The following is a 72,089-nucleotide window of genomic DNA, read 5'->3' on the forward strand; positions in this document are numbered from 1 at the left end:
TGGTTTCTACAGACCTAATCCTCCTGATCCTCTCTTACAAAGTCAGCCATGCTTAGTAGCAGCAGTTCTGATTCTCATTATCAACATTTTGTTTTGTTCACCGAAGTTACGACGACGTGGTAGAGGTGCTGCGTCAGAGATGAGATTCTGGCTCTGCATCTGCTTCTAAAGTTTGTGATTTTCAACAGTTGTTTTCAATGTGAACGATAAGCACAATCCTAATCCTAGGAATGCAGGCAAAGACCATTTTGGAGGAAAAGTGCATATGAAGACGTCACTGTTGCTGCACGGCTAGCATTCATTGCAGCTAAGCTAACTAGCAATCGGTGTTCTGGTGGGATCTGGAGCTCTGTGATGAACTCAGAGACGAGAGACTATCTGTTTGTCTGCCTCTAAAAATGACAGAGAGCGTATTTCCCTGAATAAACTGGCATATTCCTTTAGCCACATGCTTAAATTTGTGAGTCATTTTCCGCATTGGCCACAGTCAGAAGACCTGGAAGCTCGTCACAGCTCGACACATCTGTTGAGACCAGTGTGGAGTTTATTTATTTATTTGCAAATGCTCAGTTGTAGAAAAAAAAAAAGTTTGATGAATGAGTTTAAATCGGGGAGGTTAACAATTCTGAACTTCTAATAAAGCTGATTATTTCTCATAAATGTTTATTAGATGGTGCCGGTGGAGAGGCTCTTGTGTTTTAGTGCTACCCTGCCGCATGTGAGCACCATGTGGGGAAAGGTATTTGATTCACTGGGTGCACCTGAAGCTCCTAATAATTCTCAGATGGTTTGGAATCCCGTAAAGATCACATCTAATGGTTCTCAGTGGACGGATGTCTGTATCACTCAACATCTACAACTCTGTTTAACTGGCCATTTTTTCCTCTCCATAATAATAAATATGTCTGGATAGAGATAAAGGAGTGAAAAATCACTCCGACAGCCAACCACATCCTTGAATATCTACTGTTTCTGAATCCAAAATGGTCGCTCAGCCGGTTGGACCAACTAAAACATCAACATCGAGAAGTCCTATTGTGTGACTTTGAGCATTATTTTGTTTGGAAGATGTTGGAACGGCAAAACATTAAATAAATGGTCGTTAGGAATCATACAACAAATGGAAACTTCAGTCACCCAACGACTGGAATTTTGACATCAACTCCTTAGAATATCACCTCTGGAATGTCCACTGGGACTCGTGGATGAAATGGGGAAAAAATACGGTGGTCAGACGTCCAAAGTCAATGTTGACGTTGCCTCACATGACATACATGATATGTCAGCAGTGCTTTGAGGAATTTCCTAAAATAAAATACAAACACCCTCTGGGGCTCTACGATAAACACATCCACTGGGACTCTACGACACACACATCCACTGGGACTCTACGACACAAACATCCACTGGGACTCTACAATACACACATCCACTGGGACTCTACGATACACACATCCACCGGGACTCTACGACACAAACAACCGCTGGGACTCTACGATACAAACATCCACTGGGACTCTACAACACAAACATCCACTGGGACTCAACGGTACACACATCCACTGGGGCTCTACGATACACACATCCGGGGCTCTACGATACACACATCCACTGGGACTCTACGATACACACATCCACTGGGACTCTACGATACACATATCCACTGGGACTCTACGATACCCACATCCACTGGGACTCTACGATACCCACATCCACTGGGACTCTACGGTACACACATCCACTGGGACTCTGCGATACACACATCCACTGGGACTCTACGACACACACATCCGGGGCTCTACGATACAGACATCCACTGGGACTCTACGATACACACATCCACTGGGACTCTACGATACACACATCCACTGGGACTCTACGATACCCACATCCACTGGGACTCTACGGTACACACATCCACTGGGACTCTGCGATACCCACATCCACTGGGACTCTACGATACACACATCCACTGGGACTCTACGATACCCACATCCACTGGGACTCTACGGTACACACATCCACTGGGACTCTGCGATACACACATCCACTGGGACTCTAAGATGAACTGCGAACATTTAGGTGCTCTAGTCTCATAGGAAGGAATCACCCCACCCTCACAACTTCTAACCAAATATCTGTGCCAAACAATGTTGGTGGCCAGGTAGATCAGTTTATTTTGAAAGGATAGATGGATGGAGTTGTTATGAACTCCATTCCTCTTCCGTCACTTCCCATGAGCGGATGGTTTAATGCTGGTCAGCCAAAAGATCACCACCTGGCTGCTCTCATCCGTTCTCTCAGCTCTGCAATTCGTATATAACGAGAGCCGGGGGTGAGATGTTTACCACTGAGGAGAAAAGGAGTCATTGGCTTGAGGTTCACGCTTCAGGGTTTTAAGTAGGTGGACCGATTACTCGTGTCTTGACATTTCTATCATATTAATGCTTTTCCAAATATATATTTCATGGTAGTATGTTGATCACTACGCTGTTGAATCCTTCTTTGATGGAGCTCTCCCCGAAGTGATCAAGGCCTAGACCCCATCTAGATTAATTCATTTATCCAGACCCAGCCTGGAAGGGTCTGGGCCTAAATGAATGCAGCATTACTGAGACATAATGTCTGTAGTGTCTGGCCTACAGAGAGCAAAGGGGGAGGAAGTGATGAAAGGGGGAAGTAATGTGCAGCGTGCCTGAGAGGAAAGACAAATTCTATTAAGACCTAAATTTAAACTGGAGCCCTTTTACTCAGTTTCTCCCCATTTTCCTGCACTCAGTCTCCCCCTCCCTCTCCCTCTTTCACGCCCACGTACACACTCCAAACCTGTGAAGGAAAAAAAGGAAAAAAAAAATGCCTTTCTCAAATGAGGACAAATTTTTGGAAGCTCAAACAATTTTTCTGGCAAATTTAGAAAACGGTTCATTCCGCTAAAGCTCCAAACGCGGGCAAGAGTGTGAGAGATATCCGAGGGTGAGTACAATTAGTCTCGTTCACCTCTCATATTTAATGCAACTTCACGGAGTGTTGACGCAGCACGTGGATTCGGCTCAATGTGACTTCTCCTGCCAAAGCACCTGCTATTAAGACATTATTCACACAGCCGCCATAATAAGACAATCCGGCTAGTTGGGTTCAATGACCGAGAAATAAATCTCGGGGAGGAATATCCACATGAGCAGCCACATTAAATCAACGTCCCATTCAGCTCAGCTCTGTTTGAGTCAACACTTGTTTACGATTGCCCTCATCACCCTCCACCCACCCCCATCCCAGCCCCCACCCCCACTAGCATGAGTGGGAAGAGAGCACACACGCTCTCCCTCTTCATCTTGTGTCTGCAGAATAATTGAACCTGCCACTGTAACAGCCATTTATTTCTCCTTCAGCACAGTAAAGACTCATATAGTCGACTTAAAAATCTTCAGCGTTCTGATAAAAAAAAGTAATTGAAATTGTCACAACCCCCCCCCCCACCAAAAAAACTGAGGCAGAAAATATTCAGTTAAATTAAAAAGAATGGCGATAAAAATGAAGAGGTAATGGCTTCTATTTTGCCAACAAAGGCATGATGTTTTACCCACAAGGGGCAAAAGTATTTGTTGTAATTGATGGGACTTGTCGTTTTGCTGTACACTGAAAATTTGTTTTACTACTTCACACATCTTTGTCATTGGTTTGGTGTCAGTTACACAACAAATTAACGACATTTAAACCGCAGACTGATTAAAGCAAGGATAATTATACCTTGGGTCAAACTGCGTACTAATTCATCTCCTTTTTTAGGATCAGATTCTACATTTAGTTTAACAGAGTAGCTTAAGAGTGAGTCCCAAAACCGGGAAATAAGTTTGTATTTTTTAACCGTCCCTCGATTCAAAGTCAGTGGGTATTTGGTTAATTGAAATAAAACAACACTTATGTGTAAAACAAACTTTAATATCCCAGCATGAGGTCATGTGGATGGTACTTGGTGCATTGGTATAATTATTCTTTAGGTTTCTATTAGGCTACAGTTGGCTGTTGCAGGGGCGTCCAGGTAGTGTAGCAATCTCATGCTACCCCCAGGCTTCTCATATTCAAACATGACCCAGTTGTGTCTGTCGGGATGCCAAACCAGGCCAATGTGTGTGTCCTGGTCAATGCTGTGTGGGTTGGTTGATCGGGGCGCCCGCTCGAGGGGAAGAATAACCGGGGGGAATAACGTGATCCTCCCGCGCACTACATCCTTACTGTCAGGTAAAAAGCGAGCGGATGGCAACTCCACGTGTAATCGAGGAAGCCTGCGGTGGAGGGAGCCATGACCTATTGTTGTTTACTGAATCTTGCTGTCTGGAATCCCTCTTCTTAAAATCTGAAAACTACAAATACTTTATGAACCACTTAACGCTATGAATGTTATCCTGAATTTAAATCAGAATTTCACAACAAAACAAAGATGACATATATATCTATATATCTATAGATATATAGATATATATATATACATATAAAATGAATGTAACTTTAATAAAACTGTCAAACTGTCACAATTACTGCAACTTTTTACACTCAGGCTGGGAACTAGCTTTCTTTTTTTTTTTTGTCCTCAACAAAAGAACAGTTCTTCCGACACGATTAAGCGACCTTCTGTGTTTAGCGGCGTCCACTGTGGCTGCAAGCTTTCATAACAAACTTAAATATTGGCCAAAGAGCCAGTGAGATGTGTCTCCTGCTGTCCAGTGTGTGGGCTGTGTACCACCATGCGGAGACAAACTCCTGCTGGCGAACAAATGTCCCTCTTTATGTCTGGAGCTTTATGCTTTTATTGCTGAAAGATCTTGATGCGCTGCCCCCTGATCAAATCCTCATTGAGAGAGCGCTGAACTCCGTTACTAGCACTGCAAGTAGCACTCACAACCACATGCATTCATGCCTGCATCAATGTGACCGCACACATTCAAGTTTACAAGCTGACTGAGAGGATCACATGTGTGTGTATTCACTTAATTCTGATTTCCTCTCTTACCTTGTATGGGAGGCCAGATTAGAGAATAAAGAGCTGAACATCATCAAGGTGCTTTAACTGAAATGAATCGTGTTCTGACGCTACTTTAAAGCGTAGAGTGTGTGTGGTTCAGACAGTCACAGGCAGGCAGCAGAGCAGCTGCAGAACCTCATGGTCATCCAATTAATAGCCTATTGTTGACATTCACAATGGAATAAGTACTGTCGTACTGTACTGCCCACACACACACACGCAGAGTGCTGAAGTAGAGCTCTACATATCGAGGTACTCAGAGGTTACTGCTACACATGCACGCACACACAGTGCTACAATGTTTTTGATACATTCCCTGCTTTTAATTTCAAATTTTACTTCCCCGGTGTCTTATTTTATTCACTGCTTTTTATACACCACACCTGTCTTTAACATTATTTGTTGTGTGGCTAATTTTTCTGTATTTCATTTGCATCGTTTATTTCTGTCATTATTGTTCTGTTTACTTGCCTTATGTTAAATCTTATGAGTTCATCGGTGGGTTAGTTTGCCCTATTTGTGTATGTCTTAATTTTAATTGATATTGTTGTTGTTTCTAAAGTACATCAAGTTCCTCATTTCCTGCCTAATGTTTCTGCTTTTGGGTCCAACTGCAAAACATAGTCATTATTCTGACATAATGTGCAAAGCTACTAAATATATTGAATATCAAACAAACTCTTATTAAAACTTAACCCATTTCTACGTATGAATGAAGTTTTAACCAACGAACTGCTTGAAAGAAAATAATGTGTTATAAGATAGGCCCATGAATCCCAAAGTGTATCCGCCAGGAGTATGAACAGTTATATTTTGGGGTAAACCAAAACAAAATCTGTTGTATCTGCTCAAAATCCTCCATCAAAAATGAACAAGTGTTTTATTTCACCTGGATACACCTAAAAATCCCAAATACCAGCCTATCAGCGGCAGAGTAAGGCCTTAGGCAGGATGCTACATTCCTTCCTCGATCAGAAAATACTTGTCTCTTTAGTACCCAATAAACTCATCCATCCCTCCATCCATTTTCTACTGCTTATCCTGTTAAGGGTCACGTGGTGGAGCCTATCCCAGCAGCCTTCGGGAAAGAGTCGGGGTTCACCCTGGACGGGTTGCAATATATTCATTAACTCGCTTGAATAATGGATACGTATTTATAAAAATCTAACCCACACCCATGGGTGCTGTTGAAATTGTAAAGATTCCTGACAGGGGGCACTATGTAGGTCAGAGCTAACGGTGCTAGTCGTAACGTTAGCAGAGCTACCATAAACGTTAGCAGAGATACGGAAAACTTTATCAGTGCTACTGTTACTGTTAGCAATGCTAGTCTAGCTATTGGTGGAGCTAACAGAGGATGAGGGGGTACACGGCGCGAGGTTGAATTCTTTAGGGGGAATAAAAGTTTGGGAAGCACTGGTCTATACATTTCTGATTCCCCCTGTAAGCCAATATTGTTCAATATGATATTTTTTCATTAAGAAATGGACTCAAGAATCAATAGTGAGTTTAAATACTGCTGCTATAATCCTCTGATGTTTCTGTATGATGACCTCCTACGGGTTTTGGAAAGGCATTTTCCCTTTTTGTACTCTTGCCAATTCAAATATCCCTCTCTCAGCGATGTAACTTCCGTTTTCAGCACCGTGGACAGCGCCGTCACTCATTTTTTCACCGAGAGCTTCACGGCAGCTTTCAGGCGGGCGGGGACGTAAACTTTTGGCAATATCACAGAGTGAAGGTTTATAGCCGTGTATACGACATTGTATGCGCGTCTTGAGCCCAATGTTCATCCCAGTCCGTCGCAGTGATAAATAAGTGCGGGGCACGAAGAGCGAGAGGGGAGAGGCAACACGGCAGATAGGCAATGAATATGCACAGAGACTATTCCGAGAAACAGATCGGTCGCTTTCTGCTTCTGGGTTGCTGAGGGGGGGATAAATAAACAAAAAGAAAAAAGGCGACTGGCAACGCAAAACCCGGGAGGAAAGGACTGCTGTGCTGGGGGACGCAAAGATCTGCATGTGAGACCGCTGGTCCACACACACCGGAGGCAAGAGATGCAGCCTGCGAGCAAGCTCCTGACTCTGATTCTCCTCGTCTTCATGGGCACAGAACTCACCCAAGTAGGTTTTTTTATTTTAACGCCATTTTTCCACCTCTTGTATTAAAAGATAGAAGCTGTGGTTAATTGGCTCCAGATGCGCTGTGAGATTACCAGGTTACCTCGCATAAAGAGCCCGGGTGAAATAGCCCCTCTTAAACAGATTAACGGGTGGGATTACATGATGTGAATACATTGTGCTTGACGGGCGCGGAGAGATCCAGCAAAGCTCTATTCAGCATCTTTACCACCGGGACTGAAATCAGGGGGAATATTGCATGATCTGCCCATTTCCTCAGTAGCAAATAACCAGGTGAGGCTAAACAAGGGCTATTCTGTAGCTATATGCTGCCCAGGCTTCTATGAAAAATGCATTTTTCTTCTGGATGCTGCTGCTCTTTTAAATCAAGGCTCCACAGTCAAAAGCAGTGTCTTATGAGCATGCTCAGTGACCACAGTGGGACTTATTGTTGGCTGTGTCAGGGGAAGACAGAACATTTAGTCCAGTAATGTGGAAGCCACCCACATAAACAGGACTAGTAGTGAATGAAATGCTCTCTTGAAGGCTGTTTGCAGTCGGTGTTTCATTTTAGCATTTAGAAATTCCTCCATCAACAGCGTCATAGTGGGGAGAGTTATTGCCAGGCCCTGCCACCACTGGATTGCACAATCTGATGATTTAATTGCCCTCGCTTGAACTGAGAGTCATATTTCATAGGCTTCAATGTTGTGGTTGGTAATTGGAGACACACACACACACACACACACACACACACACACACACACACACACACACACACACACACACACACAGGAAAAAGAAACAGAGGCACCATGAATAAATTAATCTCCAGAGTATCTATGATGTACTCCAGTCCAAACTCAATACAATATGGATGTAATATTACCCTGACAGATGTACACCCACCATCAATTTCTGCTAATTTACGAGAAATGTCAGTGGAGCATCTTTGTTTTTTATTTTTATTCAAAGAGCAGCCTCTTGGTTTTGACATTCATGATTTGTGATTTTATCAATGCTTCTAACTAAACACAATTATTAACTGTGCAGTTTTTATCTCCCTACATTGATGGGGAATGTTTAGCCTATAATTTCAAATGGACAGCAGCAGCAGCGGAGCGACAGAGTGCACAAAAATGCTGACATAATCGAACAATGGGGCTATTTGCTCTGATTGATGGAAGCCATCAGTCAGAGTGGAAAGGAAAAAAGGGAGAGCCTGTTTCAGTTTGGGTTTCATGACAGTCAGTTTGGGTCCCGCATGTGCAGGTCAGGGCCTTCATTACAGTGACAGCCTCTCTCTGATGGCCTGAGAGAGGGTGTCATCTGCTGCTGGAAGGTAAGTCGATAACGCCCGTCTGCCTCCTCCTTCCAGGAGAGTAGAAGATACGCCGACAGGTTCTATTTATACGGCTCCTGCTGCTCCACAGTGGATGTTTTACCTCTCATTCCTATCTGAGGACGTAAAAAAGTGAGGTGTGTGTGTAGAACTAGGAACATAAAACCTCTTATTATCATATTATTAATTTTAAAAAAGCCATCCAGGTAATACAGCATCAACCTTTGATGCTGAGCGTTATTGCCCTCTTAATGACCACATTAGCACCTCGCTGCAAACGTCTCGCAAGGTTTCAGGGGAAGGAGCGTCTCTTTTTGTACTTTAACATCTGACCAAGAGAGCTGGCAGACAGGAGCACACGCCTCTGCGCTACTTCCACCTTTATCCTCCGCTGAAAGATTTGATTAGTGCCTCACACAGGGAAGAACAGTAAGCAGAGTCAGTGGGACAACATCTGTTCTTCACCTAGTGCCCCCCCCCCCCCCCCCCCACGGCTGCAGGCCCACATCCTCGAGCAGCACCCCGACACCTGGAACAGATGGCACCGCTGTATCAGCGCATAACCGTCGTTCAAATGACAAACACTCATGAAAAGAATTACAACCTGCACATGTTAAGGTCTGAGATGAGTTAAAGGCGTGCACGCAATTCATGGGTCCATTTTTTTTGGTGGGGGGGGGGGGTGGCACCTGGCCTGCCAATTGACACAAAATCTGCATGCAAATCCACATCCTTGCTGCTCAAGTGTGAAACTACATGATCCGGCTTGACAGTTTGAAACAGGTTTTAACTGTTTGTCCGTGTGTGTGTGGGGGGGTGGGGTGGGGTGGGGTGGGGGGGAGAAAAACCAAAGAAAATCAATTCATTTTTGCATGCGAAAGCTTAGATAGACTTGAGCTGAATTGCAATACGCGTGGTGTGATTGGCAGCAGGGGTTGGAGCTATTTATTATTCAGTATGGTTGGTTGAGCGACAAGACGAGGCAGAAAGAGAGAGAGAGCAGAAGAGGAGTAGTGCACTTGTGGGCTGGAAATGTGAGATTTCAGCTACTTAATGAAAACTTTGTGCCTTGTGTATTGAGTGAGTCATGTTGTACTCAAAACAGCTGTTCATTCTAATTCGATGGAGTACAATAGTACAGTACAGCTTAAATCCTCTGTTTACCACTGTGTCTGAGGAGTTCTATCGCTAATTTCTGAGATTTGTTGTTCCTTGTTTCCATTATACTGTAACTTCCCTGATGTGATTGGATTCCAGAAAGTTTGTCGCGCAGCCCGAGACGTACGCTGCTTCACATTTACACCAAAGAATTCAACATTTACCCCAGCAAATACGACAAAAACAACATCAGGCATTACATGCAAATGCCTGTAGTGCGATTTTAATCCATTATTTGTCTCTTTGGGTGCCTTTTAAATTGTTGCCTAATTTGTGCCTTTAAAGTGTAATTACGCTTTTAAAAAATGCGGGGCGCACTTTAAATAGAGCTTTTATGGTCATCATGACTAACGTGCTGCACAGTTCCAGAACAATAGCCTGCCCAGCGATGAGGTGACCCTTGCTGATACATCGCGGTAATCTGAGACCACAAAGGTCATAAAAAAGTGAGAGATGAGGGAGAACTATGGAGATGCATTGAGTGCAAACTTTCCCTCCAGCTTCTAGTTTACCAGAAAAATCCATTACAGAGGCAGCAGACGTCGCTGTGGACACACAAGCACTCCTGCTATTCCGGGGACCTCATGTATCATGCAGTACTGCAGTTTCTCCTGTATAGACTGGAGCACTAGCCTATATGTGGACACAGAGGCTCTGCACTCGTGAATTATTTGGCATGTCTGAACATTGTCTACTTATCCTGTTAAATAAACAAGTACGCTAAGATGCTATTTTAAGCATATATATATATACATATATATACACACATACACTGTGATTGCTTATGCACCGACAGTGTAAGAATACTACATTTAGTACTGACAAACACAACATTTATGTCCTTGTTCTTTTTTAAATTCATTTACTAAGAACTGTGAGACATAAAAATGACAATATTGGACTTGCAGATAAAACAAAAAGCACAAAACAAAACTACCCTAAAAATAAACGATGTAAGAAAAGTTGTACAATCGAGTTGGAAAGAGATTTTGTTTTCCTCCTCATATTTAGACAAAAAATATTCATCAGATCTTCTAACTTTCTAATTAAAAATCTGAGAACATGACAGTTATTGAGTTCAATTCTATTTTATTCAAGTGAAGTTGTTATCTGTATGAATTATCTTGAGACTATTTTCTACTCCCTCGTATTTGCATTCGCCCTCTGAATCCAGCGATGCCCAAATCAGCTACACGATGGCGCCAGAGTCCCACGGACTAAAAGCTCGTCCTCCGTTTGTGCTGAAGTCCTCATCAGCAATGATGTCCTCAGACCCACAAACCTCCAACCAAGTTTATTTAGACGCGGAAAACTCTTCACCAATCAAAACTTTTATTATTATTATTATTATTTCTTTAATAGTATTGTTATTATTATTTTTAAGGGCACATGCACCCTTAGCAACCTCTCTATGTAGGACGGTTAGGAAACAAATGGGAATCTCTGCACCTCAGCCTTTGCCCTTTGTCACCCCCCCAACACACACACACACACACACACACACACACACACACACACACACACACACACACACACACACACACACATCCACCCCCCGATCACCGGTGTCGATCCCTTGATTTTTACCATGAACGGACCCCGACCTGGCTGACATCATTGCATCTGGAGCAGTGAATGCTCCGTAGTACCTCCTCCTTCTTCCCTCCTTCCTCCCTCCCCTCTCCCCTCTCATCCATTTGTGTGTGTGTGTGTGTGTGTGTGTGTGTGTGTGTGTGTGTGTGTGTGTGTGTGTGTGTGTGAAGCCAGTAATCACACAGCACACTAAGGCAGGAGGCGGACCGACGGGCGTGAACGAAATAGTAACGGGCACCGGAGAGGCACAAGTGTGCGGGACAAGGCAGAAAGAGGAGCTATCCAGTAGAGGACGCGTCCCGGCAGCCGCGCTCTCGCTTCTGATCTCTCTTTTACCTTCCACTTGGATCCACTGTTGCAGTTTTTCTCGACCTTCCCGTTTCGGTCGTCTTCATCGCGTCCGACTCAGCCAGTATCTTCGGTGGAGATGTCCAAAAAAAGACCAGCCGAACCGGAGTCCCGGGTGAAACAACCAGCTGCTGTGGGCACCGTGACTCGCGTCCGCTGTTTCTCCCCGGACTCTGTAGAATGAAGACGGCTTAAAATAAAAGTCCTAACGCAAAGATGTCGGTGCCTTTGCTGAAGATCGGCGTCGTGCTCAGCACCATGGCGATGATCACCAACTGGATGTCGCAGACCCTCCCCTCTCTGGTGGGGCTCAATACCACCAAGCTCACGGCGGCGCAGGGAGGGTACCTGGACCGGAGCACCGGAGTAAGTGCGCGGGTTTATGCATTTATGCGACGGGTGTTAAGTGCAGAAAAAAATCAACTGGTGCAAAGAAATTTCATTACTTGCACTCGCTTCTTAATTGAAAGGAGATTTTCTTTTTATGTGTGCAAAGCCATGCAAAAGTAAAAGAAAAGGGGGTGGGTGGGCTTGGAAATGCATCCTCTGGCTTTGATGTTGCTCCAGCTGCCATTTGGCTGAGTGGAAAGTTGGTTCTTCTGACACTGGCGATGAATGAATAAGACATCTGAGGCTGGACATTCAAGGATCAGCAGCAGAAATTGAAAGGCAGGATCACGCGGCGTGAAAGACAAAGGCGCACAACACCAAGGTGCTATTTCAGATTGAGGATGAAGGTTTCTTTGTTTCTCTATCAGGCGGCTGGCAGATCCCGGGCTCTTCTAATCGCGTCTGTGCCAGAGCTCTCTGTTAAGTGGAGCTTAGCATTGCCATTTAGAACAATAGGTCTGGGAGGAAATAAAACAATAAAGTGGATGGAGTGACTTTTCCCAGTTATCTGGACAACAGATTGTTATAATTCAGGTAGTCTGACGTCGAAGCCGGTGTTTTATTTGGACAGATGTGAGAGCTGGGCGACTGTGCTCACTACTCCAGCAGCAGGACAGAACAGACTGAAGACCGGTGCTTGCTAGTGATTTTCTTTGTCTATCCAGCTCTTCCTCTGCGAGATGCTGAACGACAGTAACTGAATGCCCCCTGTTACGTTTTTGTCCACTCACTTTTTCCCCACTAATCGACTCACTCGGCAGGTCCGACCAGGGATTTTTCATCCCGTCTACAGACTCCCGCTCTCTCTTATCTAATCAGCAGGTTGTGAATTGTGATGACAAGTCACACTCGCTGCTTCTGCGCACCAAAACTGTTACCTCCTGCTACTGTGTTGCTTTAGAATATACAGGGGTGTTGCAGTGGGTTAGGCTGACCAGACAGCCCCCCCCCCCCCCCCCCCATGGCTTATTAGGGCCTGAGCCAGTCCCTGGCGAAGACCCTATTATGTTTCGAAGTCACACTCGTTACATCTTCTCTCTATTTGCATCGCTGCTGAAAAAGGCACTTGTGCCAGTAGTTTGGGGTTGACATGATGTTGACTGTGGAGGTAAGGGTCGTTTTTGCCTCGGGCCACAAGACTGCTGAGAAACACACCTGAGACTATCCAGTAGGATGACGTAGAACGGGTGGAGCCTGGTGTTTCTGGTGTCAAATACTTCATCAAACTTGTACCATAAACTTAAAAAGTGCAAAAATCACTCAAAAATGGGAGCTGTGGGACAAGAACAGTTCTCTACATACAGGTACATTTTTATGAAGAATGTTCCCTCAAAGGAACAATATTTGTTTTCAAAAGGCCTGAAGTGCGAACCAGAAACAGAGAGTACAAATTGAACTGATGGGCACATCCCAACAACAAGCATTTGTAGAATTTAAGGAGCACACTGGTACCTCTATATCTGAGTGTGTCAGCTAAAACACCCTCTTCAGTTAGGTGCCAACCTATCGTTTATCTATCTTTTTGTCTCAGCTGTCTTTCCTTGCGCCCCCGCCCCCATCAGAATTGCTGATTCTCTGGCATTTTTCTTAATTTATCTGTGCATTTGTCCTCAGGTGTTGCCAGCAAACCCGGAGGAGTCGTGGCAGGTGTACAGTTCAGCCCAGGATAGCGAGGGAAGGTGTGTCTGCACCGTGGTGGCACCCCAGCAGTCCATGTGCTCGAGGGATGCCCGCACGAAACAGCTGAGGCAGCTGTTGGAGAAGGTAATTATCGTTTAACTCTTCAGCAACACATCAAAGTCGTATATCGCCAATGGTAACCACCCCTGACAGACACAAACACACTAACTTACACGGTTTGTGGTCGACCAATCACGTCTCCACTCATCGGACTAGAATAGGACTCATGCTCTAATGAGCTCCCTGGAAACCCAACAGGCATCATGGGAGTCAGCTACTGTACATACTCACTGCCTTTGAGTTTCTATGGCGCTGCACATATCCAGAGCAACACATCTAATGAGCCAACACACCGCAGAGACTGAAAGCTTGGACTTGCAAATATATGGAGTTTCAAGAAGATTCTAATCTTATAAACAATGTCAAACAAACCAAAAAAAGCTGAAAATATTGATATTTCTCAGACAGACAGGAATGTGTTGGGGTCTCTGGACTGTTATGAGTCAAAACCACATGTTGAACGTCTGTTTCCTTTTCCTTCCTGTGTGAAATGTTGGCCATTCACACAAATGTGTTCATATGGCGCCACAGGTCCAGAACATGACCCAGTCCATCCAGGTGCTAGACCAGCGAACCCAGAGGGACCTCCAGTATGTGGAGAAGATGGAGGTCCAGCTGCGTGGCCTGGAGACCAAGTTCAGGCAGGTAGAGGAGAACCACAAGCAGAACATTGCCAAGCAATACAAGGTACTGATTCAAGACTTCAGTCATTAACTCAACCTCTATCCTGTCATCGCTGCTCTGTGGTCCATTACACGCAGGCTTCCTCATTCTGTGTTTGTGTGTTCTCACTTGGTTCAGAATTGTTAAACTACCATACAACACACCAAGACTATCATGATATACTCATCAAAGAGCTAAAATAATAGGAAACTGCAGTAATTCATACTTGAACAAACCTACAACCAGCGATAGAAACACTAACTTGGAGAGGAGGAGATTTACTAAGACATCTAGTAGTTTTTCAGAGTGTTGCTTGTGTGTAAAAACCAAGATATCTGCACACACACACACTCCATGATAGTAAAGATTTAAGCTTGTAGTCCAGTCTTGGAGGGTTTCCTGTCTTGTCCTTATCTGGAAGTCAGCGTGTGGGGCAGGGGTTGTTGTCCAAAACTACATCTGCCTCTATTTTTGTGCCAATATCAAACCTTCCAAGGCAAATAACAAAGTAAAATGTTAGAGACTATGTATATAGAATAGTGCAAAACATGTCACGTAGTCAGAGCTGCTTGCAGCGATGCGTGGATCTGTGCATATTTCAGTGAGTAGAGAGAGAGGAAGGTGAAACCTGATGTTTTCTGGATTTTGTGCAAAGAAGCGGGCTGATGCATGTACAGTGGTGCAAGCAGCTCTTCCTTCATCCACAAGATGGCGCTAGGAAACCCACACTTATTATATGTCACAGTGCCGTTCATGACATGTTGATATTTGTAAATCAGTTTGGTTACATCAGGCGCACCCCTGTAACCACTCGGTGGCGCTATGACTGAGACTTAAATTCAGCTTGTCGATGTCTTCTTGTTCTGGCGGTGTGGAGCTCGGTTACGAAAGTTCACATCTCTGTGAAAAATATCAAAACTGGCTGCCTTGCCACGGGAACACATCCCAGTAACCCACTACCAAGTGTTAAAAAAAAGCCATTTCCTGTTGCCACTAGGTGGCGCTATGACAAGTCTGCTCTGAAATTCAATAGGTCTTTCATCAGCCCGTACTGCCCCCTCCAACAAATCTGGTGAAAATGGGCCTCATAGTTTTGCTTAATCAGACACACTTGAAAGACTTTTCTGATGTGAAGGCGTGCATCTCCAAAGACAGTCGTCTTTTGGAATTTGTTTAAAAAAAAATCCGATTTTAAAGTCGGGGTGTCGTGTAAAAAATAAACAAATGATGCCATAACGTCCAGACATGCTCCTACAACTTGTCCAGTACCAGTAACGGACTGGTTCCCCAAACAGTGTAGCTGAGTCTAAACACTGGGAGACCGACGCTCTCTTCATTTCACTGCATTTGTAGTTCAAATGAGCTCATTTGCATAAAAAAGAGGCAAAACACAAAAACGAACAAAGGTGAAATGACATTTAACATACAAATGTAAAGTTGAACAAAACAGCACTAAAGTTATTGTGTCATTATATCTTGATTACTGTGACCTTAAGAATACCTGATAACTACATTATCACAATAAGTCGCCACACAAGAACTTTGCCAGTTGTTCATATTTAAACTACATTGAATAAATAATAAAAAACAAGATGATGACTTAGGCCACGTTGGCCTTGACACTCAGGACTGTTGGTGCTTAATCAATAAAATACAAGTTCAGTACATCTTAGCAAACATGAATTTAAAAACATTTTCCCTGTTTGTGCCATCAAACCTGCACCACAGCTTTTGTGTAACCATTTCATCTGTGCATGCTCCAAAACCTCATGCTGCCAATGCCACATCCAGTGCATGCGTGCTATTTTTCGTGTTGTAAGTGCAAAAACTATGTGTGTGTGTGTGTGTGTGCGCGCGTGTGTGTGTGTGTGTGTGTGCGCCTTTGTTTGTGTGTCTGTTAGCTAGGTTAGCAAGCTCCAGCCCCTGTCAACAGTTTGTCATTTTCTTGCTTGCAGGGCTAACTTTAAGACATGTAATGAGAGCCACAGGGAAGAAGAGGCAGGTCAATTCCAGATTCCCCTGAACTGGGCCACAGTACTGAGAGCATTTGGGCGTCAAACAGTTAATTTACCTTTAGCACCATTAAGACTAAGAGACCCCACCCCTCCCCAAACCAACCCACCACTGATCTCTTCCTGCATGTTACTGCTGTCAAAAGTTTTCCATCTAAAAGCTTTTTTCAAATGTAAAGACATTATTATTATTATTATTATTATTATTATTATTATTATTATTATTAATTGTTGTCATTAATTTTACTTTCTTTTGGCTTTTGTCTATGCATATTTGGTTACTCAACAAATCTATACGTAAAACTATAGACGTAAAATTCGAGACACTTTGTTGTGTGTGACATGTAAAAGCATGTAACCCTTAATACGATGTTGCATTTTAAAAGTCGATGACCAATAAAGAGCTTTCCCAATTGTTGTTGGTGTACCGAGGGCTTGCTTTTTAACGGCTGGTCACTACCGGGACGGAGCCACCTGCTCTGCTCGTCCAGCGCATGGAGAAAAATTACCGGGTTTGTCTGCTCAGATACACACCTGCACAGACAACACACAGCTCTTCACACACACATACACACTCTGAACATGAACAGAGGCAGGATAGAGTTAGAGTAGTCAGGCTAAGACAGGTGTTTTTTTCTTTTCTTTTCTTTTATCGACAGCGGGGCTCCTTTTGTCGCGCATGACACTCAACCGAGCTTATTCTAATCCTTTCAGGCTATAAAAGCGAAAATGGAGGAGCTTAGACCGTTGATACCAGTGTTGGAGGAGTACAAAGCCGATGCCAAATTGGTATTGCAGTTTAAGGAGGAGGTCCAGAATCTGACGTCAGTTCTAAGCGAACTTCAGGAGGAGATGGGTGCCTATGACTACGAGGAGCTCCACAACAGAGTGTCAAATCTTGAGGAGAGACTCCGAGCATGCATGCAAAAATTAGGTAGGCACAGAAAGTTGTTGGCACACACTATGTTTGAAACATGTGCATGCACAAACACACTGACTGAAGCAGAGTTTGCTGTGACTGGACAGAAAGAGATCTTCAGGCATATTCACATGCAGAACATCCCAGGAACATTCTGTGTGCTTGAAATGATATAACACATGATGTAACACGTACCTCCAGGGCTGGGTATCGTTCAAAAATCTCCACTTCTGGTACCTTGACTTCAGTAGCGCCTCCTGGTTTGACATTGTCACTCTCTCAAAGTTGTGTAATACCACAACAACCAGTTTACCAAAATGAGGTTGAACTTCTTTCACTTCTTTATTCTTATGTGTTAAAGTGGTTTTACAACATGAAAAAAATTGCAGTTTACTCCTTAAGATATTGAAATTTGGTATTGAATAACAAGGCATCTATTGATTCTCAATGGTACTGGAGCAGTTTCCTTTGTGCCACAGAACTGTGAAGGTTCGATACCCAGCCCTACCTATCAGCCCTACCTGTCACACAGCATTCATTCTTCATACGGTTCCTTCATCCTCTGACAGCTTTCTAGTCACCAGGCTGTGCATCTACTCACAAACCACTAGTTACATCCGGGTATCTTCACCATGTTATGCAAGTTCTCCCCAGGGATAGAAAAGCAACTGGTGCTGAGACTAAATGGCAGATATATGTAGTTAATTACACAAATGGTCCAAGATTCTCTGGATTTGCTGTTGTACATCATCATAACTAAATATCTTTGCATATTTGACTAGAATCAGACAAAACAACCCTGTTGATGCTATCTAGAGCCCTGCAAAATGACGCAGGATGTTTTTCTCTTATTTTATAGACTAATTTTTCCAAACATTCCAGACAAAATCATTTCCTTAAAACTATCGTGCATCGTATTGCCACATAAATGAGCAAGCCCTTGACAAATGAGCTCATAACCCTCATTAAACTCACTGGTGCCAGGTAAATCTCTGAGACTGAGATAGTTGATTCTGTATGTGTTAGCATTCCCGGGGGGGTTCAGAGAGTTGCATGAGTTGTGCTGACTACTTCCCGTTAGCCAGATCAGATTCTGTGTTCGTGAAACGAGTCATTTGACAGGCGTTGTGTAACAGTAAAAACAATTTATCCATCGTTTTAGACCCACAACAGTAACAGAGTAGACCACAGCTGAGCAGCTACTTAGCGTTAGCCCGACTGCTAACTTGTATGTGAATAAATAACTTAATCATGCAGCTTTACTAATGTTCCAAATGTTATCAGACCAAATTAGTCGACTAACGAGTGACATTAGTCATTACATGAGGGCTGTGAGATTGTCCAAACCATTTATCTACCGTTTTAGAGCCAAATGGTAACAACGTTATGGGGGGGCAAATGTGATGACTGTCACTGACGGGAGATGGAGACAAAAGAACCGCACTGTAGCTTTAACACATAGAAATCTGTATGCGTCCATGCTATGACTGAGTTCACGTCATGGATTAAATTAGACATTTAAACAGCTGATAAGGCATGAGGTGTTTTACATGGTTCCACATGCGCGTTCACACACACACACAGACACACACACACACACTGTCTCTTCACACCTCTCACAGTGCTAATAGATGCACACCCACACTACAGTGACTAAGATACATTACAAGACCAGAGACACTTACATGTGGCACATCACGGGTATATTGTGTCCCTGTTTCAAATTATGCGCAGTGGAAGAGAGCAGAGGAAATTGGAAAAAGCTTATTTTGGAAAGCCAGTCGAGACAACATGATTGCATTTCAATTGAATCCATAGAATACATGCAGCAGACACTCAGTCTATTCATCAGGGGAGATGGTTATTTTCTCCTGGCTATCTCTGGTCTCACAAGCTACCCAACGGGAGCAGGAGCCTCGTCCATGTTTCCACTCTCAGTTCAATGCACACGTTGCCCTTCATCCGTGGTCAGACTCCTGGCGCTTAGAGAGCAGTGAACTGCAGGAGTTACTTCTGTGTGTGTGTGTGTGTGTGTGTGTGTGTGTGTGTGTGTGTGTGCGTGCGCGTGCGTGTGTGCTGGAGATCAGACAAGATAAAGGCGAGGTCACTCAGCGAGGGACTGGCTCCGGCAGAACAGAGGGTGGCTATTCCTTTCATCTTCACATGATTACAGAGGCACTCATGCACTGCATAGTGCACATAAACACACTCCAACACACTCCAGTTAGCCACATTAAAATTGTGAAGGTCAATAGCCAGATTTGCATGAAAAGAACAACAATGGAAAAAGAGGAAGCTGGAGAAATACGAGCACCCAGTGATAGATAAAGCAACAGGAAACTGATGGAGGATGATAAAGGGAATAAGAGAAAGACAGAGTGGAGGAGAGAAGGAACGAGAGTAACTAGAGTCCCTGCAGAGTTGTCCTTCAAGCTGTTTTGTGCTGGAAAAACTAACAGCCCAGCGGCTGCTAGGACACAATGGCCATCGATCAAGAGGACATGCCAGCTTGCTGGGCCATAATCAAATAAATAAATCCACCTGTGTCGTGTCCCAACAATATGTGGGGGGGTGGGTGGGGGTGGGGGGGCAGCTTCAGGCAAGCCCAGGCACGCTGCACTGAAATACTGGAGAATGAAGCAGGAAGGTCATTGGCACACCTGATTCTCAACTACCATCATCCCTAGCTGCCTCTGTTAGATGACATCATGATGTACTGGGCTTCAGGTGTCACTGCGTCACTGTCCACCGGCTCTCCATCGTTTCTGTTAAATAATTATTGCTTTAAAATTGGATTGTGACAGTGTGTCGACTGAATTACTGAGTACATCAACGTTCGTCATGTCAGCAGTACAACTGTGATTGAAAGGTCCCGAAAAATAAGCATGTTTTCCTTGCCAGGCGTGATCCTGGATAAGCTGCTTGCAAAGTCATTTCTGGTTCTGTGATATTGCCTTCAAAATAAAAGCAGCAAGGCTTCATTATTATTAATGTTGTTTTCAGAGCTTTCTGAAGTCTCGTTGTAGAACAGTCTAATTGGAGGTGAAGTGATTCTGTTGCTGGCTTGTTAGGAGCTAAGCTAACATCATTCCATTTCCTGTGCGCGCTCTGTGTTGTGTATACACGAGCAACTCCTACCTCGCCTGTTTTTACTGACATTACATATATCACCTGAAAATGTGGCTTCAACAACAAGCTTGTCTTACAAAAGCATTTCTGTGTGGGACACCATCATTCACAGCAAAGAGGCTAATTGACACCCCCCGGAAAAAATACCATAAGTAAGCAACGGTAACATTTCTCACAAATTAAATGTCCACCACAGCTTCCAGATCGATTTCCCAGCTTCAGCACTGATCCATCACACCTCCTGGCGTGAGAAGTGATGAGGATCATTATCAGTATTTTGGGTGCGCTCACTTGTTTTTTTCCTCCAAATAAAGCAGCGCAAACACATTGAATCGTATGAAATTGTCACAGCATCCCTGGGTCTCAGCAATTACATCGGTTTTCACAAAGGATAAAAATGACAGCGCAAACTACAAAATAAGACCCTTGTTTGCAATAGAAATGATCCCTCAAACAAAAAAATCCTCTTCTCAAGAATTGGGTGTTTATTCTAAATCCTCTACATTCCAGGGGAAAAAAAAAAGTTGCCTTTTTTTTTTTTTTAATATACCAGCCCTGGTTTCCATTAGATTTTCCATTTGCTCTGACCTCTTCTGTGACCCTGACAAATTCAGGCCAAAGACGGATTAGACCCTGCGTGCATCTCCAGAATTCAGATCCATCAGCAAGCTTCAGTGACATTTTGACAGGGGTGCTAGTAGTGGGGTCAGGGGTTAGGACCATTCCAAGGGCCCTGCTCTGACAGTGGCCCTTAAAACACAGAGGGATCCGCATGGAGCTTCAAATCTCCCCAATCACACCCCTGGTACCCGTCATCTAAACACAGATGTATGATTAGAGAAAAGAAATAAATAAATCAATGGCCAGTGTATTACTTCACTCTCTAATCCCACTGAGGATTATGTAAGGGACTCAACCCCCCACTAGTCATAGTAAATGCTGCTCATGTGACCATGTGTTTGTCTCTCGGCTGCTTAGGTGTGATCCGCACACACAAACACACACACAGGCATACACAATCACGGGCACCACATATGTTTCACGTAGAGACACGCAAACAGTCCAAGAGGTATGTTAGGCCACACAAAATCAGACGAGATGAGATGAATAAATGCAACACATAATCAACGCCTGAGAGATTTTTGGGTTACAAAGCGTTAAGGAGAGTGTTATAGTGAAGGAGTCATGGCTGTAAAGTTCACAAAAAAGGCACTAATGAAAACCTAAAATGAGCCGGCTTACTTTTTAAATTAGCACATCAGAATGACTCATTATATTAATGGGGTAAGATTAAGTAATCAAAACCATCTAATTGACATTTGCCATGCTGAGTACCCTCTGAAATTACATTTAAATGAATGGATGGTTCCACAATGGCAGGGGAAACTTTTGTTATCTGGTAAAACAATGTCTCTCACTTCCATCTGTGCTCATTAGAAGACCAATTCTCAGTCACAGGGGATGCTGAACCCTGTGTGAGTTTTGTCAAATTCGTATTAGCACCTCAATCAACACTAATTAACACTACATCAGCTTACAAACAGTACAGAAGAGCAGACTATGTAGAGCCCCCCCCCCTTCTATTCCCTCACTTTCTCACACATCCACACTGAGTAAAACAAGCATTAGCATGTGTGAAGAAAGAAAAAAGGCTGAGAAATGGCAGCAGGCTGGACATCAACTCCCTTTGTCTTCCAGGCAGGATGATTTAGATGAGTGAAAGTCGTCCCTACAAAGGCAAAGTGCAGTAACTACACCTTTAAATGCCTTTAAAGTTTTGTACCATCCAGCCAAACTCTTTCTACTTGTCGGTATATTGGTTGTTATACATTCATGTATATTCATTTTTGATCTGACTTATGATCCAGAAATGCAGATACTGCACTCTGCTGATGGATGACCTTAAAAAACTGCAACACCATTGCAAGGGGCAGTCTAAATGTGATCCCCCAGTTGTCTTTTTTAATTTCTTTTCAAACACAAATGTTTGAGTTCCTTCATTTTTTTTTTCAATATATGTATTTGCAAGGGGGCAGCACGGTGGTGCAGTGGTTAGCACTGTGGCCTCACAGCAAGACGGCTCCGGGTTCGAGCCCTGGCTGGGATCTTTCTGTGTGGAGTCTCCATGTTCTCCCTGTTCCTGTGTGGGTTCTCTCTGGTACTCCAGCTTCCTCCCACAGTCCAAAGACATCAAGAGGGGACCAGGTTAATCCAGACTCTAACTTGACTATAGACGTGGATGTGAGAGCGAATGGTTGTCTGTCTCTATGTGTTGGCCCTGCTTGGACTGGTGACCTGTCCAGGGTGAACCCCACCTCTCGCCTGAAGGCTGCCCCTATGACCCTGAACATGATAAGCGGTAGAAAACGGATGGATGAATGGATGGATGGATTTGCCTCTGTGGAGTGCTATGGTCAAGGTTACTAAACCAGTTTTCACTGTCTGCAAAGTTAGACAAAACAACTTCACTTTCTGAAGTGGTTTACTGGATTTTGTATTTACTGCAAATTTGATGCTCTTTGTTTTCCCCCTGAAATTGCGCACAAATTAATCGGAACACTGTCACAAGATGAAACGCTTGCCACAAAGTCAATTATCAGTCTTACCCTTTGGTCTTAACTCCATCTTGACAAAATGTGTAGTCACTGCATCCCATGTTTTGTGTTGTTCTGTACTCTCGAGGTTCCTATCTAACTTCTGTCCTTGCAGCATGCGGCAAACTGACGGGCATCAGTGATCCCATCACCATCAAGACCTCCGGGTCCAGGTTTGGCTCCTGGATGACTGACCCTCTGGCACCTGAAGGAGATACACGGGTATGTTCACGGTACACACAGTACGGATGGGAACCATCTCTCCTTTTATGGTTAAAAAATCAAATGTGGCTGTATCACAAGCTCTCATGCACCAAAGACGGCCCCGAATTCTTGTTGAGATCTCCACTCTTCTTATTATTTGATCAGACAATATTTAACATTTGGCTTATTTCGCTAAAGGGATGCTTGTTCCTTCAATGTAAGCAATCCAACAAATGGTTCCATATCTATCAGCACTGCTTTAGACCAAATACAAACAAACACAATCCTATTGAGAACTTGAGAAATCCGCTTACTCCTTGTGCTGCCAAGACTTAGATGAAAAGATCAATAGTGCTCTCACGTCTGTACACTAAATATGAAGCTACAGCCAGCAGCCGGGTGGCTTGGCATAACATAAAGCCTGGAAACAGAAGGACAGCTAGCCTGGCTCTGTCTGAAAGAAACAAACCCACTTAGAAGTGCTGCTTGGAGGGATATGTTACCTCACAGCAGAGCCAGGCTAGCAGTTTCAGGCCTTAATGTTAAGTTAAACTTCGTGACAAATATGAATCAGTCATATCAAAATCTTATTAATCTCTTGGCAAAGTTTATGCCTTCGAATGGCTTTTCTTTTACTCCAGTTAATTTAGCGGACGAGCACAGGAACTTTCAGTGCATCACTTGGTTCTTTACTTGGTGTTGATGGTAGATTCGGGTCTGGCTGCAGCAGGATGAATGAGTGAGTGAGTGAGTGCATGCAAATGTGAGGTGACAACAAAATCAAATAACATCTTTATGTGGTTGAAAGTGCTGTTGGCGAGAACTGGGTTGGCTCTTTTGAAACCCCGAGCACATCGCTGTTGCTTTCAAGCATTTGAAAAACAGACGGCGTCCTCAAGCTACAAACAGTGTATTTGTACTTTTATTAACCGTGGCCACAGGATAATGATTTCATTTTAATGTGATGCCTCGTAGCAAAAACAAAAAAATGTCTGCTATATTTCCCCACCTCTTATTTGCCACACATAAACAACCAGAAAGCACTCCTGCTCTTTTGCGTTGTGCCTCAATTAAAGCAGTGATAAATGGATGAGTGCACACGTGGACATGTCAGCTGGTAGAGCGAGGGGGGGGGGGTGAACTTGTTAAGATTGGGACTATTCATGAAGGACGTGTGCACTGTGGTGTAAATGTCACTACCTGCATCCACTAGGTGGCGCTTTAGAACACGTATTATGCTGCTTTACATCACTTGAGGGCAACATAGTGGAATTTGTGTGAATATTTGTACGACTTCAAATTAATACTATCATGCATGCTTTTAACCAGTGGGTCCCCAATTTTTTTTTTTTTAAATGCTGGTGCTAACACCAGTAGCAGCTGTGCTAGCACGGCTAACATTATTGCAAGCTCTCCCACTTGGTGTGCATTCCTAGAAGACCCGCCCACAGCCCTACTCTGCCTCTGATTGGCAAGTACTTGGTGCCTTTAGGCATGTTGAGTGAAATGAATCACAGTGAAATTGAGGAGGAGTAGAAGCTGGTCTTTGGTGGGAGGATGGAGGATTTTGAGAGGATATAGAAGTTTTTTGCTGTACCATCTGATGTGCGCCGGATTGGAATTCATGGCCCATGCAGATAACAGCCTCAATATATGTAAAACAAATGCCTTGCCTGACTTTACTTGGAGTACTTGCAGTTGAAGGTCAACTCTGTCTATGTTCATTTGTCATTCTCCCTTTTATCAGCTAATCGCCTCTGATTTCTCCTTCTGGAACCAGGTTCCCGTTGGCTCAATAAATAGTCTTGCTTTCCTTACTACAACACATTAAAATGGAAGTGCTGGGTATAAATCTATGTGGTTTTAACAGGAAGCAGCATGAGGGCTGGGAGACGGACATAAAGGGAAGTTTATTTGGCTGGTAACACGAGCATGCTTGTGTACCCACTTTATAGGACACTGTAATAAGAGCCCGAGATCTCAATGTCACAAAGGAGGATACAGATGAAGAGGGAACAGTACGGTAGCTATGAATCTGCAGTTTGCATCCTGCAGGATAACTGTCGTGACAACAGAGGCTGTATTAAGTAGCTATCTGCTGAGTAAGAGTATATTAAGGCTGCTGTAAAAGCAACTTTCTGTACAAAATTTTGAGGACACATGAAAGATCTTCCGCGTTATCAAAGGGCTGGAAAATGAAGAATTACAGGATGGATGATGGGGTCTGTTCCGTCTCTTTTTTATCCCTTGGTTTCCCTACCTTGGATTTATTCTGAGCTCTGAGGAGACAAGCTTCCTTGATGTGAATCATTTAAGTCAATCACAGCAGCACATGGCAGCAGGTAGGGGAAGGGCCTCAGGTGTCTCGGCCCCGCTGAGACTGAGGAAGTATTTGAGCCTCCAGCAACTCCGGAATGAGAGCTCTCCCTGTGCACCATTGCAGGGTCCTGCTGGAAGCTGGGTCGACGCAGCTGAGACAGGCCTTTTATCTGGAATGATGGGCAGTGTCCCTGCGGGGCCCGGCTCATGCCACCCTGCGGCTGTCATCCTGACTGTTTGTATTCATACACTGCCAGAGCTCCGCTTCCTCAGCTCCTTGAGGAAGTCTCGGCGTTAACTTAATTGGGATGCTTGTTGACGGTGTAATTTGATTTATTCTGTGTGTGTGATCTGCCTGCAAGATTCAGATATTCACAAGGGCATGCTGATGAATGATGATGGCGTCAGCGTGAGGGATCCTCATTCTTTCTCCCTTGTTTGTCATTATGTTTAGGTCTGGTACATGGATGGTTACCATAACAACCGTTTCGTGCGGGAGTACAAGTCCATGCAGGACTTCATGACGTCAGACAACTTCACGTCTCACCGGCTGCCTCACCCGTGGTCAGGAACCGGTCAGGTGGTCTACAACGGCTCCATCTACTTCAACAAATTCCAGAGCCACGTCATCATCAAGTTCGACTTCCGTACCTCCTCTATCAGCAAGTCCCGGCAGCTCGATTATGCTGGCTTCAATAACGCATATCACTATGCCTGGGGTGGTCATTCTGATATTGACCTGATGGTGGACGAGGGAGGCCTGTGGGCCGTCTACGCCACCAACCAGAACGCCGGTAATATTGTCATCAGCAAGCTGAACCCCAACACGCTGCAGATCATCAAGAGCTGGACCACCAACCATCCCAAAAGGAGCGCTGGCGAGTCTTTTATGATCTGCGGCACGCTATATGTCACTAACGGGTATTCTGGAGGTACCAAGGTCTACTACGCCTACTCCACCAACTCCTCTACCTACGAGTACATAGACATTGCCTTTCAAAATAAGTACTCGCATATCTCCATGCTGGACTACAACCCGCGTGACCGCGCCCTCTACGCCTGGAACAATGGCCACCAGGTCCTCTACAATGTCACACTGTTCCACGTCATCCGCTCAGAAGAACTGTAACCACAGAGAATGGATTAGAAAGAAACATGCATATTGTCTATGTAGAGATCTCCCTATATATAAAAAAGAGACTGTATGGCAAGACCATTGTGTTTATAATATCAACTAACTTTACCTGAGAGACTGCATCAACAGGGAATCCAAAGTGGATTGAATGTGCATATACATAATATTTAAAAAAAATATATTGAAGGGTGTCATTCCAAAATGTGTATTTGTTACAAAAGAAAAAGCTTAATATAATATATGATTATTAGAAAACAGAACTGTTTTGTATTATTTAAAAAAAAAAAAAGTATTAACATGATTTCTTTACGCTACAGAGCCCTGGAGTGGCCAGAAAACGTGACCATAGATTAAAGACAACATGTTTTGGGGCCAAAGAGGGAAAAAAAAAAAAAAGGTATTTTAAGGCCAGGAGATTAAATGTGTTTCCTTAATGTAGAATTTATGTTCACTGGCTGTAACGTGAATCTTTAATCTTGTTCCCTGAATTCAGCTTAAGTCCACAAGTTATTTCTGTCCTACAGTTATATGTTTTGAGGGCCACAAATAAAACGTTCCCTCAAAAACGATTTAGTTTGTGGCCAAAGATGTAACTTGTTCCCTCGATTTATTGAATTTGTGGCCACCACTTAGCCCTTGTTAACACACTTTAGTTTGTTTTATGCTATGAGATTCAATTTACTCCCCTCGATTAAATTATTTCACCCCCACAAGATACAACTTGTTCCCACAAATCAATCAAATCATGGGAACAAGTTCCAGCTTGCAGCCACAAACGACTGTTTCTCTCTAAGTTCGCTCCAGGGCTCTGTACCTCTAATTATCACCCATCGTAGACTTTATTTTCATAGCTACCGTGGTTTTGATAGACGTTTGGAATGAAACTCTTTGATTGTTTGCTGCATAGAAAATGATTGTAAAAGTAGACTTATATATCAGATTTAAAAGAATAAGAATAGATGCCAAAAAAGAAAATGTCGCCTTTTTATATAAGGGAAGCTCATTCCTGTGGCTCTTCTGTAGAAATCCTCCCATCTGAACTTTCCTTTTGGTCAATGGGGATCCTGGAACAACAACAACAAAAAAAGACTATTAGTCGGGAAAAAAAAGAGAAAAGAAAGAAGGAAAACCTATTGGATTCCCGGGTTCCACGGACACGTAGAACAACGAGGTCTAGTCAGAGGACTTGATAGCCGATCGGGTTCAGTCGGTCATATCGTTTTTATCAAGTAGCAAATCAAGAAATAGCAACAATAATAAGATCTAAAAGACCTGAAGGCACTGACTGTTGACAGCGCTGTTGTTTGATTTTCCTGTGTTTGTGACTATGTGTGAAAAGGCTTTTTTTGCATGAGTGTTTTCTATCACTCTGGTCTGCTCTTCTGAATGTCTTTTACTGTATGGTCCTATTTAAAAAAACAAAAAAGGAGGGAGGGATAGTGGGGACGGAGGGAGTAAGATAGAATACCTTCGGGATTATTTTTTTTCTTGCCTCTTTCTATTTATTTCTTAGTTGATTTCCTTGCAGTCATTTTATTTTCAAATGTTCTTGTACCACTGTAACTGTTGCACCGGCTCTGTATTTGTTTATCTGGACTACGTGGGAGGAATCTATCATGCTCACATATCGGAAAAAAAGAAAACGAAACAAAAAAATAACGAAACCAGAATGTATCAAGGATTGTATCCTGGGAACAAGGTCGTCCTCTCTCCGATTCACATCATGCCCCGCAGTTGGGAAAGTTTTCTTTTCTCAGGATAATCCTGTCTCATGTCATGTATCCCCTAGTGAAGGATAATGCTGTTTAAATGTATAACCCTTGGACAAAAGCTTTTCACTCTTTTTGCGCTTTGCTGGACATGTGTTGTATCTGAGATGAGATAGTTAATGATTCGTGTCAATAAAACAGAGAAATCTGAGGATCGCATTGTTGCCTTGCAAAAACTAGGGGCCATCACTGAGCCCTAAGAATATCCAAGTGGGCCTTAATGTGCTGCTGTCATGCATGACATCATCATATGGAGCTCACGGTGACGTCCCCCTCGCTCAGTTCAGGGGTTGAATGCTCATGATGGAGTCTTTTCACGGCGTCAGTTCCTTCAAGATGATGCATGTAAATGCATCCAACTTGCCTGACCTTTTGGTACTCTTTCTAAAATATGGTAACCTTACACGTCCTCTGTGGAAACTGTCAATCAAAAAGCTAACTTCAGCAAAACTTCAGAACAGTGAAAACATTTTTTTTCTTTTTTTTTTTCCATGGGGAAAAGTCTCCAGTGGCATTCTTCGCTCCTCTGCCAAAGAATACTCTCCAGTTCTAATAGAACCGATGCTGCCGCAGCATCCATGCTAACCTCTTCACGTGCTAGCGTGTCGTCCCCAGGTGCTCGGGTGGAAGCTGGGAGCGAGCAGCACACCCGGACGCACAACTTGAATGCTAGCGTTTGTGCTTCTGTTTTTAGCACGATGACATTCAATGTCTGGGATGCCCTCCGTAGTTTTCTTCAAGCCACTTGTTAGCAATCGCCTTTTTTTTTTTAAGACACATAAAAAGGCTTCAAAATTCATGGGTTGTGGTATTAACTGACACATTTTATGCGGAACAACAAAATGTTTTACGTCATTTCAGGCATTTATCTGACAACTCATTCACAAACCCCACTCACCTTGAGACGAGGGAAGCAGACATTCAGCAAAGCTCACTTACAGTAGCTGTGTGTTTTTGGACTCATTCCTCTGCCACACTACAAACCTGCTAATTTAAAGTTTAAAAAAAATACAGACTATATCAGCCCTATCCCTGTGGCCTGGATAATAGCAAAAGAAACTCTTTCCCACAGATCAGGATTTCTAACACTGGGATTTTGTTTATTTAAGTGCTGGAACTTAGAATAACCCCTGCTCCAGTTTTTCTTTCCCCATCGCTTGACATGCCTTCCTCTGTATGTTTTGATGTCCCCTTATTACAGCAAAACTGTCCACTTTTTGTCCGCCCAACGTTTTCTCTCCATCCTTGATCTCCATTCTCTTACCCCCTCCCCCCTTCTTTTTATCCCTCATCCCTCAGCCAGTCAATCTTTCCCATTCTTTGTTGCTCCCTCTCCCTCGCTGCCTTTTAGTCCTCTGATGTTCCAATCGATGAATAAATGATTGCTTCTATTTTCACTCGGAGTGCTTGGCCAACACAAGCTGCGTCGCACCCCTGAAAGAGTTAGAGCTATGATTTGGGAGACAGAGAGACGGCTGGGAGGGGGGACTAGGGACTGACAGGGAAACATGTTTGGCGGAAGGTCTCACAGCGTATGACTCAATGAGCTGTCAGTCATGAGCTGAATATATTTGCATCGTTTAGCTGTGATTGGCGCATCAAGAGACCAACTCCCTCTCATCCCACTTCCCCCACGCTCGACATCAACACGCATTCTGCCCGTGAACCTGACAGTTGCATTTCATTTCATCATTTTGCATGTTGCTTCTCACTCGTGATTTCCACACCAATGTTGTGTTTATTTGACAGCTAAACAGGAGCAGTCAGCTAATTATCATACATTGCCCTCTAAAGGCCACCAACACTGTAGCAGCACTTCTGGGACTAAAGGACAGACTCAGTGAGAGACGTGACCTTGCTTGGACCAGCTGTAGGGTGCACCATTCCCCCAAGGACACTTAGCATTGATAGAAAGCTACAAGCCAACCAGAGGCTTGCAAAAAATGTTGCATAGCACTGCAGTGACTTTGTATTATGCACAAAGTTTCTATGATGACGACTGTAGACTCCGTTATATAAATGTCCTTTGAAATTGACGGCATCTCTATGGCCTATTTGTCAAAGGTTGACTTATGTAGCCTTGAGAACTCCACAACTTTTTAAATGTCACACTGCCGCTAATTAATATTCTACATTTTATGACTCATTTGTGTCAATGCCTTTGCACTTGAGAAGTTGATACAAACAACAGATTTTGTCATGGGGCATGAGGAAACCCAAATCACGCTGACATATGTCATCAAGGCTGTGTGAAACTGCGCAGAGGCGCTGGGGTGATTTGAGGTAAATGTCAACAAAAAAGGCCTGCTTGTTTAGTGTGTTAGTGATTAGCAGCAAAAATGAACTGCGGTGAGTCATCATGAGCAGTCTGATCATGAAAAAAGGTAATAATGGGGGTAAAGGTTACGTGATCACCAAAGTTTATTACAATTTATCCTGATTGGGACACGAACGTCAACACCAAATTTCATTGGTAATCCATCCAATAGTTGTCGAGACCTTTACTCAATGTGATAAATGTCAGTGTGGTATTACAGGGAATTGTTAGTCCTGAAACACACTGGAGCCGGTTTTTCACCAGCGACACTCTGACCCAGTTTCAGGGTTTTAGAATCAGGAGCTCCTGTAGAGATTCCGACATTTCATTGGGACTGCTCCAGTTGATTTAAGTGTTTATTGACTGCAGCGTCCAAATCCGTATACAGAGATGGAGGGAGCAGGAAATGAATGTAAGAGAGGCTGCTGTTTCGGCATAATATTTGGACGCTGCACAGTTGCTGATGGGGAGTGGGTACTGTGCAACTGAAGTCAGTTGTTATTTCATGTTGCCAATGATTAGAGGTTGATTCCCATTTCATTGAATATCACTTATTCTAACCTAAACAATGATCTTTACCAAACCCTAAGTGTTTTTGCGCCAAAACATCAATCAGATGTGAACAACAAACAACTTATATCGCTGTAAAGGTCGGAAGACTTGCTCTTCCAACAGAAACCAGTTTGGTTCGGTTCAGTTTACTTTATTGTCCCGAAGGGAAACTTGTCTAGCAGTCAGGCACACATAAAATAGCACAATATACCCAAAGACACAACACGGAATAGGCACGGGTTAATAAGTTAAGTCAGTATAAGTTAAGGAACTGTCTTACCTATCTAACCATCAAATTCATTTACTGGTACAGGTTTGTGCAAAGAATTATGCAAATTTAGCAGTCACATTGCACTGGATACAAAAGAGTTTTTTGTCTTATAAGACGGGACGCTTAGTCTCCAAGGGAAGGGCCTCAAGTGAACAATGACGGGGATGATTTGTACCCCTTATTAAACCTCACTGGTGTGTGTTTCTTTGTTATGCCACAGTTATCATCTGTTACATCTATTCACCGAATGGCTAAACTGACCAAACTAAATGCCCGTCCTATTAAATTAACAATCAGCAGACATTGTAAGCTTCATCGTGTGAAAGGGAGACAGATGCATATGACAGCATGGGCACATTTTGTCCAACCAGTTCTTAATTTAACAAAAAATTAACAGTGAAGCAGCTGATGGGCTATTCAGAGATGCAAATGTAATCATGACAGACCAGAACCTGCAATTTGAAATGGAGAATACTTACTGGCTTAAAAAAAAGAAGAAGAAAAGAGGTCAAACCCTTCTACAAATCGTAGAATCACAATGATAATTTGCAGTTCTGTTTCATTACCTGCAGGCACACTTGATCTGGTTTCCCATAACTCACAAAGATATAAAAACCACACAAAGTGATGTTATCTCTTCATGTTTTCAGGCCTCTGGTGTTCTGTCCATCTATCTATTTTCTGTACCGCTTATCTGTTAAGGGTCGCTGGGTGGGGCGGCTGGAGCCTATCCCAGCTGACATTGGGAGACAGGCGGAGTTCACCCTGTACGGGTCACCAATCTGTAACAGGACCATCAGGAGCAATTAGGGGCTCAGTATCTTGCTCAAGGATACTTGGACATGGTCACCGGGGGAAGTGAGGATCAAACCAGGGACCCTTTGGTTGCTAGATGGCCGCTCTACCTCTGAGCCATGCCGCCCCTTGCCTCTGGTGTTGTTCTATAGTCCATCTTAAATAAGCCTGATTTTTAGCTGGTCACAACCAGGACATGCAGTGAAGAACTCTAGTTTTGTTTCAGGAACGACGCACAGAACATAATGTTGTTCTAAACTCAGAATAGCAGCTTTTTTTTTTGTGAGTGTCCAGTATTTACTGATACCACAAAATCTATCTGCACACATCCTCATGTCACACCCACAGCTGACCCACAAGGCCATCTTCCAAGACTTGGCTCATAAACGCAGTAATAAGTTTTCTACTGCCCAGGATCTGCCCTGCACTCAAGAAATTATTTTTTCCTCCTTTGAATTTAAAACAAGATTATGTGTACCAACAGTTTCTTAAACTTTACCCCCCTTTTTAACTTTTCCATAACGACATTTTCCACTCCGATTCTTCCCACTGACTGGGGAACAAAACAGAAATAAATTCATTTTCACCGAAGCCGGTAGCACTCTCAGAGCTAAACCTATTACAAGCCGTTTGTGGTTTAGAATAACAGTCAATAATAAATCAATAGGACCGCAAAGAACAGAGAGGACTGAGAGAGAAAACAACAGCAATAAAGACAATTCATTTTAATCATAGTGTAATAAAAAGGCAAAGTAAAAAGAATTCAGATGTCCCCTTTGCGATCCCCTGTGCGCTGGTTTCCTTTACAGTTGTGTCCTTGTCAGCAATTCAAACACCTGCTCGGTAACAAAATATCCCCTTAATTAGCATTTTCTTTAATGCTCTTCTCTCACGGGGGTGTATGCGCCCACACAAGCACACAGAGGAACAGGTGTGTGTATCACATAGCTACAGATACTGCAGCAACATACCCAAACTCAGTCGCCGTATTATAGAGGGTATAAAACCCCAATCTTTTTACACACAAAACAGATTTACTGTTTACTGTATGCTTTGCCAAAATGTTTCCAGGAAACATAAGTGATTCTGGGCAGCACGGTGGTGCAGTGGTCAGCACTGTTGCCTCACAGCAAGAAGGTTCTGGGTTTGAGCCCCGGCTGGAGAACGAGGTCTTTCTGTGTGGAGTCTGCATCTTCTCCTTGTACCTGTGTGGGTTCTCTCTGGTACTCCAGCTTCCTCCCACAGTCCAAAGACATCAAGAGGGGACCAGGTTAATCCAGACTCTAAATTGACCGTAGGTGTGACTGTGAGTGTGAATGGTTGTCTGTCTAAATGTGTTGGCCCTGCCATGGACTGGCGACCTGTCCAGGGTGAACCCCGCCTCTCGCCTGAAGGCTGCTGGGATAGGCTCCACCCCCCCGCGACCCTTAATAGGACAAAAATGGATGGATGGATGGATCAGTGATTCTTGGATTGCATTTACAGGCAACAGTCCAGGAAGCACAACATTTGTTTACTGAACACAGGTCAGCATGGATGGTTTGGGTACAGATGCAAGTCCGCATGTGCAGAGTTTGATGTCAGTACATCCATATGAACTAATTGTTGGTCTACAACTGCATTTTGGTCAGAAAAGGGCAGGTCTAAGGGCAGAGGATGTTGTTATGATGCCATGTAAAGCCCTTTGAGACAAAGTGTTTGTGAAAATGGGCTATACAAATAAAATTGCCTTGCCTTGCCTTGCCAAAAGTAGTTCCACTGTTTTTTGGGGGGATCTTAACCATTGAGAGTAGTTGAAGTAGCAGATGCTCAATTATCCATTAAACTTAAACAGAAAGGTCCTTGTGTGGATCATTTCCAAATTGGAGTCAGGCAGTAAACCGAAAAATAAAATAAATAAATAAAGAAACAAAAATCCCTGTAAAATCATCTCAAAATCCTCTGTCTCCTGTATTCCATGAAGTGCAGCTCCTGCTGTTCTTCTGACTGGCTCTCACGCCGCATGGCTAAACTAGGCACCGAGTACTCGGCGATCAGTACGCCGATCAGAGACAGAGCAAGAATACCGGTGGGTGAGCTGGAGATGCGTATGTCCAGTATGTCCAGTTCCTCTTGGGTCGAGAAAAATAAGGCCCCCTAGCACCTAAAATGTTGCTTTACTTGTTCATATGCTGGTGAATGATGTGACACAACTCCCTTGGGAGCAGCAACAAGAGCCATCTTGCTGAGGAGCCTCCAGTACCCCTTTTGCTCGCATTAGCAGCGTTGGACTTTACGAGATGGCGAAAGAGATTGATCAACAGCAAAAGTCGCCGTTTTATATTTCTATAACAGGCCGACTTCATGTTTCCTTTTTGTAGCAGACAAAATGCGGTTGACCATCAGGTAGTTGAATGTTTCAACGACTTGAAAAAGTTTAGGAACAACAACGAGTTTCAGCGACGCAGTCAGAGACAATAATACTCTGAGTGTCTTACTGGCAAAAAAACCCCCAAAACATACACTTCTAGTGGACAGTTGCCCAGTAACATTATACTGCAGCTGTTTCACTGTTGCCAGTCATTGTTTTCCCCTTCAACTGTGGAACAATTCCAATCATTCTCATACCCATCAATCATTGTGGCCCCAGAATATGGAAAAAAAGGCTGCAGGCTGAACACATATACATATTTCTCCTACTATTATTACAGATTTCTTTAGAGGTTGGGTGGGAAATCATTATAGGCAAAATTGTTTCACATATATAAAGCAATAGTGACGCAGGCAGGCACCTGGATGCATCATGTTTTAATGGTTTTTTTTTTCAGAGCCAGAAATGTGTTGACAGCATACTAATAAGGAGATCTCTGTTCATATTTCCTAGCATGTCTATTTCTCAAACTGGAGTTTCTTCTTTTTTGTCCGAGTGTGTTTTAGTATTTGTGTGTGTGTGTATGTGTGTGTGTGTGTGTGTGTGTGTGTGTGTGTCACATCCTCATGTACACTGGGAGGTAACGTCCCATCAAACACAACATACAAGTGCTTTCACACTTTGGTGGCCACAAGTAGCAATGACAGTTGCGCTGCATTTTGCCTCAACAATATGGATGATTTTTTGCCAAGGGTCAATCCCTGTGTGTGTGTGTGTGTGTGTGTGTGTACGTGTGGGCATGCGTGCGTGTATGTGTGTGTGTGTGTACTTTAGTGTGGATATGCATTACTAACAATCTGTGGTGACAAAATGTGTGCCATCTGTGCACACAGGAGATTTCACACTCTCCTTCATGTTCGAGTTGTGCCAGTATTCTCGGCGGGGGAACACTGGCCAATCATCACAGGGAAGCAAAGAGCAACAAGCTCCTGCCTGTTAGCCACTCACATGCTCACCACAATGATTTCCAAAGATTTATCTGATTTTTTTTTTTGTTTCATAAAAAGGTTAGAATAAATCATTTTTCCAGTCAAAAATGGTTTATCAGATGCCTTTTCCAATTTAGGGAATGTAATTTTTCTTTCTTTGTCACTTAAAATATTATCAACATCTTGAGGAAGCAGCACCGTGTGACAGATGTTCCTTTTGTAGCAGTAGAACAGTGACTGCAATTTGAGATTAGGATCTTCAAAGACTCTAAATGAGTCCTCTGTGAGCTCTGGGACTCATGATCTTCCAGTGTGTGGTGACTCATGGATCTGATTTGCTGCATGCTTTTCTAATCCCCGCTTCCAGGTGATTTGAGAACAGGATGTGACAGAACAATGAATTATTCCAGATCGGCTGTAATGAAACCAAGGGACGGAATCAAATGATGAGGGTGACCGAAAAGAACGAGAGGAAGCCACAATTTCCGACACATCATCATAGAGAATTGTATATTTCCGGCCTCTGATGGAGAACGGCCTCCCTCACCTGAGGAGAAACTCATTAAAACAGGGTGATTTTTTTTTTGTTTTTGTCATCCACCCTGATTTGTGTCTGTCTTGATTGTTCTATCACAAGATGTCAATAGTACAATTAGTTTCAGCGCCGTCTAACATGTCCAGCCATTGTCAAAGTTTGGAAACTAATTCAGAGCTGTGACCATTCATTTTACTCAGCAGCTGCTCTGCACTGGTTCTGTCAGCACAGCCTGATTACTCTCTTTCGCCTGACATCTCACGTCTCAACAGCTGCCATTAGAACAGCATTGGATGTAACCGGGATCAATACCTCCAGGCAATTTACCCCATTTGAACCATCAATGCATAATTACGTGTTCAACCCCTCCACCTCAATCCTAGGAACACTCTGACCTGCGCTGCAAAGGTTACATCCTGCATAACCACAGCCGTGCACTTCCTTTTCATCTCGGGGAGAAACGTGTAACTTGTCTCCTTTGCAGACTCCCCGCCACATTCCGCCTCTCCGCCCGCGCCTCAGTCATCAAGAATGCAAATTGGAAGTGACAGAGCAATCGTGAATTCCATCAAAGAGAGATGGAGTGAATCAGCTCGGCCAAGATCTATGAGGCAGATTCGGCCGAGTGATTGAACTCTGCTATATTCTGTGTGCGAGCTCGGTGATGGGCACCCTCCACAAATCTCTATCAACTCAGGATACTCTCAAATTCCCAAACATCAATCCTTATCGTAAAATTTTAATTCATGATGCAAATGCCGTTGAGATTAAATATCCAGAGCAGGTTAATACTTATATCTGATGCCTGCACACCAATCAACATTGACTGATTACTAATCCTCACCATTCTGGCCCAAAGCCCTCTGATCCCTGTACATACATTTGTGCATGAATTGGGACACGCACATGCGTACTTTATGTATGTTACACTGATAGATACAGCAATACAGTTTAAAAACCCAACCCTGCCTCATCGACACTGGCCCAACACAGCTCTTCCTACCCCCATCTCGGCCCCCAGGTGCACTGAGGCAGAGAGCAGAATGGAGCAGAGCCGCATGCGGTGACAGTGACATCCATCGCATGCAATGAATAATCAATGAACACCATCTGGTGCATACAACAGGGGAGCACAGCTCCAATCGTTGACTCTGAGATGGCTCACTCCCTCCCTCCCTCCCTCCCTCTCTCCATCCCTTCATCCCACACACTGTCTCTCACTTTGAGTGTCTCACCTGTTCTCTCACCCTCCCTTTCACATGCACTTTTCCCACACATATTGCCACTGCACAGCTACTTCTCCTCCAAATAAATCCCCCTCCTCCCTCCATCACCAGCTCTACCATGCTCCTCAGTGGCCTCTGTGACAGGCTGGTCATGGTATCCCTCATTCTAATTCAGTGCTGTAATTCCCAGGCAGCTAATAAGCTGACCTGTTGCCCTTTTAAGGACGTCCACCTTTACAATTTATAGCAACTGTGCAGCTTATTAGAGGTCTGGAAGTAGCCCACCGCACTCCAATTATATCACCTAAACAATTTCTTTGACAGAATGTACCTTTTTATACACTCTTCCCTGCTGTATATCTTTTTTTTTACAGCTTCAAAAATTAAGCTACAATACTTGAACTACCAGCCTTCAGTGACGAAGCATTTTAGTTGATCTACCGACTGCACCACTAAAATGCAGCCAGTGTATCAGGAGCTGTCTGTGCTGGTCCAAACTGCTTTCTGGCTGACCCACCATTTAGCCCCATACGTTACCTTGAAACCTTGTCACAGAATTCCTTCAGTTTCCTGAGCGTGGAAAACTCCATCAAACTCAAAACTCTCGGGAGGACCGTCTAACTTGGCGTATCTGTATTTTGGCCAACACAAACTAACCAGACTTTCTGGTCTTGGAACTTTTAAAATTTGCAGTCAAACGGCTGTTTTGGGACATCCATAGGCTTTTTGGGTTAGATCCTAATGTTCTCCAAGTAATAATCTGCCAAACTCCTTCCGTGAAGAATGATGTTTTTGAGCCTACTCACACTGAGCCATGCATACCGCGCTTGGGTTTGACTTTTAAATTTGAGTTTGTGTCTTAATGGATTCACTTAAAGTCGTCGTTATTTCGCGGTTTAGCTAGTTTTCCAGGTTGTAGTTATTTCCTGTTTTATTGTGAAATTCCCCTCCCTCTTGTGACCATTATTCTTTCATTCTTTGTGCATTTCCTGACTTTTCAGAAGTGAATCACCTGTGTCGCCTCAGTGAATCAGTCCTTGTCACCTACAGCCCTGTCCCCGGGGTGTCTTATCCAATCAGCTCCCGCCCTCCTGTTCTCCCACCTGTTTCTTGTTGCATGATTCGCTCTGTTTGTATTTTAGGTTTACATTTTTGGTGTTCTGTGTCAGGTATTCACAGGGTGCCTGCTGTTCGTTATGCCTGTCTCGTCACCTCCTTTGTACCCTGCAGTCTTTTATCAGTTCGTTGTGTCAGGTCACTTAGTCACCACGTTGCTGGGCATTTATTTTATTTATTTATTTATTTTTGGCCACCGATAAATCTCCATGTCCACACACTTCCCGTTTGCTGCGGTTCATCTACACTAGGGTTCGCCTGCCTCCACACAAAACCTGAAAAAAACTCTGAGTAATGTTGGCTTCTATCAGCTCCTACTGATGCTGCAGGTGCACGCTTGCCACCATTGGTGTGTGTTTCAGTGTGGACAGCTCAGTGATGACGTAAGCGTGCTCAGCCCAGGTCAGGCCCAGAGCAGTGTCAGCACACTGCCAGTAGCAATAGGGAGGAGGAATAATTCTGCCAGGTCTGACAAGCTTTTCCTTTCTTTATGTCCAAGTGGTGTATGAGGCTAAAGAGCCTCTGCAGCTAATGGGAGTTAATGGTGTCTCACCGACAATTCAAAATCCAGTGAGGTTTTTTTTTTTTAGTTTTTTTTAAAAAATTGTTTGGAAACTAGTTCAGAAATGAGCCGGAGTTGAGGATGAATCTGCAGGTCTGCACGTTGTGTTCTTCATTAGAATTGGAGTTAACTCTGACTCACCCCAAGGACACCACCTGAGATAGCGGCAGGTTTGTTAGCATCCTTGTAAAAGATTGGTTTAGCTTTTAGCTTGAAAAACTGTTGAGGAAAAACAAAGCATGTAAGTTTAACAGCATTTTCAAACAAGTCGTGGAGCGAACAAATGTGAGCCTAATTGTGAAATCGATATGTGCTACCACAGGCTGAAATCGTGGTTTCAAATAACTAAAAAATTCAGCTACAAATGATAATGGAAAGATCATGGACACCGACATCCTGTCTGTCTGTCGGTTTCCTGAATCCCTCCACTGTACTCCTGCAACGTTTAACCATTCTTTTGACTTATTGCTCACCGAGAGAAGTGCAGTAAAATGTGGTGTGCGTTGCAGGGAATTGTCAGTTCTCTCAGGTCTTTGGCGTGTGACTAGACTGTCAAGGCCGCGTTCCTCCTGAAAATATCAAATGTTATTTCTTTCAATTTCATTACATTCAATATTGTTTCTGAAATGCTGAGCTAAGCCTCAAAACCTGAGTGGGTATGACTCAGTCCTCCTTTCAGCTTTGCAGCGAAGTCCCGTCACTCAGCGACTCTCCTCATCTCAAGAGAAATATTAATGTGAGATTGCAATTGATTGATTTCTGGTCGCTATCATTTACGTAAACACACACCAGTGCAACTTCAAATTAAAGGCGCCTTGTTATCAGAATGTAGTAACAAGCTACCCCAAGATTTCATCTCAGTAATTTTGTCGAAGGTTTTCCTCCTTTTAAAATTAGTTAACTTGTTCAAGAAAAGTGGAAAAGCAGAACTGAAAATGAGAGCGAAGACAAAGGATGGATATGCATACAAATAAACCTGGCCAGAGATATCCATCAGCTGGAGGGGTCCGCCTCAAACTGAAGAATGGGCAAAATATGGGAAGGCAAGCAAGGGCTCATTAGGCCGAGGGTTGAGAATTGTGACAGCTGTAGGAAATTGAACTGGATTTTTTTTTTTTTTTTTGCAAAAGCTGAACGAAACCTTTTTTTTTTTTTTTAAAGGTCTTTGGTAGAAAAAAAACCCCAGAAGAATACTGCAGAGATAAAGTACAAATAAAAAAAAAAGACTCTGGATTGTCAGATGCCACCGTGTAAATCAATACAAGGGCAAAGAGACGATGTCACGTTCATACACTGAAAAGAATCCAAAACTGAGTATAGACACGACATCGCATTGGAGCAAATAAATAAAATAAGAAAAATGAAGGTATCAAAACTAAAAGTACAAGGATTACATCACATTAAAGCAAGTCTCTGCAGAAGTTCTTTCAAAGATGCCACTTGGTTCTGTGAGCTCACCTCCTTAGGCAAGTTGTTCCAAAGATGAGGGGCCCCAAAGCAGGACGCCTTTACTTCCCCCCTCCCTGCCTCCCCCTTGCTTGTACTCTCCAGCAGAGAAGGCAGATGTTGGGCTAAGATTCAAACTAGGAGCCCCCTTTATTGGTAATAGACCGCTACGCTTCCTGGGCATTCATGGTGACCAGCCGTGCCCCATGAGAGTGACGGGGCTCATTTGACATCGACGCTCAGGCTTTAAATGTTGCCAGTAAAATCTCAAAACCAATTCTAAACTGAAGGAGGGAACAATGGAGTGAATCCAAGACGAGTTGAAACCAGTAAGAATTCTCTCAGTGCCGCATTCTGAACCAACTGGAGAGAGAGAGGGAGAGAAAACGCCAGCAAGGAGGACACTGCATTGTTCATACCGCCAGCTCGCTAAAGACTCTTGGCGTCTACAGATTTGATCCAGATTGGCTTTAGACAGTCTGAACCCCCCCAAAAAATCTGGTGTGATTCGATGTACGGATGGTGTCTGGATGCTTGAATAGGACTTTGAAGCGTTTGTCTCGATGCTTGCTGCTACTTACCACATGAAAATTGGCCGTTTTAAGATCGCGTCTCATCACTTGCAAACAGTGTGAACCCAAAAATGAATGAATTACTGTCCTCAGGTCAGAGAGAAAATCCTTTGCATGATGCACAACTGGACAGTTTTTTTTTTTTGGATCTGGTCTTCACATTAGCAGATCAAGAACAAATACTTCTTGAAGTTACTTCTTTTTTTTCTTCCAACGTTTTTACTATGAACCTCCCGACTGACAGGTTTCTTAATTCTCGGTGTGCGCTAAAACCAACGGAGCAGTCGAGAGTGGGATCCATGTGACAAAGCCGTCCCTTTGTTTTTGTGAACAGCAGCTGTGTGCTTGTCGTCTGCTGAGTGCCAGGTACTTCAGCGCCTTTAATTAATTTCCTGAATGATTGAGCACAGTTTAATAGTCGTTTCCTAGCTGTCCACTGTTGACAGCCATGAAAGCAGCCAAATGGAAGAAAAAGGCTCTTTCTACAAAAACTGCCCTTTAAATTAACCTCGACTCAGCTCAGCTCTGAGGTTCTGTAAACAACTCTGGCGTTAAAAAAAAGAAAAGAAAGAAAAAGTGGTAAACTAAGGAGACATTTTAGAATAAAATCGAAAGTACAAGCCAGTCAGTTGTTGGGGTGTTAAAATTTACAGCCAGATGTTGGCACACCCTAAATGTGTTACTTAACAAATTATAGAAGACAGTTTGTCTTCGGTGCTGCTGAGAATGAGCATCACCCTCAGTGACCCGGCAGGACTTCTGCTCTCTTACAAGACAAAACTCTCAGCAAACAGAAGAGCAAAGCTGCTTACACACACTGTGATGTGAGTGCGGTTCTGGCCCGGTTTTTGATTCCTTGCAGTGTCTTGGAGGGCACCAGAACGGATCACACCCCAACCAGACGCTCCTAACTGGACCTCCGACATCCTAATGAATTTCAAACACGTCCGAATTTTTGTTGTTGTTGTTGCTCAGCCGTCGTCATGCTCTCTCGCCGCGGAGGCAGAGCCCAAGGGGCTTCAGCTCCTGTTTTGTCATTATAGAAAGACGACGACGGCGTCTGAAAGCGTGAAGGCGTCACGCTGCCTCGTGAGTCAGGCTGGTCTTCCTCATCTGAACACCACAGATGCGGACGAGTCAGATGTGTTGGCTCTTCTCTCACTGTTCCTTGTGTTTCCTGTCTCGTGCTTTTACTTTGGTTCTCACCTGTTGTTGCATCGTTTCACATCCTTCACTTCCTGCTTTCCTGTGTGATTACCTGGCCCCTCCCTGATGCGTTCCCTGGTGATTCTTGCCTCTTTTTTTTTTTTTTTAGCACCGTTTGCCACTGACTGATACTCTGTGTCATGATCTTTGGACTGACCTTAGTTTGAGTCGTCGCTCTGCTGTAACACGACTTACACTTCAACAACAAAATCTCCCTTTTCTTCTGCAGGATGCGAAACAACTTTCAAATGGATCTTTCTTGAGAATTGTTAATCATCAGAATGGTGGCCAGGGGCTGTGCTCCATGAGCAGATCGAGAGATTCGGCTTTACATCGTAAACGTTCTACTCGTGCAAGTTGGAATAATCTAAAACCCTGCAGTGTTTCCCCAACCTTCCGTCAAAATTCCCGAGCTTCTGAAATGTGCCTCCTCTTCCCTGGCATCAGTCCCTCAGTGACTTTTACACACACACACACGCACACACAATACATATGGCTGGAAGAAAGAAGGGTAGGAAAAACAGTCCTTCGTGTTTAGAGAATCCCAAATGCCCCGTTGGTCTGAAATGACATCAGTTTGTGTTTCCTGGCCTGAGATTCTGAGGGGAGGATTTCCAGCTCCCTCGCAGCCTGATTGTCCAAGTTCTCTACGGATGAAGAGGAGAAAAGATGCCACCGGCCATTCAAACCTCTCAGTGGGCCGTTAATTTAATCCTCAAAATACATTTACTATTCAACAAATGCCTCTATTTTGATTTCTGAGAGTTTTATAGGTTTAAACACACCCTTTTTTTTTTTGTTTCGCTTCACTACAGAACGAGCAGATATGCTGCCTTTTAACTTCCTTCACTCCCTCCTCATTTGGTGACTTTTATCCTTGCTTAATGAAAGCGAGTTATGGGATACCCCCTGCTGCTCCCTGGGCAGAGAGCTGCCACCGCTGCCGACCTTTCCGTGCAAGGAGGAAAAGGATGGTAACAGGGGTGGTAGGTTGCCTTTAATTAGAGACGCAGCACTAGAAATATGTCATTTTCAAAGTCAAAGTGGAAACCTGAAGTTATACCTGAAATTTTGGATGTTAAAATGTTGGCGTTAACTCCATTTTTGGATTAAGTGAAAGCTTCAAGCTTCTCGAGGGTTGTCTGGTGTCATCTATTAACTAGAATGTTTTACTTGCCCGATTCAATCCCCATCTTGTCTCTAAGAAATCGCTTAAGGCTACACTTTTATACAAGTAATCCTGTTTGTGAGACACATACTGTTACCTAGTTTACATTTTCTTATCGACTCAGCAAGGAAAACCTGCCTTGAGCACATCTGAGGTTCCCAACTGTCTGCAGAACCATCGGTAACAACCTGTTTTATTAGTTTCACTGAGGATTCACGCCACTTCGCTGCTGGGCATCCATGAGTCGATGTATCCGCAGACATTCATTTGCTGTGCAGCTGCTTTAATTGTTCATCAATAGTTATTCAATATAGCAGTTGGAAGAAATTCTGAGGAGCAACGCAGCAAGTACAATGATTTATTACAGGTGTTAATTAATGTGAATTAATTACCATACAAAGAGGACTAACAACAGTCGAGGTGTGAGGGGCATGTCAGACGGTGTTCCTGTCTTGTTTGTGTCTGTTGGAGACACTTTTACACTGAGATTAGCGCCGTAAAATTAACCTCGCCGTTCTGATGCTTTGCCTGTCCCTAAAGAACAAAAGGGCCATTGACGTGCCAGTTGTAACCGTAGCGACGGAAATTCTAGAATCGCTGCCGTCGCGGATGCCTCAGGTTTGGCATTAATAAAGTGATATTGACGTTATCCAGGCAGCTGGAGGCACTAGGAGACGCCGGCCAAACCCGATGGAAACAAACGCGATATCCCCCCATCTGTGAACCCATCAGCCTCAAAATGGTGAACATCGGCCTCCTGGATTCAGATTCAGATTCAGAAAACTCTATTTATCCCCTTGGAGGCCAATTAAGGGAGCAGGGAGCGGCACAGTTGGTTACACAACATCCACACAACAACATACATAAGGTGAGAAAGTGCAAGGAAGTCTGTACCTCCCAGGGTTGGCAGCAGTTGCTTTGTAAAGAGATTTTACAGAGATTTTACAACAATCCAACGGACAGCAGACAAACAAAAAGCCCCACTGACTTTACATCCTTTCCTGGCTCCCTGTCCAGTGCATCAACGGTCGCGCCCCCCTTCACCTACAGGAACTACTCTCTCCCCAAACCTCCTCGCGCACCCTCCGTTCTGCAACAACTCACAAACTCCAAGCCCCCAGAACCATACTCCTCCGTAGCCCCGAGGCTGTGGAACGCCCTCCTGACCATCTGAGGGCCCCACAGTCTACTGATGTTTTTAAGAAAAACCTTAAAACATAACTTTTTTTTTCTTAAAAAGCTTTTTTCTAATTGTTGTCTTTTGTAGATTCCCCTTGATTTAACTATTATTGATCTTGCTCTTTTAAATCTTTGCTTTTAATTATGCTAATTTTCTCCATAGCACTTTGAGATTGTTTTAATATAACATGTATGACAAATATTGGTGGCAGGATGGTGCAGTGGTCAGCACTGTGGCCTCACAGCAAGAAGGTTCCGGGTTCGAGTCCCGGCTGGAGCACGGGGTCTTTCTGTGTGAGTCTCCATGTTCTCCCTGTTCCTGTGTGGGTTCTCTTTGGTACTCCAGCTTCCTCCCACAGTCCAAAGACATCAAGAGGGGACCAGGTTAATCCAGACTCTAAATTGAGTGTAGGTGTGGCTGGGAGAGCCAACGGTTGTCTGTCTCTATGCGTTGGCCCTGTGATGGACTGGCGACCTGTCCAGGGTGAACCTGGCTCTCACCTGAAGGCTGCTTGGATAGGCTCCAGCCCCCCCGCAACCCTTAATAGGAATAAGATGAAGAAAATGGATGGATGGATGGATGTATTACAAATAAAATGTATTATTATTATTTTATTATCCTTGGTGGAGGTAGCTAGAGGTCACCCAGAGAGCCCATATTGCTCCCGAGGCAATATGACATCATCAGATCTGGGTCTGGATCAATCATAGAATCCAATCAGTTGTTCCAATAAGTTCCAAAACAACAACAACAACAACAACAACGTACCAAATTTCATCAAAATCCATTCTCAATTTTTTTAGTCATCCTGCTCACAGCCAGACAGACAAACCACCGCCATGTTCATATTACCTCATTTTATTTTAAAGCATGTGACTGTTCTAAATGTAGCAGCAGTCCCAGTGCCATTATCAGCACCGCAGAGAGCGAGAGAGAGAGAGAGAGAGAGAGAGAGAGAGAGAGAGAGAGAGAGAGAAGACCAGTAATGTGCATGGAAAGCTGCAGACTGATGTGTGAAATCCGAGACGACTCTCAGAGGACTCGCTCAGGAAATGAGCAGATGATGGGATGCACCATAACTAATGTTCGCCTGCTTCTCCATTCCCACTTTCCATGAATGCTATAATGCACAAATTTAATTGTAGAAAAGCAGTGGGTTTCGGTTACCGTGGGCACCAGCAGACTACGAGTCTTATTATGTAGGTGTGGTTTTTTGTTTTTTTTTTAAATTCCAATTTTCTTCTTAACATCTCAGATCAATACCTTGCACTTCTCTGGAGCTCTGCAGGGAACCTGGGGCCAGAGACTGGGCTCCTTCACAGGGGGAAGCACGTGAATGTGCAACTTAGCTTGGAGTCACTGAAACCTTCAATGAACTCGACAGGAAATTGGCAGCACCTTAGTTATGACCTCATCTAAATCAGGCTTTAAACTAATGGCAATCTAACTTGAGTATTTAATTAAATCGGGTTAAGAGATCGCATCCAATTCACCTGCAAGTCAGCGGTAAAATGTTTCTAAAGTCAACAGCGGCGTGGAGTTCCAACGATGCAGGCGAGCTCCTGCATACAGATGACATTGTTAACTCCATAGCTGTGCATACATTACTTTTGAAGCATCTGGTTTGGCTTCTTAAAAGGCTAACAAAGCAGAATACAGCACATTTATAGCTTTGCTCCAACAAGGCAGTCATCATTTGCCTCATTTCTCCCTTTCATGTCAACCCCCCCCCCCCTTTTTTTTTTTGTATTAGCAACACACAAATCCTGGAATTTCATTTTCCATTAATAGACACCAGCTCTGCTCTAGTATGCTAATTCATAACAAAGAGCTGTAGATAATCTAAATTGCCCATTTATGATGAGATTTCTCACACGATAGCGTGGGACAAATTACAGCAGCGCTGGTGTGAGTTTTGAAGATCCGGGGGACGTTCAGTCACGGGAAGGAGAGCTTTTTCATGGGGACTTCCTTTCAGTCTCAGCCACGCTGTCGTTCATACAACTGAAGTATCCTCAGCGTTCCTGCCTCTGATGCTGAGTGCTTTTACTGTCCAAATAGTTCTTTTTTTTCCTCCACAGCTTGTCGGCCTTCTAAGTGCTCATCTGAGACGCGCCTCATTTGCATTCTTGTAAATTAAGGACGAGTCAGTCCTAATCTCCACAAACAGGTATCTGCATTTGAGTCCGGAATTTCAGGTTTTGGGACCTGGAGCGGTCTGGTTACAAACCAAGAAGTGCGCCTGAGCATTTGAGCTGGCTTCAGCTTATTCTGGGAGGCTTCGAGTCATGTGATGGTGCCATTTAAGAAACCCCAGGTGCGGCTAAGGTGTGATGACTGCAAATGTTGTTACATAAATCAATAGCAGCTGCTGAGGAGGTTAGCGGGGATTTTATTTTATTTCATTTCATTTAGCCTTTATTTAACCAGGTCAGTCCCACTGAGACACAATGATCTCTTTTCCAAGGGAAGCCTGGCCAAGATGGCAGCTTAAACATTAAGTTCCTAGAGTTAAAATGAACAAGGCAGAGGCCACATAAAACACAAATCAAACAACAACATAAAGGCAAATACAAACAGGTCAGTGCGATAAAGTTAAATCGCGGGGCTTTCATGTAAAGCAGGAGCAAGAACGGTGTGAGGCTGATTCCAGTTTACTCACAAGGTTTCTAAATGTTCCAAGAGAAGCGAATTCCTTCAGGTTCGGAGTTTTCTGTGGTGATGCTGATGCGTCTGTGTCGTCAGGAGAGAATTATGAAAGAGGAGCAGCGAACAGCATTGAGGGCTTTGTCTCTATGGAAACATTGTTTTTGCTTGTCTTCCGCTGCTTCTTCATCACTTTGTTGATCTGACTGGTCGATTTTCGCTTGTGATAGATGGCAACGGTTCATCTGATGATTAATCTCTGGCTACATTTGGCCACATGTAGGTAAACTAGTTCAGTGGAGAGCAAAGTAATATTCCTGTGTGTGTGTGTGTGTGTGTGTGGGGGGGGGCATAAAGGCGGTTCCAGCTGACTTGGAATTTGAACCTCTATCACCACTAAAGCTTTAATAGAAAGGGGAAATAAATGTCCCCTGCTCAATCTGGCACCAGTGGTGAAATGTTAACAGTCTGAGACAGAGCAGCAGATACAAATGTCATTCTTTTTGCATCACTTCCTTGGAAAAAAAAAGGTCTGAGATCTACAATAAAAGCTGGCAAATGCTCAGAATGACAGGAAGCAAGCTTCAGTGGTCTTTTACTCTCTATGGACTCATACTGCTGTCAGCTGCAGCGTCGGGGTATGGATTTCTGGGCCAGGGACCTGGAACGACATAATGATGTATACACAAAGCAGCTGACAAACAGAGTGATGGCGAGACAAGGTCATGTTTTCTGTCGGGGAGCAGAATGTCTATGTCTCTTTACATAGGAAGAACATAGCCAGTTATTCTGACAGTCGGCATCACCTGGGAGACGGTGGATCAGCGCAGAGTAAAGATAACTCTGCATATTTTACAGCCGCGTTATAAAACATGCAAAACTGATAAACGCGGAGATAAAACCTGATCAAAGCAACTGGAATGACAATGGGAAGAAAAGAATTGATAAAGCAACCACTTTTATCTTTCCGCCATTTCATCTCACCTGAAACTTGCCCTCGAATGTTAAGTAACAACATTCTCACAAGCACAAATGGCTAAAAAAGAGATGACCCGTCAGACGATGACACAACAAAGCTTCAACCGTGGTTAAATGCTCTCTGGGAGCGGCGCGCTAACGTTAGCACGGCTAGCAGGTGAAGAGCTTGATTATTTCGCAAAAACACCTGCAGGTACCGCTGCCAGTATGATGTTAATAAGTCAATATGAAAGGCCTGAATTTTGTTTAACTTTGATTTGCCGAGTGCCCCTGCAGTTTATTGAGGCCTGGCAACTTAAAACGCTGCGAGGAGAGAGAGCGAGTAACTGATTAAATGATGAGTGGCTGCACTTGAACACTTGGACCGACTACACAAATGTGAGATTTATGTCACACTTCAATTGAAATATTTTACAAGAGAAAGTTCCTCAAGGCTGGGGACTATTTTCTCGCTGGGGAAGCTTGTGTGTCTCATCATCAAAAAGTGTTAGCTTTGGAAAATCCACAGTGAAAACTTATTGTGTTTCTCCCTGATTAAAGATTCAACACTCAAACAGCCAGTGTGCTATTGGGCTTCTGTTTCTATCGTCCAGGGCAGGACAACATCTCATCACACTTGCCAGTTGCAGTTTTGTGCTTTTTTTTGTCTGATGATGATTCAAAACAACCAAGATGATTTTCACTGAAATGAGCAGATTATGAGTTGAGGAAGAACCCGTTAGATGTTGGGTTCCGTCTTGTATGAAAAACATCAGCTGAGAACGGCTTCTGTAAACATGAACTCCTCCCATGTGGAACTCTCTGCTAAGGCCTCCTGCGACTGCTGTCATGACACCGTCAGTCATTTGAAACAACACACACACACACACACACACACACACCGGCGTTCCCCACCGGCAGAGATCAGGGAGAGCTTTATTTTGAGCCGATCCGATCATTCTCACTGAAGGAAGAATAATTTCCAAACCTTCAAGTCGGGTTTGCAGCAAGAACCGAATAAACCCCCCCCCCCCCCCAAAAAAAAAACAACTTGAGAATTTCTTGCAAATTGTGACATCAGCTCACCAACTCCTGGTGAATGATGGGTGACGATGTTGTCTAACAACGTTGTGTTTATGAAGTTTAGGAGCAGACTCAAACATGGCATCAGAAAGTCCCTTGAAAAGTTGAACATTTGCTCATTCGTCCAGCAAGTTTTTCATTCCAAAATAGCCGAGAATGTTTGGACTCTTCCTTGCAACATAGCTGCCAGTTAGCTTCGCGCTTCTGTAAATTCCTTGGATTTTGAATTCCAATATTTGTACTATGTCCTTCTGTGCCTGTTTGTTGCCTTGCTGTAATCACTTCCTGTTTTATTTTGAAATGTACCTCCCGCTCTCATCTTGATTCATTGAACTTCCTGTGTGCCTGTTTCCCACACCTGTCTCCATCAGTCCTCATCAGCCTTGTCTCCTCCTGCTCTCTTATCCAATCAGCTCCGTCTCACCTGTTTCTCATTAGTTCCGCTTATACTGAGGTTCTCTTCTTAATGTCTTTGTCAGATCCTTTACTTGATTGTTTGTTCATGGTGCCTGTTGTTCCACTGTTTATCTTCCCTCATGCTTTGTCATTTTGGATAATCCGATGGACAAATTCCCTGCCTTCCTATTGTCTCTGCATTTGGCTCCACCTGCCACCGCAAATGAAACAAAACAAACAGAAAAACATGTACTTGGTAGCAGCTTTATTTGGCTGTAATACTGTGAAAATACAGTATCCTCTTTAACCCTGAGAGCACAGAGGACAGAAGCAGCGAAGGCAGGAACTTTCTAGTCATTTATTCCTCGGGGGATATGACAGATTACTTGATTGTTTTCTCAGAAAGGGATTACTAACCCTCCCAAAATAGCAGTGCCTTGTTGACGGCGCTTTCAGCATCTTATTTGACGAACTTAAACACTTTAATACACAGGTGGTCAAAGCAGCCTCTATTGGCTCCTTAAATCACGTCCGCGCTAACCTCCACTCATGCAGCGAATTTAGACGGAAATAGAAAAGTAGGCATGAATTTGATGCTCAACAAAAGGTGATGATTCATGTGAGCTCCAAAAATTACAGGAAAAGGAATCCTTCTCTCCGAGCACATCCAGGGATTATCAATCTTCTTTATTATCACTCCCTTCTTCCTTCCCCTCTGTGCTTTTACCACACCCACTAATTAATCAGGTCATAAATTTCCACCAAGTCGTGAATTTCTTTCTTTACAACGCAACAAATGTACTAGCAGAGAGCCTACCCTGTCCCCGTGTGTGCTTGGAGAGTATCTGTTTTAGCTCTGCGCCTGCATCACGCTTCACGGGGGATTACAAAGTGAGGTCAACACACCCAATCTCATTTGTTTGTTCTGTGTCATTTTCAGGGAGGCACAGTTCCTCCCCACATCAGCTGGGAAATAGAAGAGAAGCAGCAGGAGGGAGGAGAGGATGAGGATGAGGGTGGTGGAGGTGGTGGGGGGATCTCATCACAAGCCTGGTGTCTTATACAGCACATGAAGCTGTTTCATCATCCCTTGATCGTCTCCTGACACCTCAAATGATGAAGTCTTTGGTTCTGGGGGAGGTGTGTGTGTGTGTGTGTGTGTGTGTGTGTAAGCAGCAGAACCAGATTTTTCTCTGTCTCGCTGTTGTCTGGGAAAGTACTCGTGTAGCGTTAAATCATGGTTGCTCACAGCATGACGGGGAAAAAGGCCAATTACCGACTGACCTGCCTTCATATTAAAACAAAGCGAGCCGCGCTGTTAACAGACCAGCTGCGTTCAGAAGGAGTCGCTGCTCAAAGAGTGTTCGTTACCTCCATGTTTCTGGGACTCGAACCGCACTGGCAGGTACCAACAGTAACATCAAGCGTTAAAAAGAATCAACCAGGCTTAAAATGAGGGTCATAACCTTTGGTTTAACGTAACCACCTGATCCAGGGGTCTAGTCTGCATGAATCATGACTAAAGACAACATTTACTTGCGAGAGTCAGCGAGTCTGCCTCCGGAATCCCAGATAATTTTGAACAACTTACCTGCTTTGACAGACGAGCTCCCTTAGCCAACCTGACACCATCACCTGCTCCGTCCAGTCCAGAAAAGACTCCAGTTCTTGTGTGTCTGCTGCCACTCAGTCTTGTTACAGTGAAACAAAGTATTTAGTCAGCCACCAATTGTTCAAGTTCTCCCACTTGTAAGAGACGAGAGAGGCCTGTCATTTTCATCATAGCCACTCTTATGAGAGACAGAATGGAGGGAAAAAAATCCAGGAAATCTCACTGTAGGATTTTTAATGAATGAATTGGTAAATTCCTCGGTAAAGTAAGTACTGTAGGTGGTCACCTACAAACGAGCAAGATTTCTGGCTTTCACAGACCTGTAACTTCTTCTTCAAGAGGCTCCTCTGTCCTCCACTCATTACCTGTATTAATGGCACCTGTTTGAACTCGTTATCAGGATAAAAGACACCTGTCCACAACCTCAAACAGTCACGCTCCAAAATCCATTATGGCCAAGACCAAAGAGCTGTCAAAGGACACCAGAAACCAAATTGTAGAACTGCACCAGGCTGGGAAGACTGAATCTGCAACATGTAAGCGCTTTGTGTGTGAAGAAATCAACTGTGAGAGCAATTATTAGAGAAGGGAAGCCACTGATGATCTCCCTCCATCTGGGGCTCCTCGCAAGATCTCACCCCCGTGGGGTCAAAATGATCACAAGAACGGTGAGCAAAAATCCCAGAACCACACGGGGGGACCTGGTGAATGCCTGCAGAGAGCTGGGACCAAAGGAACAAAGGCTATCATCAGTAACACACTACGCCCCCAGGGACTCAAATCCTGCAGTGCCAAGTTTGCTAGACAGCATTTGGATGATCCAGAAGAGGATTGGGAGACTGTCAGATGAAACCAAAGTAGAACTTTTTGGTAAAAACTCAACTTGTCGTGTTTGGAGGAGAAAGAGTGCTGAGTTGCATCCAAAGAACACCGTAGCTACCGTGAAGCATGGGGGTGGAAACATCATGCTTTGGGTCTGTTTTTCTGCAAAGGGACCAGGACGACTGATCCGTGTCCAGGAAAGAATGAATGGGGCCGTGTATCGTGAGATTTTGAGTGAAAACCTCCTTCCATCAGCAAGGGCACTGAGGATGAAACGTGGCTGGGTCTTTCGCCATGACAATGATCCCAAACACATCACCCGGGCAACCAAGAGCTTGAAGGCAGATGTCGCTGCAGGACTTAACACTTGAGCTGGTGAGACGTGGCTGGTGTTGCCACAGTCCCTGTAAAGCAGCTCCAGCATGGGGCAACAGATAATACTGCAGCTGTCAGTTCCAGCATGGGATGCCTTCAGCTGCAGGTTGAACCCCTGGGCGTTTACTCGGACCCAGATTCAGGTAGTGCTCCAGGCTTGGAAGTCACGCAGTAGCCGAACCGTGTCAGTACACCTGTGACATCTATGATGCGATTACATTTTAAAAGAAGCAACTGGAAAAGTATTGGATGCACAACATGCGTCATGTTAACGTCCCAACCATTATGGTGCAGTACGTTTGGCCTTAAAATGTTTGGAAAGTCTAGAGGAGCCATTAAAGGCTAAACCTCAAGACGAGTACAGCTGGGATGTCAGACATCGTCATAGATGAAGGAGGTCCTGCGTCAGACTCTGTCCCGGTCTCACCAGGCCTGTTGAACTCTATCCAGCAGAGGTTAGCATAAAAGTATATGAAAATTTGAATTTTTATAGGCGACACGGTGGTGCAGTGGTCAGCGCTGTCACCTCACAGCAAGAAGGTTCCGGGTTTGAGTCCCGGCTCCAGCACAGGATCTTTCTGTGTGGAGTCTCCATGTTCTCCCTGTGCCTGCGTGGGTTCTCTCTGGTACTCCAGCTTCCTCCCACAGTCCAAAGACATCAAGAGGGGACGAGGCTGATTGATACTCTAAATTGACCGTAGGTGTGACTGTGAGTGTGAATGGTTGTTTGTCTCTATGTGTTGGCCCTGCGATGGACTGGGGACCTGTCCAGGGTGAACCCCGCCTCTCACCCCCAAGCCGCTGGGATAGGCTCCAGCCCCCCCGCGACCCTTAACAGGAATAATCGGAAGACAATGGATGGATGAATTTTTATAATTAGGGCCTGAGCCCGGCGGTACTCCGGGGCAAAGACCCTATTATGTTTGCTCGTTTTTTCTGTATTCATTGAGTGGAGGTCCCCTCCCGTACAGACCGCCATGTTGCATCCAGCTACTTTGTATGCTCGTCTCCTTATTTCTTCAGTCATACTGGTTTAGATTTGTACTTCTGCAAGATAGCGGAGAGCCTTCTGCTTTGCCGTTGTTCTGTTGTGTTTTTTTTTTTTCTTTTCCCTTCTACATCTGTACTTGAAAATTTAAACTGTTTACCTGCTAACAAAGAGATGTTATTTTTGCACTGTGTTTTTAATCTCTAAATCAATATTGAATCACAGCAAAATCAGGGACATTGTTCTCGTGATCGTGATCGATCGAGGAGAGAAATGGCGGGAAGAAACATTCATACTTGATGTAAAAAAATTTTTTCTGTAAATTGTCCAATTATATTGATTTGTATTAGGTTTTGTGTGTTTCTTATTTCACAAATGTATTTATTTATTTAAATTTATATGATCCTTTCTTCCCTGGGTAAATGCTGCTGAAACTGCCTAAGTTTCCCCTGCGGAAGATTAATAAAGTACTTTTATTCTTCTTCTTATTATTATTATTATGACAGAATATGTTGAGGCCCTTCTTTGCTCCCCTGCTCTTCACTCCTAAATGGACCCATAGCCTAGTTTTAAAAAGTGAATGTGGACAAGTAGCCAAATAAAATACCTGTGCAATGGGACATGAACCAATTCCCCATTTTTATTACAGTAAGTGCTCTTTAATATCACCTCAGTCAAAACCTGATTTCCTTTAAAAACCATCCAACCTCTATATTCGAGCATCTCCATCTGTTATGACTTGGAAAAGTTCACCGTCCTGCTTGATGCATTATTTATTTATTTTTTTTTTGCTTTGACCATGTTGCTCTTCACTACTTTTATAGCCGCGCTGCTGTTATTTTATCTGTAACAAAATGATGGGATCGTATATCTCCCACTTCCACAGCTTTAAACTTCCGTCACGTTGACTTTCAAAGGTTTTATTGATTGTCTTTAAAGCGCTGGATGGCCTCGGCCCTGCTTATGTTGGAGTGTTTAACAAAGCTGTCACACATCATGTTCACAGGGAGGCTGCTTCACATTCAAGCTGCTTTCATTTCAAACGCATACCTGTTTAATTATTTTAACTTTTGCGTTGTCTTTGTGTGAGCATTGTCCTTTCTTAACCTTCTGAGTGCGCTCAGCTGTGCTCCAACCGACATCCATCTTAGGGGGAACTCCACTGCATATCTCAGTTTTCAGCTTTTAAATGAATATATTTTCACAAGCAAGGATTATGGCGACGGTGTAATCTTTGCTCCGGTGGCTGCATTCTAGTCACTCAGCAGAGCACCTGGTCTTAAAAGCTCATAATGCCTTTTTTTTTTTTTTTTCTTTCTTTTTTCTGAAGGCATATTCAAAAGCGTCTGGATGTAAAAACGAGACTTCTAAACTGCAGCGACGGGCGTTTTGTGTGGTCTGAAGCAGGCCGTGAGGATGTACACTTGTGCTAACCTCTTCGTGGGTTAACACACGGTGAAATGCGTCCCCACAAACCACATGACTTTGGTTTTTGTTTTTTGGTGTTGAGGCCACAAGTTAGCCAGTAAATACAGGGTCACGGTCCTAAAACCCTTATTTGTAGTCTTTTTTTTCTTTTTTTTTGCATTTATTCTCACTCTTTTACCATCAAAGCTGCAGTTTACAGTTTTCTTTCACTGTCACAAGTAAAAGAAAAAAAAGAACGATTTACGCGTATTTGTCAAACATGGGAGTTCAACCCTCAGTTGGGTCAAATCAAGATTACTTCATCCCACCAATGAACCCTGAGAGTTCATCAGTAACTAGATCGAAACTAGTTAACACCTCCTCAATAAACCCTGCCATGTAAGATACACGCCGCAGTTTGATTCACATGACGCGATGTGTCACAGGATGTAAAAAAAAAAAAAAAAAAAGCCAGGCAGCAGAAAATTTCTGTTGTCTTTGCTGTTTTTTTTTTTTTTTTTTTTTTTTTTAAGCAAAAGGTATGAAAATGAGGCGTATTAGCAAAATAACATCATGAAATACCGAAATGCACAGACGGAATATTTTATGATCGTTTTACAAATAAAACTGGACAGAAACAGATGTGTCAACTGTCCCTCGAGGTTAGTTTCTAAGTATGAGCTTATGCTCCTGCATCAGTTTTACACTTCTGTTATTGTCGTTGACATCATGGGAGGGCGTGGCTCAGAGGGAGAGTGGCAACCGAAGGGTCCCTCACTTCCCCCAGAGACCACGTCCAAGTGTCCTTGAGCAAGAAACCCTGTTGGCCCTGTGACAGACCGGCGACCCATCCAGGGTGAACCCTGCCTCTCGCCCAATGTCAGCTGGGGTAGGCTCCACCCACCCCCCGTGACCATTAGCAGCAACAGCGGTATAGGAAACGGATGGATGGATGGGTGAGACATCATCTCCACAACCAGGATGTGTTTATATGACATCGAAGAACGTGAAGCAGCAGGTTTATTATCATTTCAATTTTTTCACAATATGGCGGGGAATCTGCTGTTCACCGCTTCCATCATCATGGAACGATGAACATCTCTGTCTCTAATAGCTGGGAATGATTCACTCCCCACATAAGAAAAGTCTATTTTCAGAATAACAAGGGGGGAGGGAAAAAGATTCTGAGATTCCTCACCCAGTTATTGAATAATTTACAGACCTTGCCAGTGTACTCATTAAGGCTCTACAGTCGTCAGACAACTGAAGGTGGGGGGGGGGGGGAGGAGGGGAGAGAGTGCTGTCAAATGGCGAGGGAGAGGAGAAGAAGGATCGGCTATTTGGTGAGACGGCCGCGAAGAGAAGGAAGCAGGGAGAGCTGGGGGGATGTTTGATACAAGAGAAGAAAGAGAAGGAGAACAGAAAATACTGTCCTATCAGGGGAGAAAGAGGGAAAAAATAGTTTCTGTCAGTGTCATGATTAAAAGATTTATGGGAGACGAAGAGGAGGTGTGTGTGTGGGGGGGTGTGTGTGTGTGTGTGGGGGGGGGGGGGTGTTACCCTTCTCACAGCCACTCTTCCTTTTGTCTTCTTTGAACTTGAGATGTGTCGACAGGCTAAGGGAGTTTGGTTAAACCCCACTGATCGCAGATATGAGGTGATGCCTGGTGTTTGAATCGTAGCAGAATGGGCTCAGCCAGGTAGATGGGTAGCCGATTGACCCCGTCCCCGTCTGAGCTGCCTTTTGTTTTTCTTTCCCCGATGCGTCGTGTTCATCACAAATGCACCAGAAAACAGTGGGGCTACTGTTTTATACTGTTGCTCTGTCAGTCTGTTTTTCAAAGCCAACAACACGGACTGAGAGATTAAACCCTGGCTTAAATTTGTGGCTGAGATGACAAAAAACCCGCGGAGGTTTACTGACGGAGGCGGGCCGAGGGTTTGTGCCTCCGTCAGTGCTGCTAAATGCCCGCAGGATGTAGATTAATCCCAAATTACGGACAAAAGCCAGATGTTAGTGAGTGTCAAACAGTGTTAATCAGCTATATGCATGTGTGTCAGCAATGGGCTTGGCCAAAAGCTGCAGTCTGACAGTTTTTCAGGTAAAGAACCTGCACACGGAGCTTGAGGTGTTAGATTTCAATGTTTTGATGCATCTTTGTCAGGTCGGACGCGAGCTTAGTGCTCTGCTGCACTTTCATACGGGTCGTTCAACCTCCAAGACCCGAGACAACGCCTGCCTGCTTCTCTCAAGACGTGCTGCACCATCCACATCGTATTTTGAAAAAAACAATATTCAAAGAACAGCAGGGCAAAGGCAGGTCATTTTAAATGGGCCCCAAAGGTCAAAGCTTTAAAAAAAAAATCTTGTATTTGTCTGCTACAAAGGTACAGAAATAAAGGTTTTAATGGACTCGGAAGTTTCTACCAAGTTTTTTTCAGGGAGACCTGAGGTTTTCCGAGGTTATATACAAAAATACTATGGGTTTGTCCAGGCATATTGTACATGTTTTTGATCTATATGGGTTAAATGTGTCCTAAAGCCCCCCCCCCTACACACACACACACACACACACACACACACACTCATGCTTTCTCTAGCGTCTCTGCACAGCTCAGCACATATACTGTAAAATATGGAGCATCTTTCCAGACCATGACAACCCCCCATGTATCTCTTTCTCCATGTGTATCCCTGAATATTTCATAAATGGTGCACAGCAGATGTTGTTTTAAAGTGCATCAATATTTGATGCACTCTCTGTCACCCCCTCTGATACGTTGTATTCCGGGGACACTGGAGTTGGCTTCGGCCTAACAGCCGCTGCGGTTATGAAGCATTATTAGGTTTGAGGCATGTTTTGCTCGCTGGTTAATGGAGAAATAAAACCTCAGCGTTGTGCAAACGTTAGCAGGAGGATCAGCGTGCCCGTTCACAGGTGGCTAATTAGCGCCGCCGCCGCCCCCCACCCCCCGTCCCCACGATTCGCCGTGTCTTATTTCTCAACGAGTTCCTTCTTAGCTGCATCCTAACAGTGATGACTCCTTCCGTCAGAAATTACAGTGGAGCTCGCAAGGAAAATGCATTTGCATAATACACAAATCGCATAGCACTTTTTGAGACATGGAGATGAATGGATTCAAGTTGGGGGGGGGGGGGCATCCATGAATGAACATGAAGTACGAATGAAACAGATTTCCAAATGTCAGGATTTTGCCTGCCTGTCTGATGCGTAAACTATATTTGTCACCACTATATCACTTATGCCCTGGCATGTTCTTCTGCCACACTCTGCTTGTTTTGGATTAATATAGATTAGATGGGGGGTGGGGTTGGGGGGTTGGGGTCTGAATATAATCTGGATTACCAGCAGACTCATCCTCTCTGGCCATGGCAATTCCCTGGAGAGTCAAAAGCCTGTGTGTAATGGCATTTTCTTTGACCCATTTGCTGCAGTAGTGGTATTGCAGGATGAGATATGGAAAATGAATGAATGCCTCCTCCCCTAAGAGCTTCCATTAGAGATCACTTAAGGGGCCCTGGTCCATTATTGAGATGTTGCGAGGGGTGTGAAGCTGCTGTCTCTGAAGCCAAAAGTGGTGGTGAAGTACATGGATTAGTTTCTCTGTATCATTATGTTCAACCGGCGTATGGGAATGGCTCACAATAACTACTTACTGTCCACAGCAGTCATTTTGATAGCCTCGGTGAAAAATACCCAAAACTCTATAATGTGCATCTCTGTTCTGAAATGCACTCTTTGGCCTTTCCCCTCACCCACACACACACCAGTCCAACTGGCAGCCGTTTCTCCTGGGAGAAGCTGTTACATATAGCATCTAAGGTTATTAGGGCTTCTGTGTCTGGGGGAGGATGAGCTGAAACTGCAAAGACAAGCAGCAGGCAGCGGCTAAACAGCCTCTTTTGACAGGGCGCTGCTCCACTTTACAATACAGCTAATGTAGCGCCAGTTACATTGTGGTTTATAATAGCTGTAACCCGCAAGCCCCTTGTTTGTCTGAGATTGCAGTTGTAATATTTATGTTCCTGAGAAATAAATCAGGTTAAAGCAAGAGGCCAATAAGTGTGCATCAGGTCTAACAAGCTGTCACTGGACTGGCTAGCTTTGCACAATGAATAGCAGCTGGTGGGAAGTGTTAGCATACCACCATCAGAGGTCAGCAGCGCGACCCTTAGTCACTGACGGATGACTTGAGCTTCTCGCCTTCTGACCCCTCTGAGAAAACCCATTTCAGCTGATTGTATTCGCGATCATCCATCCTCTGGGTCATGACCCATAATTCATAATCATGGGTGTAGGTAGGAAAGACACTCGCCGGGGAGATCGAGAGCTCTCCCTTCTTGCTCGGCTCTGTCCCTCACAGAAGGGCGCTAAAGCCAACGCAGTGCTAGCTGGGCTTCCATCCCCTAGTTTCAATGCACATTTTTGATGCATCGCATCCCAAAAGGAGGAGGGAAACACTTGATTTTTAAAAAATCCTCTAATTTACAAAAGGAGTTACTTCACAAACTGGGGGCAAGCGACGCGTGTTACTGGTTTCCATAAAACATGCAACAACTGGACCCATGAGAGGGCCGAAATAGTCCTCAGTCTTTATAATGATGTGTGTTGCCATGGTGACTAATGGTAACCTCAACTTCCTCTACATGTTATAGCGGCCATGTTAAGCTATGTTGCCCTCATCGTCTGGCAAAAAACATCGTTCATCCGCTCCAACCATGGAGGTGGAAAAGCACCTCGTTGACCTCATGCCTTTTTTTTCCCCCCCTGTTTTTCACAGTCGCTGCGTTTCCATCACACCTGGAATTGCGCAAAACCTAAATATTGCAATAAAAAACTGGTTCTAGAGATACCAAAATTTCGAAAAACGTCTCTAATATCGCTAAAATGTTTTTATGTTCTCATGAGGACTTTTTTCGCATTTACACATCACCAACGTGACGTAGGGAGTCACGTTATAAATCCCTTATTATTCCCTTATTTGTGTCTGCTCCCTTACATACGGACTTTGCCTTTGAACTGTCACTTGCTGCCTTCGTCTGTTGATGAGAACAGCGGCAGCAGCAGTAGTGACAACCGGAATGGCTGCTCCAAAACGCGAAACGTTCTGTACCTCCATCCTCCTCAAAGTGGAGTCTCACGGGACGAGATTTTACGAGAACTACGGCTGATGCGCTAAACACCATTCAGGGGAAACACCTGCAAATCGCAGTTGTGCTTTGTCAAAATTTCAGAACATTAAACATCGCTTTTACTTTGCGAAAAACTGTAACGGAGACACAGCTAGAGAGATGGAAACCAAGCTCCTGACTCTGGTTCTCCTGCCCATCCCCTGCTGCATCGTCCCCTCACTCAAGAACAGAAGAAACTCCATCCTTTGGGGGTTCGGACTCATTCCTTCCATGCAGTGGGCAATCTATCCCTTTCCTGTTGAGAACCACTCAGGTGTGAACAGCGAGTGTGAAAGGTCAGGCGATGCTATGAGAGCCACAGAATCTACAAAAACCTGTCCATGAGTATCAGAAACACGGTGCGGCCACCAGAGACCGACCCCACCGGGGAGGAGTCACTGCCGAGGTCACGGACACAGCTCCGGCTTCTGGCGTCGAGAGATTGGACGGACCTCAGTCGAGATCCCCCACCCCCGATCCCCATCGGGTGCTTACTCACATCACTTTTATGTTTCACGTAAAATTTCGTTTTACGGTGAGAGTCTGCGATTAAAATCAGGGGTTCGTTGGGTCGGTCGATCTTGAGGAAATAATGCAGGTCAGTGTCTTCTGAAGTGATGTAAATCTGTGTATTGAGGGGTGAGCAGATGGGAGTGCCGCGTACACGCACAGCCACATGTTCAAAACACGCACACACACACATCTGCCTCCATCTTTTTTTCATCCGAGGCAATAGCAGGTCCTCAGGATCCTTTGATCACAACAAAACCCACTAACCTCCCTTCTGATTACTTATCTCACCACATACTGAGCCAACGTGTGTTTCTTGTGTTCCCGTTTTCCTTTTGAGGATCAATTTTCGTGTTTCTGATTCTGGTAATGAGGACACTCATGGAAAGTGAGGGCATATCTGACACCTTCAGATGGCTGTTTGTGGATTAAGACTTGGCTTCAAGGTCAGGTTTAAGGTTAGAACAGAGTCTAGGGGGTTAGGGAATGCACTGAACGAATGAATCTCTCACAGCAAGGATAAATGAACTTGTGAAGAGAGAAAGAGAAAATCAACCCTTGGGTGTAAAAAATAGATTTCTGCACAGTATTTGTTGTGATAATTACATTTTCTTGTTGGAGGGGGATCAGTTTTCATCCTTCCTCCTGGTGCATTGTTGCATTCTCTCTCTGTAAATCAAATGCATTATGTTTCTTTTTTTCTAACAACAGATGGTGAAAGATATATCTTAGAAACATGTTCTGGAATAGAGACGTGGCATGAAAAGCAGTTTTGGATCCGAAACATTGAAAGTATTTGGAAAAATGTTTTATTCCTGCTACCGTGCTTTTACTCTCTGTCTGCCTTCGGAGATGTCTTTAAATCACAGCTTAAATCCATTATAGGAATACTTTGACACTTTGGGAAATTAACTTATAAATTACACTTCTTACTGGCTGTTCGATGAGAAGATTAATACCCCTCTCATGTGTGCGCGTTAAACATAAAACTAGAGTCAGCCTGTGGTTTGCTTAGCTTAGCGTTTCTGGACTGTTCCCCCGGACACTTTCTAGACTCCTCACTTGTTAACTGGCAAAGCCTCGCAGTCTCCAGGAAGCTTTTAGCCATAAAAACTCTCTCACATTACCCAGCCATATAAAAAACACAATTTTTTACAAAGATATAAAACTTTAACTAGTGATCTTTAAAGATATTAGATATAATACCGGACGGGTACCCATAGATTGCTAATCTATATTTTAAAACTCACAGGTGTCCTCAAGCTCGGGTCCTCTGGGAGGTTTCTCACTTCATCCAGTGGTAACGCTCGCCATCGATGATGCATAACTGTAAACAAATCGGTCCAGTTGGCTTGATAGAAGAGCCACCCGGCCAATCCCAGCCATCTGACCCAGCCAACAAGCCAGACAGGGTAGCGCTGCGTTCCAGATGAACTTGGAAGTCAGAATTTCTGAGCTCCCAGTTGAAAACTTTGACTGAAAGCAAACCCGACGCTGGACTTCCTACTCTTTAACTTGGAGATACCAGACGAACCCCAAGGCCTCAATTCAATAGCAACTCCAGCCATCAGTGGCATGAAACCTTTAGAAATATGGTGTTTTGCACTTCTGTGTCTAATTTTGTCAAATTAAATCATGCACACACTGTTCATCTTCTATCTGTAGACATTTATATGTGCAAAATAGCGTATAGAATGTTGCTGTCAACTGCTCTTGCCTACTTTACTCGTGGCGAAAGCAGTCGAGGTACCGTAAAGCTTCACCTGCGCATATAGAAGCTTTAGTTCTTCAGCACTTTGCTGCTCCCAGAACATCAGACGTGTTTGATGCACTGCAGCTCTCATCCGTCCACGCACAGATTTGAGTCTGCACTTCTCGTACCATAACAGCCTGTTGTGCCAGCTTGCCATGCTGACTGGTGCACACTGGTGCAGACTTGACTGGTGCGAAGTATCGTCACGATTGTTAATCTTGTATCTCCAGCTTGATGTGCAAGCTACAAGCAAAATTTGGTGTCTTGCTTTTTCGCCATTGCGTGGCCTCCTCTCTGACTCCTGGGTGTGTAATCCACCCTCCACGCTGGCTCATCTACTCATTATTTCTACTTAAAAGTCCACATGCTGTCACAGTTTCGTTGCATCTAGAGAGAAAACTTGCCCTTTTGAACTCTAATGATTCCCAGCTCGTAGCCGCGGCTGCTAATGACCCAGACATGATTGACCCAAACAGGTCTCAGTCCTGGTGGACCTGTGAAGACCTCTAATCTGTATCAAGGGAGTTAACTTGTGCACTAACTATTCAATTTGTCACTAATATGAGCATCCACGGGAAAAACAGGAGCAGATGTTGTGCATGGGACTGAAAAGTCCCTGACCAGCAAAACTGCACTCAAACATGATAAATCTTAATCATGTACAGAAATCCTCCAGGTCTGAATCACTACATGACGACGTCGGCGAAAAGATGAAAAACTACTGTGTGTCCCTATTTTTACGCACTTTCTGGGCATTAAAGGGGAGATTTTACAGTCAAACCATGACAGCAACAGTGCTGGCATTAAAAAAAGAAACTAATGATGATAGAGGGGTTTTATATTCATCTCAACTGCTATCTGCAGATTTCTAAATAAGGAGTAGCGCTGGTATCGATGCACAGTGTGTACAGACGACAAATATAAGACAGGCTGCAAATGAACCGTACAAGACGTTCTATTGACTTAAGGGCTTCACATTTATTAATATTTGAAATCAATACACTGTCTGTCTCCATTGCTTAGTTTGCAATACAGCTCGCTGGTGGGAGATGCAGACCATTCGTCTCCCTGTCTAGACAACCAGGTGACGGTTAAAAGAGCGAGCGAGGTGGTGAGACCTTTACAGGCTGAAGCTTTGCTTCCTTTGTTGCTTTGTCCAGCGAAACTCAAGAGACGGTGAGTAAATAATCATCCGATATTCAGATTCGCGCTGTGACAATGTCAGATTTTCCCTGCTTTGATTTCGCGATTTCAAAAAAAATGGAACAAATCAGTAACATTTCCTGTGCACGAACAGTGAAACTGATCTGAAATTAGTTGATTTGGAGTTGTTTTCTCAAACAACAAACACACAACAGAAAATATATATATATATATATATATTATAAAACAAAAACCAGACTGCACAAACATAGATTAGGGTTGCAAAGTGGTCATTATCTCTGCCAGTTTTAGATACTCTGGCATTTTTATTCAAATTCATCCAAAGGGGTAAAAAAAAATTGAAAAAAATAGAGAAATACAGATCAGTTCGTTCATGAAAACTTGCAAATCCAAATTGTCCAAAAGGGCACCGTGTGGGGCTGAGCACTTACACTCCTGCAACATTCCAGCAGCAGAAACTTTCTGAAGGCAGCAGACAGCTGGGCGGCAGGTTAATTAAAGAGACCAGTCAGAGATTCAGCATCTTACTGTTGCACAAACTGCACCGTGCAAAATTAGAGAACGCAGCCTGAGGACAAATCTGTGTGACGTCTCCAGAAGGCTCGCCATAATTGGAACAAGGACGACGGCGCTCTGATTCGAGTTCTGTCTTAGTTTTTATAACCTTTATGCTGTTGTGTTACGATTGACAATGATCTCTCCATCATGACTTCAGATGAAATCTGTCCATAATTGGTCACACTCTGTGACACCAACTGTTCATGTTGTGAATGTCATCAAATTTGTTTTTCTGCCAAGTAATCTCTGAAGCAGCAGCCGTAACTTTTTACAATTTATATATACAGCAGGATAGGACACGCACACACAAACACACACACAACAGCTTGACGAGCTATAAAATCATTTTTGCACACAATGAAAGCATAATCGTATGTAAGATGACAGCCATTTGCTGCAGTTGCGGAACATTCGGCTGGAGGTAATTTCTTCCCTCGCATTTCATTCATTTTGCTGTGATTGGTGTGAGATTAGCAGATTAGCAATGAACGGAGCCTGGCAGAGGCTACAGGAGGGAAAGAGAGGGAACAAACTGTGGCCAAAAGATAAAACTTGTTCCCTCAGTTTGGTTCATTTGTGCCCACCAGATGTAACTTGGACTCAGGCTTGGATTAATTCAATCAGCCATCAGTCAGTCAGCTAATTATGAGTTTGAGAGACAAAAAAAAAACAACCAAAAAATGAACAGTATGGAAAAGAGCGAGCAAAATCGTGGGAAATGTTTAAGCACAGATAAATGAGCAACTGAGATCGTTCTCTTCCCCTCACACTGTTCACAGATTCGACTAAATAAACGTCCGCCTCAAGGCCGGCAAAACTCAAAATGACGTTATCCTCTTAAGCTGACCTGCTCCATCCAGGCAGCTGCTGGTTCAACTGTTTAACCTGTCCAGCTGCTTTCACTGGACTCACTGGGAGCTCTGGTCCTCCCCCCATTTTACTCCTCTGATGCCCTTGAGTGAATCTACAAAGCTGCTTCAACCAGCAGCACTCAGCTAGCAGTTTAGGATTTCATTTCTTTGCAGCTCTCAACATTTGTTTACCTGATGTAACACCATACTGCACAGAAATGGAAAAAAGAGCATGACCCAGTTCCTGAGCGTTGGACCAACAGATCTGAGAGGAGGATAACGGCCTGTGAGAACCACGGGTCCCTGCAGCTCCCTCCATTAGGACACAGCGCTGCCATCTCCTGTTCCTCTCTCACCAGTTTGTCTCCTTGTTTTTTTTTTATTCTTCATCCACCAAATAACCTCCCTGCACCCCTGATGTCCACGCAAAGGAAAAAAAAAACCTCCTTCAGTGACAAACGATCCATTTTAGCGATTCAAAACAGAGACAAACTGTCTGTGGCCTTGACTGTGGTGCTTTCTTTATCTCTTTTAAGAAGAGATACATCTGAAAAATGTTGGTGGTGCTGGTCGCAGATGTCTTGGTGGAAGAAGTGACGTTCTATCTGTCTGAGCTCTGGGCGAATTCAGCCGAGAAGCTTGAATATTTGAAACCACGCTGCTTTTACGGCACGTTGATGGCACATAACCCAATGCAATGTGTGCACGAGGACGCACGCGCCTGTGAAACACGGTGAACAATGAGCACCGCAGGTTTATCCTGCACTACAAGACAGCATCACCATGAGCTCCCTCGACCAAAGGAGCAGGTCGATGCGCGCCGTAAAATAAGCTCTGGTGGATAAAACCTCATGACAGGAAAGAGTTTGGTTTTGCATGAGAATCTTCACAAGTGAAACTCTCTGGTGTGATTTTGGAAGCGTGACTGCAGTCGTTACTGCTGTTTGATCAAAACTACACGGCAGGTGGACTAGCGTTGTGCTGCTTCTGCTCTCCGTGGGATGGCGTTTGTTCCCTATTTAACCAATTATTTTTAAGCAACCGCCATTTTTAAAGATGCAATGACCCTACGACAGCAGAATTTACTGATGCGTTCTACTCCATCAACGATAAATATATGAAATTATATCAATAACGTGTTAACTTCTGACTTCGTTTCAGGCATTTACGAAACCTGTCAGACGAGTTAATCATACATCTAACAAGACTAACTCAGTTCCAGGTGTCAGAATTCACTCCTGCACCACTCTCCATCTTACGTGACTCCTGGATGTTGGGAGTCCTGCATCTGCCAGAGTTCAATCCAACTGAATGCTTACCAGGTAGAAAATGGCAAAAAATCAAAGCTAGAGTGCATTAGGATTGATGTGATATGCTGTCCTCTCCGCTGCTAAATATGAATGAACACGGAAATTTCCATGTGGATGAAACAGAAGCCTCTGATTCTATTTGTATCAAACTGAGCTGATGCTTTGTAGGATGCTCAGCTGAGCAGTAAGGCTCCGTCAGCAGGGTTCTCCTGGAGCTCCTCTCAGCCTCCCCTCGTCTCTCCTGCCTACTAGACTGACACCTAAAGTGGCACTAATTGGCATGAGCTCTGACAGCTATCCAGTGTGTCTGCGAAACTTTTAATGACACGCCTTGCACCCAGTAGCATCCAGACTATCTACCCTGTTAAGGGAAGCCTGTAAAAATACACTCAAGCTGTGCACTGCTCCCTCTTGCTTTCTTTTGCTCTTTAAGTCTCCCTCTTGCACAAATACAGACACACTAGCTAACACACTTGCACTAATGTAATGTTACCCATTGGAGCACAGATGGGTGCTGTCTGGCAGAGTTGATGCATAGATCCAATTATTTATTTCTCTAACTTCTGGACTGAGTATGAATTATGCATGTATACAGCAGACAAAAAAAAAAATCACATGCCAGTGAAATGTGATAAAAACTCTAGTTTTCCTTTGCATGCACTATAATCTCTATTACCACCTTTTGCTTCTGTGTTTGGACCATAAATCCTAATCTGTCTTTATTTTCCTTTTGAAGCTCTAATCCATATTTTAATGTTTCTTTCGTGAACTGATTTGCGCGCAGCAGAAGAGAACCCAGCATCCATTTTCCAAGATATCACATGTACAAAAGGAGCCGCTGTGCAAATGCAGACTGGATTGATCCTTAATCATTTGTGAGCGCGCTCAGACATGCATGTTCGTACAAGCACATTAAGGATGCAGACAGATGCAGACGCACGTCCTTAAATGCAAGTGAGAACACACAGAGCAAATATGGAGAGACAAGCTTGGCCTAATTAATTCTTGCTCTTTCTTATTTTGTCAGTTTCCTCTTCTAATACTCCCATCACATTTAATCTAGTTTTCATCCCCCACATTCCCAGCATCACCCTCAAAGTGTTAGCACTCCGCAGCACTCTGCCTGTGTCACTCACTTAAGCTCCTCACACTTTTCTTCCCTCTGTCTGACATAGACGCTGAGACAGAAAGCAGAGATTTGGGATACAAACTAAATCCAGTCTGCAAAAGGCTACGAATGTTATCTCAAACATTTCGTCTTCCCCGCGGACAGCAGCTGAAATCTGCCTGACATACACTGTAGCATTTTCTCTACATTGGGACTGAATTTCTATTTATTTCTTCTTTGCTCTACCAGGGTACACATCATTTCTGGGATAGGGGGATTATTGTAGAAAAAAAAGGGAAGGCAAGAATAACCACAGCAAATAAGATAGAACAAATAGACAGAAAGAGCAATCACACGGGGGGAAAGATGATGGAAGAGAAACAAGAGATCTACAATCCACCACAGGTGCCTGAATCACCTCCCCACCCGCTCGCCTCTCGCTGGCCTTGCTTCAATCTGGAACAAATAAGAGCAGCAGGAAAGTGTGAGGCAGCACCTCTCTCCCTCACTCTCTCCCTCCCTCTCTCTCTCCAGCGCTGGGCTCTTTACATTAAGGCTGCTCTGTGGCATTAAGTCCCTGAGGAGCGGAGAAGGGCAGTAAGGAGCTGTCTCTGCGGGGTCACCTTGTGGTCATTTTGCAGCAACTGATGGTAAACAAGTGTAGCAGGAGAGCGGCTGTGGCCGTTATTACCTGTAATGCTGCTCTTATTTGAATAAAAGCAAAACACTAAATTTCGCCTGTCAGTCTGCGTTAAGTAAGATAAACAAAATGGAGCAAAAGATATAAAAATAGTAGCTTCACTGGCCTCTTCGCCACTTTCGACGATTGGTGTGTTTATTCTGTTCCTGCTGTGTTTCTACTGTGGACTGGAGCTCCTTTGCTACCATCCATCCATCCATTGTCTTCCACTTATTCCTACATTAAGGGTCCCGGGGGGGCTGGAGTCTATCCCAGCGTCAAAGGACGAGTTCACCCTGGACAGGTCGCCAGTTCCTTTGCTACCTGAAACACCAAAACCCTCTAAGCTAGCCGGCTCGTCGCAACCCATGTGCTAAATGTGGCAATCACTGCAGAAGACTTGAGAAAGGCCAGCTAGAACACACATGGTGACGTGCGTGATGTCATCGCCGCAAAGCAGGATTTTTTTTTTTTTTAAGCAGACGCATTGGCTGAGTCTTTTCGGGCCACCCTGCTGCACAAACTGAGCCGTTTCCATGGCGATTCTGTCATTCTAAATGCCTGTGAGGACAGACAAATAGACCTGCTGCAAAAATATAAAAATGCACAGCTTGGTAAACAGAGCGTGTGTCAGACGTGATACAGCTAATGTGTTTAGATCCTTCGCTGGCCAGCGTGGGCGCTCTTCCGTGTTTGCCCGTGAGTTTTGTTTTCTAACACGACCCACCGTGGTTTCCTCCCATTTTACAACGGCACCCGTGGTGACTAAGATTGGCTTACAGAAACCAGATCAAGCGATTGTCTTCCACCAAAGCAGGTTGAGACGGACGTTCAGCTCCACTTTAAGTTATCTGTAATTGATGGGGTGGAATATAAATTTCATCATGGTGACCAGATTATAGATATGTGGTACTTCATCACTGTCTCGTACACCTGCTGTCGTCTCTGCAGGTGCATCATGTAGAAGAAGGAAAGTTTGAAACAACAGAGATCAACTCCAGCCTCCCAAAAGTCAAAACTCTTTTCCAGGCCGAGCTCAAATTTCATCATATCTGTGTTTCTAAATCAGTCACCCCACGCCACAGACACACCCCACATATCCTCCTCCGTCCTTATCACGGATCCCTCAGCAAGGGCGAGCAATATTGATTGCTATGGGGTTCAGAGGATTTAGGATTTTATTCAAAATGGCTCCTGATAAATCTGAACCCACGTAATGTATTCCCGCTCTCTGACTTGGCTCTTATCTTCCAGTCATATATGGCCAGAGCTTTAGCCTCTGTGGCAGAAGCTCTGATGAGGTCTTAGCCGCTGAACGGGAGCCTGATGTGACATCCGAGCAAAGATCTGGCTCAATCAAGAAGCTCACACTATGGATAAGACATGATAGGAATGGAAGATGTCTAATAGGCCGGCTGTCACCCTCCATATGAGCACATGAGGAACTAAATCCACTCATTAAATATACATTCAAGCGAGCGAAAAGCATGCCTCTGTGTTTATTTCCATTAATTAAAGGGTCCGTGGACACAGAGACCTCCATCCTCAAGGCCGACAGTGAAGCCCACATCCTTGGATTCACTTCAAACGCTTTCTTTATCCGCAACTCTTGAGCTCATGTAGCCACAAAAACAACACACACACACACACACACACACACACACACACACAGGCATGACATCTAATACCAGATTCACACACATCTACAAAACATTTCCTCTCTGATAAAAGTGAGGCATAAATCTCAAATGGTAACATTTGGCTGAGATACAAACATGGATGCACTTCGCTTGCTGGTATGTTTCTGGGAATTACTTGACGCTGGCGAGCGGAGGCCATGTTTCAACAGTCTGTAACCAGTAATCGTTTGATCTGACTCCAAGGTTCCAGCTTGCTGTGAGGAAGGAGGTCTCCCTCTTCTTGGCCAACCTTTAAAGCCGCACGCTTGGTAATTAACATGAAGCCGCTCCAATGTTACATCACCTTGGATGAGGACAACAAATAAATCATGTGAAGCTCGGATAAACGTTCACATTTTTTTGGTCCCTCAAGCTTAACAATGATAATAGCACAACAACGCCCAGAATGGCGATTAGTTGTTACAGCAGAGAGGTTTGTTAGCTGTGGCTGTGTCATTATGGTGGGGTCAGAATTGCATTCTGCGCCTGAGATGGAACATAATGTGTTTATCTCAAGATCGATTGTGAGGCGCGGCTTAATATGTGGTCCCCCGAGTGGGGAGTATTGTAAAGCCACTGGAGGGGAATAAAAATACAGACTTTACATGGGAGAAGAGAAGAGGAAGAAGAAGGGGGCAGGAGAAAGAGGTGGGAAAGAGGAGGCTGAAAACAGAAAACAAAGCGGGGATGGATACCGGGGGGATAATGTCTGAAGGAACCCTATCAATCTAATAGTAGCTATTAAAGGTAAAAAAATGGCAAGAAATCTTTGTTTGTCCAGGTAATGGTGCGTTTAATGCGGGCAACGTACCAAACGTTCAAAAGGGTTACAAAGGTGTTTGTTTTGACCACGTATCATAGCGCAGGGCTACCACGTGACTTACGATGCTAGGTAGCATTAGCCACACAGGCAGAGGACTCACCCATTCATATAATTCGCAAGTTAATGTTTATGATGGGCAGCACGGTGGTGCAGTGGTCAGCACTGGGGAAGGTTCTGGGTTCGAGCCCCGGCTGGAGAACAGGGTCTTTCTGTGTGGAGTCTGCATGTTCTCCTTGTACCTGCGTGGGTTCTCTCTGGTTCCTCCCACAGTCCAAAGACAGGGGGACCAGGTTAATCCAGACTCTAAATTGACTGTAGGTGTGGCTGTGAGTGTGAATGGTTGTCTGTCTCTATGTGTTGGCCCTGTAATGGACTGGTGACCTGTCCAGGGTGAACCCCGCCTCTCGCCTGAAGGCTACTGGGGTAGGCTCCACCCCCCACCACCCACCCCTCCGCCGCAACCCTTAGCAGGATAAGAGATAGAAAATGTATGGATGGATGTTAATGATGGCTTATTTCACATGTGGCTATTCGATGAAATGTGAATAGTCAGGGCTGAAGGATTCCTGGCTGAGTCACGTTAGATTCATCAGCAATGTTGGTTGTTAGCGTCAAAGACATCCCCCATGATTCCAGGTTACTGCAAAATGTCATGAAACGATGTCTTTTGTCACACAGAAAGACCCCAGGAGGCAGAAATGGCATATTCTGCATTTAGAAGGACAGGAGGTTGCATCGCCTCTGTGTTAAGTGTCACATCGGATAGAGTTTTCTCGCCCTGCAGCCACGTGAATTACTTGTGTCCTTTTGTGCACTCATGAGTGTGCTGGTCATAAAAGTAGAAGCATTGTTGGTGCATTTCTATGTTGCTTCAGCACCACTGACCTATATCAAGCAGCTCTGAAATAGCACGGTGTTTTCTTATTAATTAAAAGCCGCAGTGCTCAGATAGTAGGATGCAAAATGCTTGTGCGTGCTTTGACACACATGGACGATGAGCAACATGCAAACACACACACACACACACTCACAAAATATTAAAACATTGCAATGATTACTTCAGGGTAGAATCTTGCTTCATGGTGTATTCATTCACTCTTTTTTCCAATTCTTTGAAATAAAAGAGAGAATAAAGCTGTTACATAATAAAAAAAAATTAGTGAACATGACATTACATCATTAAAAAAAAAAAAATACCGCAGAAGAAACATTGCATCATTAGACACTGAAAACACTTTCCAGTTAAAAACACATCATCGTACACCAAAGCAAATACAGAAATCACAGTTTAATGCTTTGTTGTTAATGTTGACATTGCTCAACAATTTGTGATGTAAAACTAGAGAAAGTAGAGCCTTTTTCTGATGGTGCTGGATGCTGCGTTCCAAAAGTTTGCAGCTCTAATGGAGAAAGATGGCCGGCCAAATTCGG

At 44.0% G+C, this 72,089-nt stretch overlaps 1 protein-coding gene across 3 annotated transcripts; it reads left to right on the plus strand.

Annotated features, from left to right (window-relative positions):
• Nucleotides 1-2,864: 2,864 nt before the first annotated feature.
• Nucleotides 2,865-28,604, plus strand: olfm1b (olfactomedin 1b). 3 transcript variants are annotated; one of them, XM_086186639.1, is made up of 6 exons: nt 2,865-2,973; nt 13,589-13,738; nt 14,246-14,401; nt 17,104-17,323; nt 23,147-23,253; nt 26,009-28,604. In XM_086186639.1, the coding sequence occupies exons 2-6, from the start codon at nt 13,688-13,690 to the stop codon at nt 26,681-26,683; spliced, it is 1,209 nt and encodes a 402-aa protein (XP_086042765.1). In that variant the 5' UTR covers nt 2,865-2,973; nt 13,589-13,687; the 3' UTR covers nt 26,684-28,604. The 3 variants fall into 3 exon arrangements, with proteins under 3 accessions (XP_086042765.1, XP_086042764.1, XP_086042763.1); XM_086186638.1 differs by lacking the exon at nt 2,865-2,973 and adding an exon at nt 6,434-7,146; XM_086186637.1 differs by lacking the exon at nt 2,865-2,973 and adding an exon at nt 11,398-11,950.
• Nucleotides 28,605-72,089: the final 43,485 nt, after the last annotated feature.

This window comes from Aulostomus chinensis, chromosome 19 (assembly GCF_037954235.1).
Source record: "Aulostomus chinensis isolate RoL2024-O1b breed Wild chromosome 19, RoL_Achi_v1.0, whole genome shotgun sequence".
Classification (NCBI taxonomy): Eukaryota; Metazoa; Chordata; class Actinopteri; order Syngnathiformes; family Aulostomidae; genus Aulostomus; species Aulostomus chinensis.

What these genes read in the sequence shown, in the direction of transcription:
- olfm1b (XM_086186637.1), top strand. Translation starts at nt 11,801, where the DNA reads ATGTCGGTGCCTTTGCTGAAGATCGGCGTCGTGCTCAGCACCATGGCG. An exon ending in ACATTGCCAAGCAATACAAG is followed by an intron (nt 14,402 to 17,103) that starts GTACTGATTCAA and finishes TAATCCTTTCAG; the next exon opens with GCTATAAAAGCGAAAATGGA. An exon ending in AGCATGCATGCAAAAATTAG is followed by an intron (nt 17,324 to 23,146) that starts GTAGGCACAGAA and finishes CTGTCCTTGCAG; the next exon opens with CATGCGGCAAACTGACGGGC.